Source organism: Bos mutus, chromosome 19 (genome assembly GCF_027580195.1).
Source record: "Bos mutus isolate GX-2022 chromosome 19, NWIPB_WYAK_1.1, whole genome shotgun sequence".
Classification (NCBI taxonomy): Eukaryota; Metazoa; Chordata; class Mammalia; order Artiodactyla; family Bovidae; genus Bos; species Bos mutus.
Window position 1 is genome coordinate 42,593,871 of NC_091635.1, and position 60,948 is coordinate 42,654,818.

At 46.1% G+C, this 60,948-nt stretch overlaps 1 protein-coding gene across 9 annotated transcripts; it reads left to right on the plus strand.

Annotated features, from left to right (window-relative positions):
- The first annotated feature begins 26,342 nt into the window (after positions 1–26,342).
- Positions 26,343–60,340, plus strand: LYRM9 (LYR motif containing 9). Of its 9 annotated transcripts, none has more exons than XM_070390382.1 (5): positions 26,369–26,413; positions 26,874–27,824; positions 35,409–35,551; positions 37,209–37,301; positions 38,196–40,481. In XM_070390382.1, the coding sequence occupies exons 2-5, from the start codon at positions 27,770–27,772 to the stop codon at positions 38,211–38,213; spliced, it is 309 nt and encodes a 102-aa protein (XP_070246483.1). In that variant the 5' UTR covers positions 26,369–26,413; positions 26,874–27,769; the 3' UTR covers positions 38,214–40,481. The 9 variants fall into 9 exon arrangements, 6 of the variants coding, with proteins under 6 accessions (XP_070246486.1, XP_070246483.1, XP_070246487.1 ...); XM_070390386.1 differs by lacking the exon at positions 26,874–27,824 and adding an exon at positions 30,421–30,478 and having other exon boundaries at positions 26,375–26,413; XM_070390383.1 differs by having other exon boundaries at positions 26,395–26,413; positions 27,719–27,824.
- The last annotated feature ends 608 nt before the right edge of the window (positions 60,341–60,948 follow it).

Sequence of the window (60,948 nt, forward strand, 5' to 3'; positions counted from 1 at the left end):
AGTCCATGGGATCGTGAAGAGCTGGACACGACTGAGTGACTTTCACTTCACCCTGCCATACATACAACTCTATTCCAAGACATACGGAGTTGTCTTCTGCCCCTCCAAAAGCAGTCACAGTTAAGAACTCCTTGGCCCTTGATCTTAACGTCTTTATTTTGGCATTCTGTTTTACTGAATATTACATTTCCAACACATTTCCCCCCGCCCCCAACCATCTGTCCCTTTGTTACTCTTTTTTTAAATTTTATTTTTTTAATTGGAGTATATTTGCTTTATAATGTTAGTTTCTGCTGTACAACTGTGTGAATCAGCTATGTGTAAACACACATCCCCTCCCTCTCTAGCCTCCCTCCCCACTCACAATCCTTCCCCGCCCTCTAGGTCATCACAGAACACCGAACTGAGCTCCCTGCGCTCTACAGCATCTTCTCACTTGGTATTTTACACATGATAGTGTATATATGTCCAGTCTACTTTCTCAATTTCTCCCCCTCCAGCACATTCTTGAAAAGTGAAAAAACACCTACTATGAGAGAGGATTCCAGCTAACTTCAAATTGGTAGAGGAGCTAGCTTGAATGCCCTTAATGCTCATTGTGGGAGCAGAAAAGGGGGGGCCCCCTGAGAAACCTTTTGGACACGAAGGAGCATCCCCGGAGTTGCTCCTGGACTTGACCCAAATCTGGCAACTCTGAGACTTGCTGGCTGCCTGCTCTTGTCGGTAATGACTGGCCTTGGGGAAGCACCCATCGTCTCAGAGCCTTGTTTTATCCTCATCTCCTTTCTAATAAGCCTTTATCTAAATGCTAATGTGATTCCAACTTTTTGATTAGGATATTATATAGTCATCCATTCCAGAAAGACCACAATTAACAAGTGATTTTATTTCTGACTCAACATTTCTTTGTTTGGAAAGTTCATCTGTTGCGTGATGCTCCTAGTGGAACTGGGTAGAAGGAGCCACTCCTTATGGGTGGGGGGACCTCTGCCAAGTTTTCTTAAAGGAAAGATGTTGACTTTTTATCATCGTGGGTAGGGGGTGATAGTGGAGGGGGTGTGTGGTGGTGGTGTGATATTTTACCCGAAAATATTTTTCTAAAACATGTTGGCAGCTAAATTTTGCCATGTCTGTGGGATTGGGTGGAGTTTTACTTAAAGGGACAAAGCAGGCTGTGCATTATCTCAGAATTTTATCTGAAATTGAGTTATGCAAGCTAAAGAGACCACTAAGCGACAGTCTGATTCATAGAGGCAGTTACGTGCATCCTGTCTTACTGCATGCTAGCTGTGTGACTTTGGGCAACTTACCTAATCTCTCTGGACCTTTGTTTTGTCATTTAAACAATACTACCAAACTCCTGGGTCTCCCCAGTGGCACTAGTGGTTAAGAACCCGCCTGCCAATGCAGGAGATGTGAGAGACTCAGGTTCGATCTCTGGGTCAGGAAGACTCCCTGGAGGAAGGCATGGCAACCCACTCCAGAATTCTTGCCTGGAGAACCCTGTGGACAGAGGAGCCTGGCGGGCTACAGTCCATAGTGTTGCAAAGAGTCGGACATGATTGAAGTGACTTAGCACGTGTGTGCACACACACACACACAACTCCTATGGTAGTTGGGGGGCTAAAATTAAATGAGTTAATATTTGTAAAGCATTAGAATAGAGCCCAGTGTACAGAACATCCCATGAATTATATTATCTTTTTCTGCCTCTAAGAATAGAGTCTTCCATCTATAGAATACCTACTAAATGTCAGGCACTGTGCTAAGAACTTTATATTTATTTACCCTGTTTAATCCTTAAGGATACAGAGTAGTATTATGATTTCTGTGATAGTTTTACGTGTCAGCTTGGTTATCGTATAGTACCTAGTTATTTATTCAGACATTCATCTAGGCATTGATGTGAAAGTATTTTGTACATAAAGCTAACATCTACATCAGTTGATTTTCACGAAAGTAAATGACTAGCAATAATGTGGGTGGGCCTCATCCAATCAACTGATAGCACAAATTGCAAAATCTGAGCTTTCCTGGGCTTCCCAGGTGGCGCTATTGGTAAAGAACCTGCCTGCAATGCAGGAGACGTAAGAGACATGGGTTCAATTCGTGGGTCTGGAAGATCGCCTAGAGGAGGGCATGGCAACCCACTGCAGTATTGTTGCCTGGAGAATCCCATGGCCAGAGGAATCCATAGGGTTACAAAGAGTTGGACATGACTGAAGTGACTTAGCACAGAGCTTTCTTGGAGAAGAAATTCTGCCTCAAGACTGCAGAATTGGGACTTCCCTGGTGGTCCAGTGGTTTAGAACCTACCTTCCAATGCAGGAGACATGGGTTCCATCCCTGGTGGGGGAACTAATATCCCACATGCCACGGGGCAACTAAACCCATGAGCTGAAACTAAGACCTGATTCAGTCAAATAAATGAGTACTGAAAAAAAAATAAAAGACTGCAGAATCATCTTCTGCCTGAGTTGATGGCCTGCCCTACAGATTTCAGACTTACCAGCCCCCACAATTGTGTGAGCATATGTGTGTGTGTGTACACATACGAGAAAACTAATGATCAGAGAAATTAAACAATTGTACAAGGTCACATAGCCAGGAAGTGGCAGGATTTGAATCCAGGTCCCTCATACTATGAAGCTTACTTTCCACTATAGGATGTTGTCTATTGGGTCATAATATTGAGGGTTAGAAGACTTGTGATTTCAGGTCATTTAATGAAGAATGGATGGAGGAGAAAATGGCAACCCACTCCAGTATTCTTGCCTGGAAAATTCCATGGGTAGGGGGCAGGGGTGGGATGAGGTAGGACAGTCCATGGGGTTGCAAACAGCTGGATACACACACAGTGAAGAATGGAATGTTCTCTTACCCTCCAACTCTGAAGAAAGAGTCTAGAGGAGTGCAAAACCTCTGACCATTTGGGCTGTTCTATATTCTGGTGGCACGTGGAGCTGGGAGCAGGAAGAAAGAAAAAGGAGGGATAAAGATTTTCATCACTGGGGTTTTCGGTTGCAAGCACCAGAAACTGATTTCCCCCAAGTTGCACAAAAAGGAAAGGATTAGAAGAATATTGTTGAAGGGACTTTTCACAGGAAAAGGTGCCATGTGGGCCGGACCACGAGAGCCCTGGCAACAGTCTCACCGCAGGGACAGCCTGGTGAGCCCACCACGGCCTCAGAGACTCACCCAGAATCTGCTCTTCCTTCCGTGGGTGACATGCTCAAGAGGACATCTGTGCAGCTGAGCAGCTTAGGTCATACTTGCCCCAGTCTGTACCCGGACCCAGAAGCAGGAGCTGGCTTAGATGGGGAGGGGTGCTAGGAATTCTCATCCACAGAAAATAAGGGAGGCTCTATTTCCCTAAAGAAAATTGGGGTCCTAGGAAAAAGAGAGATAGCTGTATTGCTTGACAGCCAAAATGTAGCTTGTTATTCAGTCATGTTCAATCTTTGTGACCCCGTGGACTGCAGCACGCCAGGCTTCCCTGTCCTTTTCCATCTCCCGGAGCTTGCTCAATCTCACATCCATTGAGTCGGTGATGCCATCCAACCATCTCATCCTCTGTCGCCCCCTTCTCCTCCTGCCCTCAATCTTTTCCAGCATCAGGGTCTTTTCCAATGAATTGGCTCTTCACATCAGGTGGCCCAAGTATTGGAGCTTCAGCTTCAGCATCAGTCCGTCCAGTGAATAGCCAGGGTCCATTTCCTTTAGGATTGACAGGTTGGATCTCCTTGCTGTTTAAGGGACTCTCAAAAGAATCTTAGATTAAAACTATTTCAGGACAGAGACTTCCCTGCTGGTCCAGTGGCTGAGACTCCATGCTCCCCAAGGCAGGGGGCCTGGGTTTGAACCCTGCTCAGGTAACTGGATCCCACATGTTGAAACTGAGGATTTTCATGCCACCGAAACAAAGATTGAGGATCCCCAGTAGGACCAGGCACAGTCAAATAAATAAATATTTAAAAAATAGTTCAGGAGGCACAACACTGTAAAGCAACTACACTTCAATACAAATTAATTTTATAAGAAGAAAAGTATTTTGAGATGGGTCCTTCACCAGTGTCCAGAAATGGCTCTTAGGTTTGTGAAATAATAAGGATCACATCTCTAGGCTTTGCATGCGTGCTAAGTGGCTTCAGTCATGTCCAACTCTGTGTGACCCCATGGACTGTAGCCTGTCAGGCCCCTCTGTCCACAGGATTTTCCAGGCAAGAATACTGAAGTGCGTTGCCATGCCCTGCTCCAGAGGACCTTCCCAATCTAGGGATCGAACACACGTCTCTCATGGCTCCTGCATTGCAGGCAGATTCTTTACCGCTGAGCCATCAGGGAAGATTTTGGGGTCTAGGAAAAGGTTCTTGGGGTACAAGTTCAATATTAAACATAAATAACAATAATAAGAATAGCAACCAACCTCCATTGAGCACTCACTGTGTGCTGGACAGGGTTCTAAGTACACTGTTTGCTGTTCGTCTCGTCTTTACAACACCAAAGTAGGTACATTATCATCACCGTGTTACATGTGGGAAAACCAAAGGAGGTGGAGGTTAACTAACTTGCCCACACAGCTAATGAATGGCAAGCAGGACATAATAGTGTCTCTTTACAATTGTAATCCTAAAATATTAAGCTGCAGAGGAGGTTAACAGATAATCACAAGCACCTCAGGTCCTCCAGGCAAGACTTCCTCCTAGCTGGAGAGCTGACAGGGTCTGATGCTTGCTTGATAAAGACTCTGCCTTGATGTCTGATCTGAGACGTTCAATTCCATTTTCTTAATGGCTGTCAATCAGTTCCCCACTGTTTCCCCTGAGGCTGGGCCCAGCAGGGGTGTCGTCAGCACTCTGGAGCAGCATTAAGAACAAAGGCTGATGGAGCTGTTTGTTTTTCCCCTGTGAGGGGGCACCATTCCTCAGCACAGTCAGGAATGAGCTCAGATGTCACCGAACGAATCGCTTCCCAAATCATTGAGCTTCCCAAGGTACCCAGTAAGACCAGTGCGTGCCTGTGTGCCAAGTCCCTTCAGTCCAACTCTTTGAGATCCTATGGACTGTAGCCCACCAGGCTCCTCTGTCCATGGGATTCTCCAGGCAAAAATACTGGAGTGGGTTGCCACTTCCTTCTCCCGAGCAGACGGAAATGAGATACAAGTTTAAATGAAGTTGGCCACCACTTCCGGTTCCAGGGATTTCACTTTTAGACCAGTGATATCCAGTAAAAATATAACATGGGCCACAGCTGTTGTTCGAAATTCTCTAGTAGCCATGTATTTAAGGGGAAATTAACTTTTTAAATGTATTTTATTTAACATAACAATCCAAAATATGACCATGTCAACATGTCATGGATAGGAAAATGTATTTTAAAAATGTATTAATGAGGCATTTTCACATTCAGTACAGTTCAGTTCAGTCACTCAGTTGTGTCCGACTCTTTGCGACTCCATGAATCACAGCACATCAGGCCTCCCTGTCCATCACCAACTCCCAAAGTTCACCCAAACTCATGTCCATCGAGTCAGTGATGCCATCCAGCCGTCTCATCCTCTGTCGTCCCCTTCTCCTCCTGCCCCCAATACCTCCCAGCATCAGAGTCTTTTCCAATGAGTCAACTCTTCGCATAAGGTGGCCAAAGTACTGGAGTTTCAGCTTCAGCATCAGTCCTACCAATGAACACTCAGGACTGATCTCCTTTAGGATGGACTGACTGGATCTCCTTGCAGTCCAAGGAACTCTCAAGAGTCTTCTCCAACACCACAGTTCAAAAGCATCAATTCTTCGGTGCTCAGCTTTCTTCACAGTCCAACTTTCATATCCATACATGACTACTGGAAAAACCATAGCCTTGACTAGACGGACCTTTGTTGGCAAAGTAATGTCTCTGCTTTTGAATATGCTATCTAGGTTGGTCATAAACTTTCCTTCCAAGGAGTAAGCGCCCTTTAATTTCATGGCTGCAATCACCATCTGCAGTGATTTTGGAGCCCCCCAAAATAATAAGTCTGATGCTGTTTCCACTGTTTCCCCATCTATTTCCCATGAAGTGATGGGATCAGATGCCATGATCTTCATTTTCTGAATGTTGAGCTTTAAGCCAACTTTTTCACTCTCCTCTTTCACTTTCATCAAGAGGCTTTTTAGTTCCTCTTCACTTTCTGCCATAAGGGTGGTGTCATCTGCATATCTGAGGTTATTGATATTTCTCCCGGCAATCTTGATTCCAGCTTGTGCTTCTTCCAGTCCAGCGTTTCTCATGATGTACTCTGCATATAAGTTAAATAAGCAGGGTGACAATATACAGCCTTGACGTACTCCTTTTCCTATTTGGAACCAGTCTGTTGTTCCATGTCCAGTTCTAACTGTTGCTTCCTGACCTGCATATAGGTTTCTCAAGAGGCAGGTCAGGTGGTCTGGTATTCCCATCTCTTTCAGAATTTTCCACAGTTTATTGTGATCCACACAGTGAAAGGCTTTGGCATAGTCAATAAAGCAGAAATAGGTGTTTTTTCTGGAACTCTCTTGCTTTTTCGATGATCCAGCGGATGTTGGCAATTTGATCTCTGGTTCCTCTGCCTTTTCTAAAGCCAGCTGGAACATCTGGAAGTTCATAGTTCACGTACTGCTGAAGCCTGGCTTGGAGAATTTTGAGCATCACTTTACTAGCGTGTGAGTAAGTCCTTGAAATCCACTGTGTATTCTGCACTGAGCACACAGCTCAGTCTGTACCAGCTACAGTTCAAGTGACCAGAAGTCCCATGCGGCTAGTGGCTAGTAGCTGCTGCATTGGAAAGGCAGTTCCAGAATGTAATTTTTTCAACAGTTTCATTCCTCAGATACGAGCACCTTCAAGGTAGGTGCCTACCTGGTCTGAGACCTTGTAGAATTTACATTTTAGAGTGGATGATGTAGTAAACAAGCATACAAACAAACAAGACAATTATTGATTGTGATGAGCAGCTTCCTCGTAGTGAGTTGGGAGGGCATTTGAGTGCGGTAGGCGGGGATAAGGTGGTGGGGAGCCTTCTCTCCAGAAGGGATATCTGAGCCTGAAGGACAGAAGGAACCACAGTGAAGACAGAGGCAGAGACTTCCAGGTGAGGTGGAGGCAAGGGCAGGGAAGTTGCCGACAGAGCAGCTGTGTGTCTGGGCACAAGTGGCTGAACAGCTGAGTTGAGGCAAGGACCAGAGTGCTCTTCAGGGTTTGGGATTTTGTTCTAGAGGAGAGGAGAAACCACTGACCTGCTTTAAACTGGGGAGTGGTGGAGTCTGATCTCAGTTTTAAAAAGATGGTTCTGAGGACTTCCCTGATGGTCCAGTGGTTAAGACGCGTGTTTCCAATGCAGGGGATGTGGGTTTGATCCCTGGTCAGGGAACTAAGATCCCACACACTGAGTGATGTGGCCAGGGGAAAAAAAAAATAGACTGGCTAGGATCAAGATAAGTTGGGCCATTAGAGACCCCCTTTACTCCCCATACCTAGAAATGCCTTTCATTGAAAAAAAAACTATAATATAAAAATATAATAAAATATAAAATGTATTTTTATAAAAATATAATAACCTATAATGGAACATAATTTCAAAAATAATATATGTGTGTACATATAACTGAATCACCTTGCTGTGCACCTGAAACATTGTAAGTCAATTATATTTCAATAAAATATATATTAAGAAAAAATGACAACAAAATTAAACTGAACTATATATCTGAGTTTGATAGAAAGAGACAAATAACCTTGGATGAGAGACTAAAAGGGAAGTTAAACACAGAACAGGAAGATTCCAAGTGGACTCTGGCTGCTGGGGGTGGGGGGCATGGGAGAGGGGCCAAGAGAAAGTTCCAGAATACAAACCCTATGGGATGGTGGCTGGAGTTTTCATGCCTGTGCTGGGCAGGAGACAAGCCTTGAGCCCTTTTGAAAAGGGAACTCAGAATGAAACCCCTTCATAAATGCAGGCCTCTGAAAGAGGTTTCCTGGTAGCTTAGCAGTCAAAGAATCCACCTGCAATGCAGGAAATACAGGTTTGATCTCTGGGTCGGGAAGATTCCCTGGAAAAGGAAATGGCAACCTGCTCCAGTGTTCTTGCCTGGGAAATCCCATGGACAGAGGAACTTGGTGGGCCCCAGTCCATGGGGTCACAAAAGAGTCGGACACGACTTAGTGACCAAACAACAACAAAAAGCCTCCAGTGAAATGGCTCAAGATACTTTCCCTCATTAGCTCAGGGAAGGAACAAGAATTCGTGTCTTTGTCTTGTGGAAAAAACAATCTCTAAGAAATTAGAACTGCAATCCTGTGCCACGTGACAGGGTAGATTAAAAAAAAAATTACACCATCTGAGTGGTACGTGCTTAGTCTCTCAGTCGTGTCTTACTCTTTGCGACCCTTTGGATTGCAGCCTGCCAAGCCCCTCTGTCTGTGGATTCTTCAGACAAGAATACTGGTGTGGGTTGCCATTTCCGTCTCCAGGGGACCTTTCTAACTCAGGGATGGAACTGGTGTCTCCTGCACAGCAGGTGGATTCTTTACCAGCTGAGCCATCAGGGAAGCCCCTGAGTGTTGCTCTTATTGTTCAGTCGCTCAGTTGTGTCCAACTCTTTGCCACCTTAGTGGTGTGGGAATTGACAAATTGGCCCCAGACCAATGGGTTAGGATGAGGAAAGGGAGACCACATTAGGAGGCTCTTGTATCATTTTCTGGGGTTCTTGATCTTTAAAGTACAAATGTGGGACTTACCTGGTGGACCAGAGGTTGATTCTGAGCTTCCAATTCAGGAGGCTTGGGTTCAATCCCTGGTTGGGGATTTTATTAAAATGCAGATTCTGATTCCCTGGGTCTGGGTGGGGTGTGAGACTCTGCCTCTCTAACAAGCTCCTAAGTCATGCTGCTGCTGTGTGTGTGTGTGTGCCCAGTCATGTCTGACTCTTTGCAACCCCATGGACTGCAGCTCACCAGGCTCCTCTGTCCACGGGATTTTCTAGACAAGAATACTGGAGTGGGTTGCCATTTCCTTCTCCAGGGGATTGAAGCCATGTCTCTTGTATCTCATCACTGCACCATCTGGAAAGCCTGCTGTCGATGCTGCTGCTCTCCAAACCATTCTCTGAATGGCAAGTCTCTATGTAACAGACAATGGGGGCTTGGACTAGGCTGGTGATGAGAGAGACAGAGGAAGATGGACTCAAAAGATAGGTTGGGGGAGAATTGCTACTGAAGGATAGATGTGAAAGGGAGAGAATTGATACTGAAGGACAGATGTGGACAGAGGGGAAAGGGAATCAGGGGAACCCAGGGCTGGGTTTCTGGCTTTGGTAATGGTGGTGCCATTTATTGATATAGAGAAGACCAGGGCAAGAACAAGCTTTTTTTTTTTTTTTTTTTTTTTTTGCAGGGGAAGGGTACTGTGTTTGGGAGGATCAAAAACTCAAGGCCAGGCAACTGCAAATACCATGCCTTATCTGCTTTCTCCGAAAAATGTTACTAGGAGGCATCCAGGATATGAATGATCTGTTTTCCCAGCTTGGGTTGCTGACAACAATCTTTGCTTTGTAGGTCCAATCTGGCAAGTCTTAAAAGCTTAATAAATAGCCAGCTTTGTAAACGAGGTCCAGAAATGACCAGCAAACTCCTCCTATCTGCCCCTCAAACCTTCAATACACGCTTCCCTTGCTTAATACTGGCTATGACCAGAACACAAATCAATTGAATTTAGGCTCTATCTATGAGGATCTTCCAAACTGCTCCACATGCAGTCAATTTGAATGAGCAGACTGCTTGTCCATTGCACTTTCTAATCAGTGATATAACATGTGCAGAGTTAAGGATTCTTTTTTGGACAAATATTTCTTTAAAAAGGAAAAGAAGTTATCTTTGTGTCAGGCTCTCTGTTAGGTACTTTTACACACACGATCCACTTCAGTTGCTTCAACAGTTTTTCCAGGTAGGTACTGTTATTTCTCTTTTCACAGATGAGGAAAGTTGGAAAAGACCCTGATGCTGGGAAAGATCTGGGGCAAGAGTGGGCAACAGAGGATGAGATGGTTGGATGGCATCACTGATTCAATGGACATGAGTTTGAGCAAGCTCTGGGACATAGTGAAGGACAGGGAAGCCTGGTGTTCTGCAGTTCATGGGATCACAAAGAGACAGACACGGCCGAGCGGCAGAACAACAACTGTTATTCCCCTTTGCACAGATGAGGAAACTGGGCTCAGAGGGACAAGTAACTTGTTCAAGGTCCCACACAGTCAGCGAATGGAAGGGCTGAACCTCTGTCAGCCTTGGTCCAAAGTCCAAGTTCTTTTTACACTGCTCTGGGCTCCCCAGTTTCCAGGGGAAACTAGTTTAGTTTTCTAGTTGCTAGCTAAATCCCAATTATATGATTAGGCCACCCAAGATGGCTATTCTCTTGCTCTTCCTGCTCGACCAATGCCTGTCTCACCTACACCCCGATTGACTTTCCCTCTTAATCAGAGAGCCTAACCAGTAAATGCCTACGTACTTGCCCCCAGCCCCAGCTAGTGATTGTTCTAATCTTTAGATCAGAGCCATCTCCACTATGATAGTTTATCAAAGGGGCAATGAGAGGCGTGCCCCTCTGCTGGTTTCTCTGGCAACTGATGAGCCAATCTGATATTAATTAACCCTATAACTGGTTACCTCCTTTTCCCTCTGGTAGCAAAGACTACTGCCACGTTCTGCCAGCTGTCTGCTGCACACATTGGGGCGTTGCTCCAGGACCTTGCTTCAGTCATGTAAGATCCTCCCTCCATTAAACTATCGATGTCTCTGTTACTGACTCCAGGCTTTAGTCTTGAGGCTGGGCAAGCACAGGGCTTGCAGGCCTGGGAGGGGCAGCCCAACACCAGTGTCTTCGGAGATATTCTTTCAGAGTCAGGGGAGGGAGGCTCAGAAGAGTATTCTAGAGAAGGCAGCACTTTACATCGTGCTTTCAAGAATGGCGAGGACATGGAAAGACAGGGGACCCTCCCAGGTAGCAATTCCAGGTCGTGAGACTAAACGCAAGCCGGGCAAGCTGGCAGCCTCTGCTCACAGGCCTTCTTCCACTCCCATCTTCCCTACCAACATCCATCCAGGTTTCTCCTGGCCCAGGTTAAATGCCTGACACCTTCAGGCTGAAAGAGGTGTCCATTTCCTATTCACTCATGACACCCTGTGATTATTTCTATCACTGCTACTTCCTTATTAAATGATTCTGCATTCAACTATATATAAAATAAGTAACGAATAAAGACCTACTGTGTAGCACAGGGAACTCTACCCCATACTCTGTAATGGTGCATATGGGAAAAGAATCTAAAAAAGAGTGAGTATATTTATATATATAGCTGATTCACTTTCTGTACACCTGAAATTAACACAAATTATAAAATCAGCTATACTCCAATAAAATTTTTTAAAAAATTAAAAATGATTGTGTTTTGTGTTCCCTTCTTGAGGTCAAGGATTTCATATATTTTTGAAGCCCCAGAGACAAAACAATGCCTAGTACATAATAAGCTCTTGATAAGAAAAAAGTTTTTTGGAAGAATTGAATGTTTTTTCATGATGATTTTCCTTCCCTCTGCACTGTTTTGTTAGTTGGTTTGTTCCACTCCACGTTGGTTGGGATACATCAGTGATTTAAACAAGAAAATGTACTGCTTCCATGTAAGAGTCAGAGTAGCAGCAGGCCATACTGATAAGGTCCCTTTGTGGCGGGGGTGGGGGGGCGGGGGTGGGTGGGGGTGGGGGTGGGGTGGGGTGGTGGTACCCAGGATCCTGCTGGCCAGTAGCTCTGTCATCCCTCAGATGTCGCCTTCATTTATTTGCACGATTGGAGGTGGCTCACCACCCCATCTGGAGAAGGCAATGGCAACCCACTCCAGTACTCTTGCCTGGAAAATCCCATGCACAGAGGAGCCCGGTAGGCTGCAGTCCATGGGGTTGCGAAGAGTCAGACACGACTGAGCGACTTCACTTTTCACTTTCATGCACTGGAGAAGGAAATGGCAACCCACTCCAGCGTTCTTGCCTGGAGAATCCCAGGGACGGAGAAGCCTGGTGAGCTGCCTTCTATGGGGTTGCACAGAGTCAGACACAACTGACGTGACTTAGCAGCAGCAGCAGCAGCAGCAGCAGGACTTTAGTTGTGGCACTAGAGATTTTTAGTTGCGGCATTCGGGATCTGGGCTTCCCTGGTGGTTCAGTGGTAAAGAATCTGCCTGCCAATGCAGGAGACTCAGGTTTGATCCCTGGGTCGGGAAGATCCCCTGGAGAAGGAAATGGCAACCCACTCCAGTATTCTTCCCTGGGAAATCCCATGGACAGAAGAGCCTGGCAGGCTACTCTACAGCAAGAATCAGACACAACTTAGTGACTAAACCACCACCACCACCACGTGGGATATAGTTCCCTGACCAGGCATGGAACTCAGACCCTCTGCATTGGGAGTGTGGAGTCTTAGCCACTGAACCACCGGGAAGTCCTGCTGCTTCCTTTTTAAAGGTGCACCTCTCCCATCTCTTCACATCCCATTTTCAGGACCTGGTGATGGCTACAAAGGAGACTGGGAAAGTAGTTTTCATCTGGGCAACCATCTAAGGCTAAAATTTCCATTACCAGAGAAGGAAAGAATAGATATGGGAGTGTGGGGAGGGCAGGAAGAAGTAGCAGTGTCTGTCTGCCACACTTTCTCTTCTTTTAATAAAAATTTTATTTTATTGAAGTATTATTGATTTACAATGTTGTGTTAGTTTCTGGTGTACACCCAAGTGATTCTGTTATACATATATACAGATTCTTTTTCATTATGGTTTATTACAGGATACGGAATATAGGTTCTTGTGCTATAGAATACGACCTTGTTGTTTATACTCCATTCTTATACTGCTGCTAAGTCGCCTCAGTCGTGTCCGACTCTGTGCGACCCCATAGACGGCAGGCCATCAGGCTCCCCCATCCCTGGGATACTCCAGGCAAGAATACTGGAGTGGGTTGCCATTTCCTTCTCCAATGCATGAAAGTGAAAAGTGAAAGTGAAGTCGCTCAGTCGTGTCCAACTCTTAGAGACCCCAGGGACCACAGCCCACCAGGCTCCTCTGTCCATGGGATTCTCCGGGCAAGAGTACTGGAGTGGGGTGCCATTGCCTTCTCCATTCTTATACTGGTGTATTGTAAATATTCAGACAGTTCCATATGATATGCTTGACCTATTTTTTTCTTTCCAAGGTGCATTTTCGATTGAATTACTCACCAATCATGCATAGTCATCTTACGTGTCCTCTGAGAGCATGAAATCTTTCATCTGTATCTTGCACAACCTTGATCTTATAGCATGCCTGGTACCTAGTTACTTAATCAGTAGTTGCTAAATGAATACATGGGTGAAGAAGAGAAGAGCTTTGTCATTCCTCCATAACCTGTTTCTATGGAGCTGGATTTATCAATCACATTAGGTAAACAGTACAAATAAATCAGTATTATCTGTGTTGAGTTATTACAAAATGTGGAAGCATTGAGGGACGTCAACATCGTCTTCCCTGCCCTGTGGTGGTGCTGCTCTTGAGCCACAAGAGTCAGACTGGGGACCAGTGACTTTACTCCCAGGACACATGTCATGAGGTCAGCTGTACCACCACCATCTTCTCCCCCTTTCCTCTCGTTCTCCTTCAGAAGAAGGACCCGTCTCCACTCTGCAGTTCTAGAAACACTTCTTTTAAGTTAGAACGCAAATACCAAGGAGTTGTGTGTGCGTGCTTAGTTGCTCAGTTCAGGGTAAATAAATAATCCTGAGGGTTTCCATTTTCTAAAGAGTCCTGATACTGCCCTCTCTGCACATTTTGACCAGTGGCTTTGGCTTTTTGCCAGGCTTCTCTGTCCATAGACTTCTCCAGGCAAGGATACTGGAGTGGGTAGCCATTCCCTTCTCTAGGCAGTCTTCCCAACCCAGGGATGGAACCTGGGTCTCCTGCATTGCAGGCAGATTCTTTACCATCTGAGCCACGAGGGAAACCCCAGCTTTACGAAACCAGATAACATTTTGGCAATGTCAGAGCCAGCTGGCCCCCAAGAGTCTGTTACCATGGCAAACAGTGAGGTCACATAAGGATTACCCACTTGACCCGAGCTTGTTATGTCTAGACACTCATGCTGAGGGCGACATCACCCAGGAATTCAGGGACTTTGTAGGCCTGCCCTCGTTTCTGGTTTGTCACATTTTCCTCCAGCCTCCTGGAAACCCCAAACAGGATTTCCAGCTCCTTTCAGATTCCTGTCTGGCATTTCCTTGCTCTCTGCTCTCCTGGGGACAGGACTGCTTTTGGCAGACAGACGCTACCCCTCCCTCCCCCAATCCAGGAAGGGCCCTGGCCTCTATGACAGCAAATCCATTGCACCACTTAGGTTTAATTAGAGCACAATGACGGATGATTAGTTTACACATCAAAGCACTGAAACAACTTGACAAATTGGCCCCATCCCAAAGCCCAGCGCGGGAGCTGGCCTTGAACTCAGAGGCTCTGCCCTTGGGGGCCGCGGAGGTGGTGATGAAAGCTCGGGAGCCCCAGGCAGGGGCGCACAGAAGGAGTTCTGTTTCTCAAGAGAAGAAATGCATCCCAGCTGTTGCCAGCCCTGATTGTGCCTCTGCATCTCCCTCACCTTGACTTTCCTCCTCCTGGCTCTCCCCCGGCTGCTGCTCAAAGTTCATGTGTGGTAGGCTCGAAGTTCATGTGTGGTAGGCTCTCAGTACTTTGGAGACAGATAATCATGAGTTACCCAAGCCCTTTGCTAGTTCTCTTTTTTTACCCTGTTTACCCTCCAAGTGGGATTTGGACTGTTCAATTAGGAAACCTACCAAGGAAGGAGAGAGAAACAAAATTCATCTTCAAACCAGCCACTTGGTTACCAACTGATGATTTTTTTGTTGGCAAACTAATGGAGGAAAGAGAAACTATAGACTGCAATGAAGTAAAGGAATTATTTCTAGGTCTCCTTTCTGTACGCTCTCTGTGTATGACCTGAAGTCAGGTGAACCCAGGAGAGCACGTGGCATTAGACTGTTTCCGAGGTTTATCACATATTTCAGATCTCTGATTGTCATGCTGGGTCCCAGAGAGGTTGATGGTGTGTTGGAAGCCGTTCGGGTTCTTCTGGCTCAAAAGACCAGTCTGTTCATACTAACAATCACTTAATTCAGCGATTAAACCAACAAAAAAACCCTAAACGTCCACCCAGTAGTTGAACTGAATTCACCCTCTCACTTGGTCTACACTCATAGCCTCATGGAAGAACAATTGGTGTGTCCTGCTTCAGAGTCATCTCATCAAAGTCAATGGCGGAGCCGAGACTTGAATCAAGGTCTTCCTCCGTAGCCCTTATCCCCTCAGGACTACGTGATCTTTCCAGTGGTCGGAAGGATACAGGGCGGAGGTCACATAAACATCGCACGGAGCGCGAAGGCTCAGGCCTCTCTCCTGAACAATTGATGGAGACGCAGTGCATGGTGGGATTCTTGTTTCCTCGCTGTGGGCCTCGGGTGTGAGCGGACATCAGCCTCAGACCCGTGATGTGGGCAGACAGATGAATGCTGACTGCCGGTAGCACTGGACAGTCAGTGGGCGGGAGCTGGGTTCAGACTGCTGTAAGCGGAGCACTTCAGAAGGAGGATGACACGGCATTATTACCATAAACCAGGAGCCTATTGATCGGGCTGATTAGAAAACCTTCCAAGGCACGGGGGTAATTAGCACAATTTACAGCGTAGCAGTTATCAGCTTCATTGCTTAATTAACAATGTAAATATCTTCCTAAATGACATTTTATAATCATGATCAGACCCTCTAGCGTTTGCCCTGTTCACTGCTTAATTCCTTCCCAGATGTACAGATAGCCAGCCGCCTAACATACCGTTGCTGCATCTTATAAGATAAAACAATTGTTCGCGCCCCGCGTCTCCTCTTTTGGATTTTCCTGGGGGTCTGTTCTGCCTTCCTCTCTCCAGCCTGAAATCTACAGTCTGCCAATTGAATTGCCAATTAAAAGTACTTAATTAGACGTGAAAGGGGAATTCTGTCATGTTCTGGATTCTGAACTATTTTTTATTTATGTGCTTAGCAGGATAAGTCATCTTAAATTAGCATCACATTTTTCCCTCTGAAGAGCATGTGAGAAATGAGGCTATTAGGAGGAGAGGTTTAACACAATATTTGTGTACACTAGTCATGGGTGCAGGGAATCATCCCAAGCACATATGGCGTTTTGGCAAGCAGGGTTACTCTTCATCTTTATTTTATTTCCTTATCATGTCTTGTTGAATTAATGTTTGCAATAGAAATTTTGGCCTTCCTTATCAAACATATGTGCAGACAACTTATTGTTTGATTTTTTTTAAACTTTCAATTCACCTCTTCTTTTGAGTATCAGGGCCATACCGAAAGATTACTGTTCCACGTTTAAGTTCCCAATGCATACAAACAAATTCAAATCTTAATGCAGCCCTGGGGGTGGAAAGTTCAGATGCTCATAATCCTCCCTGGAAAGAATGCCCCCTAAGCTTTCCATTCCTGGAGGCTTGATGATTTCACCTGGTGAATGATCCACTTCTGATCTATCTGCACAATGTGCAGAAAGGGGGTTTAATACAAACCAGTGCGTAGTATATTGGAAAAATGGTAGGGAAGGCAAAATGTGAATTTTGGAGGAATTTGCTGTGGGTTTTAATTAACCATCTTGCCCTTGTTCCCCATTATCATTGATTTGTGTGATAAGTGCCAATTATACGTGTCATAAGTATACTGCTTTTCGATGAAGACAAGAGATCTCATGTGTGATGCAAATCAGGACTCTCAGAATGCTAATTTTGTAATGAGCCAATGCATTCTTCAAGGAGTTTATAGTCTAGAGGGGGAATAAAACATGTGCATAAATAATTATAATGCAAAGTAGAGAACTGGTGGGTCATGAGACAGCGAAGAAAGAATTATGGCCAAAAAAGAGGGTGGAGGAATAAATTATAGTTGAGGGATTTAGGAAGGCCTGCTTGAAGGTCGGGGCAAACTGGCTTAAAAGCAGACTGAGAGTATAGGGTGTGGTTTCCAGATGAGGGGGACAGCAGGAAGAAAATACAGAGGTGGGACAGCATGAAATTTAAATGAGGAACAAGATGTTTACCATGGCCTTTACAGGAGGCATGCGAAGGGAAGCAGTGGCGGGAACACTGCAAAGGTAGGTCGGGGCTCCCTGGTGCAGAATCTAGCATCCAAAGCCAAAACATCTGCATTGATTTTTTAAAATATATCTTTATTCATTTGGCTGCGTGGGTCTTAGGCACCGCACATGGGATTTTCCTTGCGTCGTGGCTCCGTAGGTGCAGTGCCCTGGCTTACTTGCCCAGAGGCATGTGGGATCTTAGTTCCCTAACCTGGGATGGCACCTGTGTCCGTTGCATTGCAAGGTGGATTCTTAGCCCCTGGACAACCAGGGAGGGCCTTGCACTGATTTTTGCATATCACAGGTTGGCTATTTTTTTTTTTTTGGTAAAGGGCCAGAGAGTACATTTTAGGCTTTGCAGGATATGTGATCTCTGTCACAACTGGTCAGCTCTGCCACTGGAACACGAAATCAGTCAGGGGCAACATGTACATGAATGGGCATCATGATGTTTCAATAAAACTTTACTTAGGGACACTGAAGTGTGAATTTTGATGTGTTACAATACATTCCTCTTATGATTTTATCAATACTACTCTCCTCTGCTATCGGGGTAGGCAGAGGCATGAAGTTGTGCGTGCATGCTAAGTCACTACAGTCGCGTCTGACTCTTTGAGACCCTATGGACTGTAGCCTGCCAGGCTCCTCTGTCCATGGGCTTCTCCAGGCAAGAATACTGAAGTGGGTTGCCATTTTCTTCTCCAGGGGATCGTCCCAACCCAGGCATCGAACCCACATTGTTTATGTCTCCTGCACTGGCAGGTGGTTTTTTTTTTTTTTTTTTTTTACCACTAGCAACACCTGCAGAGTCCACTGGGGTAAGGGGTATGAAGCCGTAACCATCTCCTAAGCTCTGAGTTTTTCTTTACTTTTGAATATATTCCCATAATCACAGAGAACCAAGTGCTGATGAGTTTGGATCCAGGGCGGCAGAGAACCACAGAGTCAGGGCCTCATGTGATGGTGATGGCACACGCGTGCACCGGGGGCTGTGGTTCTATCATCCTGTTGGCCTGGAACAAGCTTCAGCATGTAGCACTAGGGCAGCACTCCCAGTGGGCTTAATGGTATTTGGTAGTTAAAAAAGAAATACCTAGGTCAAGAGTTTTGACAGTCCCTGTGTGGTAAATGTAATACATAGACCGTCCTCTACTTTTATGAACCCGCCTTCTGGTACACTATACACTGACATTCCTAAACCAATTTCCCTGTATTGAATTAGGTCTTTCTGTACATGAGCAGGCTAATAACTTCCATCCATCTCCTGGGTAAGATTCTGTGTGTGCGTGTGTGCTCAGTCCTGTCCGACTCTTAGTGACCCCATGGACTGTAGCCTGCAGGCTCCTCTGTCCATGGGCTTCTCCTGACCAAGAATGCTGGAGTGGGTTGCCATTTCCTCCTCCAGGGGATCTTCCTGACTCAGAGATGGAAACTGCATCTCCTGCATCTCTTGTATTGGCAGGTGGATTCTTTACCTCTGAGCCACCTGGGAAGCCCCATGATTCTGTAACTTCCAGAAAATAGTTTTCCTCCTCCCCAGTCCCCCTGCCCTTGACTGTACCAACCTGCCCTCCAGGACTGGGATGGGAATTTAGACTGTGGGAAGCCTCCTAGCCCCTTCCAGCTTTCCTTCCCGCCCAGATTCCCTGAGAGTTAACGTAGGGCTCACAGAGGCAGGTACAGAAGGAATGCTGAACCAGGCTTTTCTTTTGTGATCTGGATCAAAGTAGTTGTCTCTCATTTCCGATTACAACTGACATGACATAGAATTTTCTAAAACCATAAAATGTATTTTTTTCTGATTTGCAATTTCATGTTTATGCCTAAATAGAATGTATCTTATTTATCTCCTCTTTTATCTTCTCTGCCCTCTCTTACTCAGAAATGTCTTTAATTTTTTTTCTAACAAGAACTAATGTTGAACAATATACGGCGAAGAAAAGGTTTATTGTTGCTGCTGCTGCTAAGTCGCTTCAGTCCAGTCTGACTCTGTGTGACCCCATAGACGGCAGGCCACCAGGCTCCCCCGTCCCTGATATTCTCCAGGCAAGAACACTGGAGTGGGTTGCCATTTCTTTCGCCAATGCATGAAAGTGAAAAGTGAAAGTGAAGTCGCTCAGTCGTGTCCAACTCCTAGCAACCCCATGGACTACAGCCTACCAGGCTCTTCTGTCCATGGGATTTTCCAGGCAAGAGTACTGGAGTGGGTTGCCATTGCCTTCTCCAAAAGGTTTATTAGGTAACTAGCAATGTTTCATGGCACCCCACTCCAGTACTCTTGCCTGGAAAATCCCATGGATGGAGGAGCCTGGTAGGCTGCAGTCCATGGGGTCGCTAAGAGTCGTATACGACTGAGCAACTTCACTTTCAGTTTTCACTTTTCACTTTCATGCATTGGAGAAGGAAATGGCAACCCACTCCAGTGTTCTTGCCTGGAGAATCCCAGGGACGGGGGATCCTGGTGGGCTGCCGTCTATGGGGTCGCACAGAGTCGACATGACTGAAGTGACTTAGCAGTAGCAGCAGCAATGTTTCAAGAAGGAGGGTATGGTTGGCTGACCCAAAGGCTGCCAGGAGCAGAGGAAGGAAGCTAAGGACAGAGTGGAAGGAAGCTTATCATAACATGGAAGCCATTGAAAACCTTGTTAAGAGCAATTTTGATGGCATGACGATGGAAGCCACCTATATCCCCGTAAGCATGAACAGGGGAATGAGTGAAGAAGTGAGATAGCCTGTGTAGACAATTAATAATGGCTTCATCACTTAGATCTCAGTTTAAATGTTACCTCTTTGGAGTGATCTGAAGTAGCCATTTGATGACTGTCTGTGCTTAGTCACTCAGTCGTGTCTAACTCTTTGCAACCCCATGGACTGTAGCCCACCAGGCTCCTCTGTATCCTGAGGATTACAAGATTCTGAGATTACAAGATAAACAAGTCCATGGGATTCTCCAGGCAAGGATACTGGAGTGGGTTGCCATTTCCTTTTCCAAGGGATCGAACCCAGGTCTCCTGCATTGCAGGTGGATTCTTTACTGTCTGGTGACTGTCACAAGGCTATATTTCTCACCAAAGCACTTATCTATGACCCGATAGTGTCTTCTTTCTTTCTTTGCTGTTCTCTGCCACCAGGACACCACGTATGCACAATAATCAGATCATGTTTTATTTTTGTATATCTCAGAACCTAGAAGATTGCTTGGTTCCTGTAGGTATTCTGTAAACATTTGTTGAATGAATGGATACAAGTTTGGCTGTGGTAGAGGGTGGAGCAATATAGCCCAGAGCTTCTCACACTCTAGTGTGCCTGGGGATCTTGTTAAAAGGCAGACTCTGATTCTGTAGGTATGGGTAGGAGATTCTACATTTCTAACAAGCTCCCAAGTGAGGCCAGTGCTTCTGGTCTGTGAATCCCATTTTGAGTAGCGAGTACCCTGGGTTACTTTGGTACATCGCTCAGAGTGAACAGGTGGAGAAAAGAGGGGGAAGGCAGAGGGGACAGAATACAGAGACCCAGCTGGAGGAGGGGTTGGTTTTTCAAAGGCAAAAGGAAACTTTCCCCTGTTTAATAGGAAAAAAGCAGAAGAGGTGAGGAGAGGAGGAAATTCTTGACTGAGGGTGCCTAACTTTTCAATGAGGTCATCATCGGAGAGAGAAGGTGAAGGTGGGCTGTGGGTGTTCCAGAAACAGTCATTTTCTTCCCAGGTATCTTCCAGTATGACTGAGTTTGCATCAAAAATTTAAAGCGAAACATCAGCTCTCTTGTGTCATTTTCCCAACATTAATCTGCTCTGGTGCAGGCTGGAGAAAGAGGATGGGAGGGTCATCCAGAGAGAGCATGACAGATGGCAAGAGGAACCAGGGAGTTGTGGGTGTTGGTAAGGGAGAGTGATTTTAATGATGGAACACAGGAAGTGGGGCAGAGACACTGGGACCCTGAGACACTGCTGCTCAGTCCTGCTCTCATGGGGCTCTAGTGGTGAAGACAACATACATATCTATTGTTGTTGCTATTCAGTTGCTAGGTCATGTCTGACTGTTTGTGACCCTATGGACTGCAGCATGCCTGTCTCCTCTGTACTCTCCACTGTCTCCTGGAGTTTGCTTAAATTCATGTCCTTTGAGTTGATGATGCTATCTAACCATCTCATCCTCTGCTGCCCTTCTCCTTTTGCCTTCAATCTTTCCCAGCTTCAAGATCTTTTCCAGTGAGTTGTCTCTTTGCATCAGGTGGTCGAAGTATTGAAGCTTCAGCTTCAGCATCCGTCTTTCTAATGAATATTCAGAGTTGATTTCCTTTAGGTTTGACTGGTTTGATCTCCTTGCAGTCCAAGGGACTCTCAAGAGTCTTCTCCAGCACCACAGTTCGAAAGCATCAATTCTTTGGTACGTATGTATGTAACCAGCAGACCTGTTAATGCCTCACCCATAATTCCTTGAGCCTTCCATCACGTATATCTGGCTGACTTGCAGCTGCCAGCATCTGCATCTCTGCCTGAGAGCATTGCAAGCCAGAAGTAGTACCAGGGAATCAGTGCTACTGAGAGCATCAGGCAAACGGTAACTAACAGGAACTGATGTATAAATACCCTGGCTCCCACAACCCTCCAGTGGGATAACTGATGTGTGTGTTCTATTTCGGTTCTTCAGCAAGATGAAACTTAGTGCCCTTGGTGATAACTTGCTGAGCAAGATTCTCTTTATGGGTTACCTTCCCTGTCTCACTGCCCATAATGGATATTTTCTAGGCTTATCTCCTAAACAGGTTACTTGCTCTTGAATCCTTGTTTCAAAGTTGTCTTCTTCTGGGGGAAGATGAACTAAGGTGTATATAATTATAAACTGTGATGAATACCTTAGAGACAAGTACAGGCTACTATTTGGGAGGAGAAGGGTATCTGCCCCAGTGTCTAGTGGGAGTGGGGGCATCGGGGAAGTTGATCTAAAGGAGGTACAGGATGGAAGGAACATGGGGCTTTTGAGGGTCTGAAAGGCCACGATGGGCCCAGCAGGGAACTAGGGGCACTAGGTAAAGCCTAAGAAGGAAGATCCTGCAGGGTCTTGCTGAATGTGGTAAAGCATCCAGCATACCTATTCAGAGAATGTTGAGAAGCCGTTACAGGAGCTAAAGAGGATAGTGTCAAGATCACATGTGCTTCTAACAAAAAGAGGAGAAGGATAGGAGAACAGGACTGGGAGAGATGGAGCTCAGAGGCTTCTGCTAAGACCCTGGGCTTTGCATGGAGGAGTCTCAACAAATGTTTGCTGAAGTGGAATTCTCCAGGCAAGAATGCTGGAGTGGATAGCCATTCCCTTCTCCAGGGGATCTTCCTAACCCAGGGATGGAACCCAGGTCTCCTGCCTTGTATGCAGATTTTTCACTGTCTGAGCCCCCAAGGAAGCCCAGCTAATGCTAACCCTATTTGATTGATCAGAATGCCTTACTTCTGGGCCACAGTGAGTGAGTAATGGTTTCCCTTAATTGATGATGCCCTTTTGTTCAGGGCTACTTCACTTAATTTTATCAGGCTTTGGGGGAGGAAAAGATAAATTCCTTTAATTTTTTCTCGTTCTCCACTTCCTTCCTTTTTTTTTTTTTTTAACCCTTCTCTTCTCTCTCCCACCTTCCTCTCTACACTTTGTCTCTTATCTTCCTCCAAATTATACTTTTAAATAAAGTGGATCATTTCATACAGTCTCCACTTCTATTAACCATGGCATTTAATTCTTCTTTGTGGCCAGCTTAATGCTCTGCAGATGTAGTCAATGGAAACAGGATTACATTTTGTGAACAAGGTGATTTTAAAGCAGATTGTGAGTAAAATGCCATCAACATGATCCTTTGTGAATATCTCCATATACACACGCGGCAGGCACTTACACTTTTTATGGGAAAAATTCCATTCCAAAACTGATTAATACAAAAAATTGCCTGCCTGTGTGCATGTTATTTATAATCTGAAATCATGAGACATTGAGCATATTTTCAAATAGAAAAAGTAAAGACTCCGTATTCAGAGATGACACGCATCTGACCATCAGTGTGGTCTCAACGTGTGGCCACTGTAGATATTCGACTACAGAACACGCTGAGAATATAGAGTGATTTATACTGGTCAGCAAGTTTAGATTTACAGAGCTGCAGAGAGAAACCCAAGACAGAGAGAGGTCCAGAAAGGCTAAAATCCAGGCGGTCAATTACTCTCCTAGTGTGAACAGTCACAGTTGTACCCTTCTTCCTCTTTTACTCTTTTTATGTGTTTTAAATCCTTGCTCATCCCCTTGTGCAACCCAGCAATGAAAGAAAAAAGACATTAGTCCTCTGAGATTTCACATAACCTTTTATACCCAATATTTTCATTGTCTTTAACAAAATCTTTAGTAGTCAGTGAGGGTTGTTTTGCAACACCCCAGGGTGGAGAAGATCTGTTCCTAGGGCTTTCCGTTGTCACCCTGGTGTCCTCTTTTGGCACATTCACCAGTCACCCCAGGCCCCTCACCCTGTGTTTTGGCAGGATTTGAGACATGCAAATGGCAAACTGGTAAACAGCAACTTTGCATATTTTGAATAGAAGAGAACCTTGGAGTACTACTCTTTCTGTTCACAGGGAAATCTGAGATAATGGGGAATGAGAACAAGGGCAGACCAAGGGTCCTGAGTGTTTTCTTCAAAGTGTTTATTATGCTTGTTAAATCTATTGTACAGTGATGAATGAATTTGAATTATTTACATGGTCAGCTTTTGAGACAATAACCTGATTTAATCAGACGATGCAAATGTATCATGTCTCTTTGAAATCTAAAAACAGGTTTAAACTAGAAGAAGCTTCAGGACTTGTAACTTCTCCCACAAATATGGTTACAAACCTGCAGTTGTCAGGTTAAATGACATATTGTCAGAAGTCAAGAGAATAGAATGATGTATTTCTTAGGAAAGTCGATAAATGCCCCTGGGAGAACATGTCCCCTGGACTGCCAACTCTTAGGTGACAAAGTTCTTAAGTAAAAAGACTTTCAATTCTGTTTGTCTCTAAATATCACTCACGCACTGTCTGACATGAGGATGTTCATCTGCTAAAATGTCAGTGTAATGGAAGTTGACATGGTAAGAATGGTTGGATTTTCATTAGATTGTGTGACTGGTATCATTTTAGTGACTGTTTGGACTGTAAGAATTCTTCAGTTTTACTACTGAAGTTGTAAGAACCTAAAGGTTGCTGTCACGTTAAAAGTACTATAATCCAATTAGTTCAAAATCTAGGTTTCCATCACCATTTGGAAAACACTGGACATTATTATCCAAGCCTAGTCTACTTTGGATTATTATTTTTTTTCCTGGATGCTTATAAGGAAATTTTTGTGAAAGGTTAAAATTATTTGTAAAGACAGAAGAGGCACCAATGATTCTGAAGGTGGAGTCTTTCTGAGGTAAAGTGAACAGCTTGCATCTTGAATATTTTATAAGATCTAGGTATTAGAACAATGTTTGTGATGCAGGAACACAGAGATCTAGGAACAAAAGGGAGATAGGGCCAAAGAACAGACTGTAATGTTTCATCAAAATATTAGGCAGTCTTAAGACTGAAAACAGGAATGGATGGATGGTGATACTGCAGATTGTTCCTAATAAGAGCTTTAAAAGCTTCATGATGTATCAATTGGATCCACACTGATGTGCCCTTGACTCTGTGTATGTAAATAAAGGACTGATTTAGGAGGGTATAATTGTATCTTTCATATATATTTCAGATATATTTGGTCCAAGTCTACATATTGAAAATAAGTTAAAGGATTGAGGTCATTATCTGACTATTTCAGGGGAGCAACCCCCACCTGATTTGGAGGGAGGCTAGTATATTAGGTGGGCTTCCCTGGTGGCTCAGTATATTAGGTGAAGAGGAACAAAAAAGAAAGAAAAGAAAGGAGGGAAGGAGGGAGGGAGGGAAAAAAAGGAAGGGAAGGGGGAAGCAAGGTAATTTTCCCTAATTACCTCTAAAGGTAATTAGGAAAAAAGAAAAAACTTTACAACAACACTTCTGTTAAGAAATATCTCCTACTTTTCTCATCCTAAAAGAAGAAAAAGAGAACCCCAGGTGCCATCAGGGAGCAATGTTTCCCTTCAAAAATAAACTAAAGAAAGAAGGAGAAAGAAAAAGAAAAAAAGTTAAAATAAAAAGTTGTCTTGTTAAATCAGCTACACATGGAGTCTGCCTGTGTAAGGAAATCAGCCTTTTCATTACAAATAGGTTTAAAAAGCCCTAGAGAAGGGAGATGTGAACAGAAGCAATATTACCCACTAACAACCTAACTCCCTTTTCGGCATCAGCTGAGAGAAGATCAGCAGCTCATTGAACAGCGGGTTTGTCTTAAGATAAAGACTCATCTTTATTTCTTTCAGGACATAAAACTTGTATTTAAATCAATTCAGAGAAGCACTTTAGCTCTAAACATTAGAGAGCAGGGAGAGCCTATTTAATAAAACAGCATTATTTCATTTTCAAAGAAAGATACTGGCAGTAGCTATGAGTTTAAATTCTGTATTCTTTTCCTCAATTATAATTATAGATGGGTCTGAAAGGAAGCATGACTATTACTGTCATATTTATTCTTTTGACAGGTGTTATGGGACTGTAATTTGATGAAATGACTCAATACGCAGTTTCCCATCCAAATGTAATTCCGTCATCAACACGAGTGGCTTAGGAAAAGTCCTCCTGCAAGCCTTTTCGCAGATCTTGAACACTCATATTTTAGCAGTAATTCATATTCAGGAAAATGGGGGGAGACTTGTCTCTGAGGTGGCAAAAGCCAAAAGGAAGAGTGGGTGTTTCAAGAAGGCTGTTGCTCAGTCAACTCGGTCATGTCCAACTCTTTGAGACCCCATGGACGGTAGCCCGCCAGGCTCCTCTGTCCATGGGCTCTCCCAGACAAGAATCTTGGAGTGGGTTCCTATTTCCTTCTCCGAGAAGAAGGCTGTTAGTTGGATAGTTTTATTTTTTCACAAGGTGGGCTCGGATCAGGGAAAAGGGCACCCAATACAGTTCCCTCATTAACAGACGCCAAGTCCCACGCGCGGCCGGAAGAGGGCGCTCGACGCACAGTCGCCTGGCGGGGGCGGTGCTCGGCAGCCGCGGGGCGCAGGCGCACTCGTCGCCGCCGCGGCTGAGGCGGATGTTCCCCAGCGGAGGCGGGTGAGCCGCTCGGCGCAGGCGGAGGGCGGGAGCGTGGGCGGGCGCGCGGGGACCGGAGACACCTGGGGCGGCAGGGACGGACTGCGGTTGGGAGGCCTCGGGGCGTCCTCGACCTGGCGCGGCCTGTGGAAGACCCAGCGCCGCTCTCTCGACCCTCTGGCCTCCAGAGAGCCGGGTTGTCCGGAGTGCGGCTCCCTGTACACGCCGCAGGCCTCGCGGCAGGGGCTGGCTGAGGGCCGGGGGTCGGAGGAGAAGGCCCCGGACTTCGGGGAGGGGGCTTGGGAGCGCCACGAGGAGCCCAGGGGTCTGCGGGCGCCGGGCCTGCTGGTGAAATGTGCCTGTCGGGCCTCGGTTTGCCAATTTTTAAAAGCAGTCACGGCCCCTGCGCGGCCCGAGTGCTCGCAGCAGCCTGTGAGCGCGCTTACCTCGAGTCACCTTTATCTACTCTTGTGCCTAACAGATCGAGCCCGTGGCCGGAACTCCTGCGCCTTTACGACTTAATCTGTCCTTTTGTTTGTTTTTACATGGCATACAGTTCACTCCCTTAAAGTGCACAGCTCAGTGTCTTTTTAGTTCAGTCACAGGACACAGGCCTCTCTCCCTGCCTTTACCCAGCCACACTCTCCTTGTCCCTCAGATTTAATGTCCCTTTCTCAAGAAACCTTCTCTGACCCTTGACTGGGTGAGGGACCCCGTGTGCCAGTCTCTGGGGACCTGAATTCCACTTTGTGGTCTGCGTGTGTGCATGCTCAGTCGTGCCCCACTCTTTGCGACCCCATAGACTGTAGCCCGCCAGGCAACTCTGTCCATGGAATTCTCCAGGCAAGAGTACTGGAGTGGATTGCCACTTCCTTCTCCAGGCGGGTCTTCCCAACGCGGAGATTTAAGCCACATCTCTTGAGTCTCCAGCATTGGCAGAGGGATTCTTGACCACTGCACCAACTGTGCATGCTCAGCTTCATTCAGTGCTTCCAGTTCTTTGTGACCCCATGGACTGCAGCCTACCAGGCTCCTCCGTCCATGGGATTTTCCAGGCAAGAGTACTGGAGTGGGGTGCCACTGCCTTCTACACATTTATTGAGATTTTGTTTTGTTCCCGGGCACTGTTGACTATGGAGGGGTAACTAATACAGTAGAGTCTCTGTCCCCCGGAAGCTCACAGACATCTAGGATCACAGGTAGCCGGGTAGAGTAGGAAAGGGTAAGATGTCCAAGTACCCGATGGTGCCAGACCCTGGCCTAGGCGTGATCTTTGCAAACACCTCCCCCACCCCAGCCCCGTGAGATACATACTCCATTGTCCAGGTTACAGAGGAGGAGGCAGAAGGCCAGAGAAGGTGAGTTTCATGAGAGAAGATGGAAACAGACTTCATCCAACCAGACTTGGATAAAGAACATTCCACAGAGGCCGGTATGTTTTTTGTAGGATGTGTCTGTGGGCGGCACTGTCGGGGCCAGACTGGAAGGAGAGAGTCTGATTAGGAGGCATTGTTACAAAGCTGGGAACAGAGGTAGTATCTAGGGAGGCTGCAAGGCTCAAGGGTGGGACGTGGGGCTGGAGCCTTGACCATGTCAAAAGAGACCAGAGGAGCAAGGGTTGTTCCATTTCTAACTTAAGAGAACGTGCATGCAAGCTGGAGCCCTGGAGTTGGGGGAGCAGAACCATTCTGTTCCTATATTGCGACTTTCCTCACCCCGAAGAATAATTGCATATTTAAACAATGGGCTGTTCAGGCTTAATTTAGCTTCTATCAGTGCTCAGTGGGGCAGAATTTCTGATTATTTTCTGTAGTTCCATTCTTTTTTAATGTATGACTTTTTCCCCCATTTATTTTTAGGTGTCTTTTTGTCAGGGCACAGGTTAGGGAAAGAGACAGTGGGGTTAAATGGGGCCAAAGCCCTATTTCTCAGAATCTCTTATGGTGATATCATGCGGCTCCCAGGAAATTCCCTTTGTGACTTTGTTTTCCTTCTTTTTCTTTATTCTGTCTCATTCTCCTGTATTCTGTCGTCCCCTTTTGAAGAGTCCATAAACTCTTCAGAGTTTCCTAGGAGCTTTTTTGTTTTGTTTGGTGTCTCTCTGGTTACTCCTTTGGTTGTGTAAGTGACATAGTCTCAGGACTTGTGTTTTCATCTGTATGCAGGGGAAGCCGTAAATGAGGTTCTTGGGTTTCTGAAAAGCATGGAACAAGGGTTTATGGAGAAGGTGGAAAAATAGGAACTGGACATAGTATAGTCAAGCGCTTCTATGGATGCTGGGACCTGGTCTTGACGAGCCCTGGGGAGTGTTCTCAGTTGGGGTCCTTAGCACTGATCTGGACATTTGTACATGTCTCAGATGTGGACATAGGTGGTGTTAGGAGCAGGTAAGGGCATGGACTTTGGAATAAAATAGGCCTAGGTATGATTCCTCACCTGACCGTGTACTAGCTGTGTGGCCTCTGGCAAGTTGCTTACCTCTAGAGTTGCAGTTTCCTTGTCTGTAAAATGGGGCTAATGATACCCAGTCCGTAAGACCGTTCTGAGGATACATGAGATAACACATGAAGAGCTCTCAGCACCTCCCTGGCACATGCCAATCACTCCCTGAATGGTAGGTGGTAAGACATGCCGTCAGCTGTGCAGAGGCTTGGGGTAGGAGAGCCAGGTAACCCATCAGGTGCTCACCTCTGTGCTCCTGGGGTTGAGTCCAGAGTCGCACATGGGCTAGAGGCTCTGAATGGCCTTGCAGGAGTGGCTGGCAGAGCTTGCTGAAGTTACTGTCTCTTTGTGCCCCATTTGTGCCTTGTATGTGATTGCTTCTGTGCTTTTGTTGTGGTGAATTGAATTGAATAACAGACAGGACCTGGTACCCCAGAGATTGGGGCAGACTGTGACTCCGGACTGAATTAATAAAATACAAGATGGGGAAACAGACTTAAGCATAGTTCACGGGAAAAAAGTTCCTTTGAGTCAAATGCCAGGGCCAGATGAGGGCTGGAGCATAGAAAGCAGTCTGGGTTGCGTTCCTTGGATTCCCAGGTAGAGGAGCTGGGAATTGCCCCATGAGCTCCAGTGCCCACGGAGCTGGTCAGAACACAAGCAAACTGTGGCTTTTCCCTCTGGAGTATGTTTAAGAGTGAGATGGATAATGAGGGGGTGTGTCCAGAGAGGAGGGTGGGTGAGATGGGGGGGTTACAGCACTTTCAGCGTGCTTATCTTGGAAAAGATAAGGCTGGGGGTCGGGGATGACTGACCTTGAATACTGACAGTCTGGACTCAGCAGTAGGTTAGGGAGACTTAGCTCCAAAAGGCAGAGCTCAGAACAGTGAGTAAAATTTTCCAGAGCAGGTCTTAACTCCGAAGTGAAAGGACTTCAGTGCACTGCTGAGAGGGAAGGAGGTGAGGGAGAAAAACTGGGTGACTCCCCACCAATAAGAAGAGATTTTTTGACACCTGGTGTGCAGAGGTTGCTTTCAGGGCTTTGGCATCCTGGTTTTGAAGGGTGACCTACTTTGCACTATTTCTGTTCATTCAAGTTAACACCTTTCCCCATGAGCCTGCAACTTTGGGTGTTTCTGTAAGTTTCTAATTCATTAAAGGCTGCAGGATGAGTAACCAGAACTCACTTCTGATTTGGGAAAAAGCTAAATAAATTTCACCTGATCTGTACTTTGATTTCAAAGGAAAAAAAGGTCTATTTTTTTCTTCCTCTAACTGAGTCGATGAAACCCACTAACGTCCCTTGATCTCAGTTTGCACCAAAAGCTTCCTTTAGCAGGCCATTCCTACTGTGGACATGTGTGCTCAAGTCGTGTCCAACTCTTGGTGACCTCATGGACTGTGGCCCACCAGGCTCCTCTTATCCATGGAATTTTTCAGACAAGAAGACTGGAGTGGGTTGCCGTTTCGTCCTCTAGGGGATCTTCCCGGTCCAGGGATTGAACCTGCATCTCTCGTGTCTCCTGTATTGGCAGGCGTGAAAAGGGCATCTTGACTTACTATTTTTTCTTTTGCTGCTCCTCCAGGGTCAGAGCAGGACCCGGGAGAGGGAGGTCATATCCGTGTGCTGCTGCCGTAAACCAGGCACGTGTGTCTCTTACTTATCCTCACATCAGCCTTGCCATGGTGTCGGACCCGCATGCTTCACAGTTCTACTCAGTCAGTACTCAGGGGCAGAAAAGTGGCCTAACTGTTGTTGGGGAGAGGGAGGATTCAATCTTGACACCCCTCTGTTGAGTGGCCACTGCATGCCAGGCACTGTGGGAGGGACAGAGGAGGCAGAGCTGGGAAGAGTGGGGAGTGTGGGGATTTGGTTGCAGATGGGGTAGAGATTGGGGGTTGATTGGGGAACGTCTTCAACACCCCGCTCCACCACAAACACACACATACTCGAGACCCTTGGGTTGGTTCTGTGGATGCCATGTAAGGATATCAAGCAATGGGCTCAAAGATGAGAGAGTTTTGTTCTCAGAGGCTCAGTCTGGCTGAGCATAGGGAGGGACTGAAGAGGCAACAGTTGAGAAGGGTGTTGGGTTAACCCAGGGCTAAGGAGTCCTTGGAAAAGGAAAGGCCCCCTTTTCTCCAAGAACTTAGGGAGGTTGGGGCACTGGAGCTGGAGCCAGAGCCTACAACCCAGCTCCACCACTCACTGGCTGTGTGTTCCTGGGCACGTCAGCCCACTTTTCAGCCTCAGTTTCCACATCTGCCAAGTGGGATAATAATGCTTTTCATCAGAGGGTTATTGTAATACAACCTGCACTGTGCTTAGCGTCTTGGTTGGCTCTCAGGTGAAGATGGATTTTGTGGTGGAGGGGAGTTAAGGATACTTTGGTCTGAGGGCTTCTCTAGACTCAGTGAAGTAGGAGGCGTTGGTGACCTGCGAGAATTCCTGCAGATGAGCTGGAAGCTGGAAGAAGCCTGGAGTATCTGGGTGGGAAAGTAGGGTGTTTTTGCCAGAGGTGATGCCCGGAAGTACCCAGGCATGGAGGATCACGCGGAAGGCGGCGGTCCTCACTTTATAGTGGGCAGGAGCACAGGACCGTCTGTTACCTTTGGACCGAGAAGGCAGGGAGGAGGCTGAGCTTTTGTTTTCTCAAGCTTGGAGAGTGCTTGGGTTTTGAGGTTCTTCACTCAGCAAGCACTGATGGAGGAGTCCACTGGGTGCCCAGGGCTGTCTTGGGCACCGAGGTGCCAAGGTGGAGGGCCTGACACAGTCCTTGCCCTCAGTGGGGTTTTGCTGGGCAGGGAGATGGACGAGAAAGCAGAGGGTGATTCCTGTACGTACAGCAGGTTGTGGGGAAACAGATAAGGAGGTGAGTCTCATTCCATGTGGGGGTAAGAGGGGTAGGAGGAATTAACCAAAAGGAAATTATTGAAAGAGTGTTAGAAGCTCAGAGAATCAAGGGAGATCCCTGGAGAACTGGGCAAGGATCTAGACATTTCTGGAAGGCCAGGCAACAGGATCTTCCAGAAAAGTTCAAAGCAGGAAGAGGCTGATTCAGACCCACGTAGGGGTGCATGAACTCATCATCTGGCTCTTTGTAACTCTCCTCAAGAGCCTGTTTCCCAGGTGGCAGATACCCACGTGACCTGTGCCCAGGCGGCCTGTGCTCAGTGTGCCCGGTCGCTCAGTCCTGTCCGACTCTTTGTGACAGGCTGTCTGGAGTGTGCCATCAGCTCAAGTTTGCCTGGACTCAGTAGCGAGCAGTGGGTGATGTGTTGAGGGGTGGTGGGAAGGGGCCAGATCAAGAGGGGGTCTTGGAGGAAGGCAGTATGGAATTTATTCTATAGACCAGTGCTTTTCCAAAGTTCAGTACCGCTTTCATGACTCTTGGCATATCCAGATTTCAACTGCATCCTCGCTTGCTTGATACATTTTTAAAAATCACTTTTCTGCCTGTCCATTTTTTAAACTGTTTTAAGCTGTGATACCTATGAGATTATGGAATTTTTTTCTCATTACACATGAAAATAAATATCAACGCATGACAATAAAAAGATGTTGGTCCATATACTGCTTAAAATATTTTCATCTTTGTCCCATATTTTGGGAAAAGTTGTTGTGAGTGATGGGGCTGGAGTGGACATCAGGGGCTTTAAGCAGGAGCATGACTTGCTGTGATGTGTGTTTTGGAAAGATTCACCCTGGCTGTTGATTGCAGAATAAATTGGCAGACAGTAGATTGCTGGGAACTCTTGCAGGTGTCTGCCTGGGCTGTGATGAGTCTGAGCCAAGCATATGCAGCAGAAATAAGAGGGGACAGATTTGAGGGGTTGTCCAGAGGTAGAATTTGTTAGGATTCAGAGACCAGTGGTGGGCTTCCCTGGTGGCTCAGTAGTAAAGAATCTTCCTGCAATGCAGGAGACCTGGGTTCGATCCCTAGGTCAAGAAGATCCTCTGGAGAAGGGAATGGCTACCCACTTCAGTATTCCTGCCTGGAGAATTCCAGGGACAGGGGAGCCTGGCTGGCTACAGTCCACCGGGTCACAAAGAGTCGGACCCGACTAAGCGACTAACATGCACACACACACAGGCCGGTGGCGTGGGGGTTGAGGAGAAGGCAGGCTGTCTCTCTGACAGCTTTGGGAAGTCAGGGGTATCTCTGATGAGGCAGGGAGCCAAGGTAGAGGCTAAGGTCAAATTCAAAGAGCAGGATATAAGAAGTAAGCGTTCCTAGCCACAGGGTTTGACTACAGGTTTAGCAACGGTGATATGAAGTTCCTTGTGCCTTAAATAATAGCAAACCCATGCTTTAAATTAAATTAAAGCATTTTAAACTCTTCTGAGTGGACCCACACAGGCATTCTCTGCTGTTATTACGGAGAATGACTAAGTATTATAATTGAGCTGAAAATAATCTCCCGCCCATACTTGCTGGGTTGGTTTCTAAGTATTGAGTTTTTAAGTAATGTAACAAAGTTGCATTCTCTCCAAGTGTTAATTTTAAAAACTGCAGATGGTAACCATCTGTTACACGACTAGCATTTTACAATGTTTGATTAGCACTTTATATAGTTTGGGGAAGCCTGCCCAGGGAGTCTGCCCTGCCCATCAGGTTGGGGATTTCGGGTATGTCTTCTGTGGGTGGCCCTTGAGAGTCTCTGTCCCCACCATATGTGGTTCCCCTCTCTGCTGTGCTGAAGTGTGGCTAGTTGGACTGGCAGGTTGCGCCCTGCCCTGTTGGCACTCTTAGAGCTGGAGCCATCGGAGCTCACTGGGGACACAGGATGTGGGAGGGCTGGATCTCTCCATCAGTCAGGACTCTCTTGGTTGCAAGTGACAAAACAAACCCAAATCTAGGGGTGGGACTACCTTCAGGGGCATGGTGTTTGGGCTCAGGTGACTTCTTCAGACTTGGTGTCACTCAGGGTCTCAGCTCCGCCATCTGCCATGTGGCTTCAGTCTCAGGCTTCAAGAGGAGGCAAGATGGCTTCTTTGGGGGTGAAGTGCTCTCGGCATCAAGTCTAGAGTGGAGCCTTTTCATTCACCCCTGCAGAGGCGGTGAGATCTGCTCTGATTGGACCAGCTTGTCACGTGCCCATCTGCGAGCCAATCCCAGCGACCATGTAGATCAAGGGCTCTGAATGGTCAGGCCTGGAGTGGCGCCCCATCCAGACCTTGGGGGCGGAGACCTGGAAGGGTGGATCCCCAGTGGCTCATCCCAGGATGTTACCAGGCGGGAGGATGGGTGGTGGGGGCCAGCGGCCACTAGCCCACCCCACTGGGAGAGTGAGAGGCCAAAATACAAGGAGCACTTGGCAAATTTAGCTGTGAAGATAGACAGACATTGTTACCAGGAAGATAAAACGCTGGAAATGAAAGAGCCTCTGGAACTAGCTCCTTAGTAAGTTTCCTCTCCTAGTTTAGCTCCTTAGTAAGTTTCCTTTCCTAGTTTCCATAGATTAGATTTAGTGTTCTAGTTCTTTATTTTTTAGAGTGGGTACAGGTTGTCTGACTTATTTTTATGTTACTTTTAAACCAAGGCCAGCCACTTAATCTTGGTCTTTTAGCTCCTCCATTTGGAACACAGTGAGCCTCTCTCTAAGAGGGGAAATCTGTGCAGAGGAGATAACAGGAGATAACAGATTCTATTCAGTCCAGTTCAACAAACAGGGCACGAAGTGAAGTGTTGGGGCCTGGGCCAGGCTCTGGAGGCCTGGCAGCAGGTGAGTCCCCAGCAGTGTGGGAAGTGCTATAACAGCTTTAGAAACAGGGCACTGCAGCACACCCCGCCCCGCACCCCCCCCCCCCAAGCAAGGGACAGTCATAAAGGGCTTCCTGGAGGAAGCGACACTGAGCTGGCCCTGGAAGGACAGGCACGGGTTCCTCAGGTGGAGGAGATGGGGAAGGGAGCTCCAGGCTAAGGGGGCCGTGTGTGCATAGGCATAAGAGGTGACCTACTTGATGGCTCAGGGGATCTGGGAGACGATCCTTGCATCTGACAGTGGGGTGAGCCCAGCACACTGGTTCCAGAGCTCATGCTGGCATCAGTGTGGCGGCGGCTGGGGAGTGACAGGCTTCAGGCAAGGACATCAGGCAAGATGCTGTGGTCGAGGTCCAGCAGGATCCTGTGCGCATCTTGTTAAATTGCAGGCCTGGTTGTTTTGGGGTGAGAAGTGTTTCTAATTAGCTGCTGGTGATGTCGGTGCTGCCGGACCACACTTTGAATAGCGAGGCTCAGACCTCTGGGCATCTTCTCCACTCTCCACTCCATCCTCCTGAAGTCAGCTGGTTTCTCCGTGGTTGCGATGCAGGGTCTTCTCACTTGTTGTCAGTCTCCAGAAGAAAGACCACAGGATACAGCCGTGCCTCCCACCTTTGTCCTTGTGGGCCTGCTCGGGGATGAGCCTTCTGCAGGGCTGATGCCCAGCCTGAGCTCAGGGGCTCGGTTCCATGGGGATCAGGCCTCCATCCACACTGGGTCAAATACGCCTGCTTCCCAGAGTGCTAGGAGCTGGGGGCCAGGGCAGAGTATTGGCTGCATGCCTAGAAGTGATGCTGTGCATTTTCCAGGGACTGAGGTCTGGCGGATGGCCCCACTACCGGGGGCAGAGCTGGTCCAGACGCCGCTGCAGCTCTACCGATATCTGCTGCGCTGTTGCCGGCAGCTGCCCACCAAGGGCATCCAGGAGCATTACAAGCATGCCGTCAGGCAGGTGCGAGCAGGGTACCCTGGGCTTGGGGTGGGGGTGGGGCTTCCTGCGATAGGGGGTCCGTCACAGGGTTGGGGGCCCGCGGCAGTGGGCAGGGCTGGTCTTTCAGGTGGTGATGGTGTGGGGTGGTGGCATTTGAGTAAGAGCTACCGGAAAGCAGTGCTGGCTAGCCCAGCTCCTTCCTCTCTGGTTTCTGTTTAGGAAACAACATGCATCATCTGGGCATACCAACTCTGTGCCAAGGCTTGAATAAGACAGCTGAATGGATAATTAAAATTGAGTGTGAGACATAACATCATTTTGACAGGCATTTCTGCCAATAATGCACAACCTGAATTTAATCAAGAGGAAACATTAGGTAAACCCAGACTAAGTGACTATCTACCGCTTAACCGGACTGTGCACACCGCATACGGCAGTGTCATGAAATACAAAGGCAGACGGCTGCTCTGATTTAAAGGGGACCAAAGAGACGTGACAACTAAGTGTCAGGAGTGATCCCAGCTTGGATCCTGGACCAGAAAAAATGACGATAAAGAAGATTACTGGGAAATTCATGAAGTTGAAATATGGACTGTAGATTAGATAATAGTATTATGTCAATGTTTCTGATATTGATTACTGTGGTCAAGTAAGAGAATGCCCGTGTTTACACGTCTGAAGTATTCAAGGATGAAGGGCATGATACCTGCCACTTTTAAATGCTTTCTCAGATTTTTATACAAACCTGTATAGAGAATGATAAAGCAAATGTGGCAAAATATTAACAGTTGGTGTTTCCAATAGGGAATTCTTTCACATTATTCTTACAGCTTTTCTGTAGATTAGAAATTATTTCCAAATAAAAAGTTAAAAACTGAAATGTATAGAAATATGTGGAAAGTGAAAAAAAAAAAAGGTAGCAACAGAGAGCTGTGGAAATATGGAGAAGGAGCAATTAACTGTCTGAGGGAATCAGAGAGGACTTCCTGGAGGTGAGCATTTGAGGTGCTCCTAAAGATAAGTAGGAGGACAGGTAGGGTCAAGAGTGGCAGGTCCGAGGAAGGAAGGAAGCAGTTCTTTTGAAGGGTCACGAGTGCCACACAGTGAACCTGAGTCTCATGTTGGTCCTCAAAGGTGACATCTGGCCAAAGCAAACAGCAAACCCACATTGCGCCACTTAGGGCCTGGCTGGATTTTCCAAAGCCCCCCTCCCCACTTTCCTTCCGTCCCTGCCTGGCTTTCCAGCAGGGGCCCAGAGAAACTCTGTACTTGCCCGGGGAGAAGGCATGCGGCGAGCTCAGCCCACTGACAGCAGGCTTCTTGGGAGCAGCAGAGAGATGGAAGCGTCCCTTAGGCCCCTGCTGCCTGATAACCTTTGGACCTAGCTTGATTAGGGGGTAACTCAGGGCCAGTCTTCCCTTTCACGGCTGTCCTGCTGGTAGGAGCACAGGCTGTGTAATCAGTCTCGGATTCAGATGCTGCTGCCGTTGCGTTGTGGCGAGTTAGGGTTTGGAGCCTGTTTGCTCACCTCAGGGCAGGATCATCATAACTGTGTGTGGAGGGGTAAGAGCAATGTTGAGTACCCCGTGCCCACCGCATGCCTGGCTCTCGACTGCAGCTCTGAAGCTGCCAGTCCTGATTTTTGCCAAGTCATTGTGTCTTATACTTAAACCCCCAGAGTTTCCGGGTTCATTCGGATGAGGACAACCCTGAGAGGATCCAGCAGATTATTAAGAGAGCCATTGAAGATGCCGACTGGATCCTGAACAAAGTAAGCCCTTGGCTCCTGTTTCCACCCTCAAGTTGGGAGTTGAGGGCTATAATCCCCGTGACCACTAGGGGTCGCCCCAGCCCCACAGTTGAGACTAATGAGTGTTTCCCTGCCCGCCCCCGACCAGCAGCTCCCCTCCTCCAGAAGACCAAAGGGGATGGCAGATGCCCTTCCCGTTGCAGTTTCTGCAAAGGGTTGCACATCCTCAGTCCCTAAAGGCAAACTTCTGCCTAATAATGCTGAATAAGTTAAGATGGGGCTACAGGAAGACGGAAGAGAGGAGTCTCCAGGCAACAATAGCGCCAAAGCCGACAGCAGCCTTGTGACGGCTCAGAGAGGAAAGCTGGGTGGGCGAGGCCGGGTTACGGAGGAAACAGTCAAGTGTCTGTTTTGGTGGAGGCAGGAAGGGAGTCAGAATATAGACAGGCTTGCTGGTCCTCACACTTTGGTATTAGAACAGCCTGAGAGCTGGAGCATACCCCACCTTCCGGTCCTTCTGAATCAGATCCTCCAGCTGTTGGCTCTAGGATTCGTTTTTCAAACTCAGGGATCAGACCAGATGGTTTCTGAATGTTGTCTTCTAGAACCTGAGATTCTTTTTTTCTCCTCTGAATAAGACTCAGCTTGAGGAGAAGGCCGGACCCACCACAGTTTTCAGTTCCAGTGTTCCCGGTGTCATTTTTGTCCTCTCTCCCCAACTCCATCAGCTTCCTTTTCCACTGGTACCAAGTAGAGACTTGACCATCTGGTGCCTGCTGACAGGGTCCTGCCGCCTCCATGAAGGCCCTGCAGGAGGCGGCTGAGGCCTAGTGACCACAGTTCTCAGGATTTCCCAGGTCCTCCCTTCCCTGCCGGTTTCCCTCACCCACTCCTAATGATGTCTCTGTCTTACAGTATAAAAAACAAAACTGAGACTCCAGGGCATAAGGAGTGCAGCTGCCTTGGAGACGCTGACATGGAGAGCCCTCGCTTTGCCCGGCCCTAGCAGCAGCAGCAACCATGCTGGGATATCCACTGGCCTGGTTGGCTGGGAGCAGGAAATCAGCGATAGGAGAAGCTGTCATTTGCTCAGACTGCGCTTCCTGCCACATTTGTGTCCCCAGCGTCCTTCACATTTGCTTTTCCAGCTGGTGATGAGGTGAGCTTTGGGGAGAAGGTGTTTTCTCACTTGGCTCTGAAAGTGATTCATTTACTCTGGACATCGTCGTTTGAGAGGCAGAGCTGGTGTCCCCTCACACAGCAGCCTGTGCAGAGGGCAGGGCGTGGGCCTTACAATCAGGCTGATCTGGATTTGGAGCTCAGCTCGCTGGCTTTTCAAGAGTGTTGGCTTCAAGTCCACTTCTTCCTTCGTTAGGATTAGATAAGATGAAATCAAAGAGCCTGACCCAGGACATGGTATGCGGTAGGGCCAGTAAATGTCCCTCTGAGGAAGCCGGCCTCTGACACTCTCGCGGTGCTCACGCGTCTCTCTGGCTCCCTCCACATCAGCTCTTAGTTCTCTGTGGGCATCTTCTGTCCCTGCTTGTCACCCCAGGCCCCGAGCCCTCACAGTTGCACTGTGCCCGGCGGTCCACCCAGCAGCTGCTCTTCCTGACCCCGACCCTCCCAGCCCAGAGAGACAGAAGCCCTGGTCCTTGTCTTCGTGGGATCTGTCATATCTCAGAGTACCGAAACAAAAAATGCCAGGGCAGCTGCAGTAGACACCGATGGGTTCAGGCTGCATGTGACCAGTCCTTGCCTACTTTGGCTCCATCTTAGAAGACGAGGGAGGAGGAGCAAGCAAGCAGTCGTGAGGGTCATCATGAGCCTGAAGTCCGTGGAGAAGGCAGACCTGGGTCGTGTCCCAGCTCCACACAAAGTGCTCTCGGGTAACTCACCTCGCCTCCTTCAGTCCTGGTTTCCCCATCTATCCCGGCAGTAATGACCGTACTACCTCACGGGGCCACAGTGAGGAGTCATAAGCCCTAATGTATGCCAGGTGCTTCACCCAGGATCTGGCCTGGGGAGCCAAGGAGAAGGGAGCACCTTTTCAAGAGATTGAGCCCCTTTTCAAGGTCACAAAATGACTAAGTTGGGTCTGTGAATGTACCAAGCCCTCTAGATTTAAGTGGGGAAGGATAGCAGGGTGAGAGGGAGGAAGCGGGGAGGGCGAGCAAGGAACATTGGGGTGACTGGCTGGAGCGGGCGGAGCAGCGAGAAGATGGGGAGACCACACCAGTGGTGAGTGTCCCTGGAGGACTCCCAGCCAGACGATGAGCTTGTGATCACGTGACTTACAGTGACTCAGATACGCCCATGTGTGCTCAGCTGATCGGCAGATCATGAAGTAAATACGTCAGAGCTCTGGTGTATGTTCCCTGCTGTGTGCTGTCATGTTCGATGTTGAGGGTTAGAGGCAGGCAGACAGACAGCTGCCAGGAGGGATCATTCTTTCATGTTTTAATTCATTAATTGAAATGTCCGGTCCTAGGTAAAGATAAAATTTCAGAACTTGCATGAAGGTTGAGGCATCTCTCTTCCGGGTGGGATCTGCCCCAGTGGGAGACCTGCTGTCAGAGGAGGGGACCACGGGCCGCCTTTGCTGGCTTGGGGTGGGGGAGTGGCAGGGGGTGCCTGGCAGATGGGTAGTTTCACCAAAGGCTTGGAATAGCACCACTTGCTCAGGAAGCCCTGTGCTGTTCTGTGTGGTTGAGACATCGTGGACTGAAGAGATGGTTCTGCAGCCATCTCTTTATGTAATTGTCTCCTGTCTGAGAGTGAACCCCTTGAGGGCAGGGACCATATGCTGGTCAGTGCAAAATCTTCTGGGCCAGCTGTGTGCCTGCTGCCAAAGTGGCGAACTTTAAGCATTTGTTGAATGGAAGAATGATAATCCAGGCAGACTGATGTGCTGCTTTTGTTGGCATGTTTATTGCTTTCTAATAATGGGGGATGCTGGGAGGTGGTGATTGTTTCTTGGCCAACCACTGATATATGTGTGTGTGTTCTTATCACGGATGCTCAAATAAAGTCTGATTGCTACTATGGAAATAGTTTTGACTTCGAGAATCTCCTGAAAGGATTTTGGGGATTCCTTGGACTGCACATGGGGTCCATGGACTGCACTTGAAGATCACTGTCTCTCTGTGTAATCTGAATAAAGCAGAATACTAAGAGGATTTTTACCTCCTTTCTTGATACTATGGCTTTGTTACTTTGCCTAAGATTGTATTCCTTTTTTTTTTTTTTTAAAGTACCAGTGTCATCTGATTGCTTTGCATTCAGCATTTAACATGAAGAAAATCTTGGAAGACATGATGTGAGGGGAAGCAAAAAACACCTTCGTCATGCTTAAGCTCAGTCTTCATAGAGGAAAGAATGTTTTTTCAGGTGAATAAGGGAGGCAAGAAGAGCATGCCAGATAGGAGGAGACGTACGAGCAAGGACAGGTTAGGGTGCTGAGGAGGGTGAGGAGTCTAATTGCAAGGGACAAGAGTACCAGATAACAGCATGAACGGGGCAGGAGGGAGGTCAGCAGTGGGGTGAGAAAACCCACATTTGTTTGGAAATGGGAGCAGGTGAGACTGGTGATTCAGGAGGCCTGCTTTTGTCCAGTGGCTGAAATGAACAGGCATAGGGGTCTCAGGCTCAGCCAACCTCAAGGTTATGAGCCCTAGTCAGTTTCAGATGTCAGTGAGAAGGGATCCACTCTCTCCACAGATGCTGTGTCTCCATGGTATTGACAGCCACTGATAGCAGTTAGGAGGTAGACATAGATTCTGATGGTTTGGAGAACCTGGACCTTGATGGCACTAGTGGTAAAGACCCTGCCTGCCAATGCAGGAGATGTAACAGATGTGGGTTCTATCCATAGGTTGGGAAGATCTCCTAGAGGAGGGCACGGCAACCCACTCCAGTATTGTTGCCTGGAGAGTCCCGATGGACAGGGAAGCCTGGTGGGCTGTAGTCCATAGGGTCGCAAAGAGTTGGGCACAACTGAAACAACTGAGCATGACCTTGAATGAAGCTAAGTGCCTTCTCAAGGGCATGCCCCTCTTTTGGGACCCACTGCTATCCATGTAGACCCCTGAACTCAGACTGGGTGTTTATGGAGTTAAAGGCCTCGCTACTCGACCAATGAGTTCCAGAGGCAAGGATCATGACTTCAGTGCACTCGACAAACGTCTGTGAAGCCGCTACACTGCAAGGCCTTGTGCTGGGTGTTGGTGAAAGTGAAAAGTGCTCAGTTGTCCAGCTCTGAGCAAACCCCAACCCCCAACCATGGCGTTTGTGACCCCATGGACTGTAGCCTCATGGACAGGCTCCTCTGTCCACAGAATTCTCCAGGCCAGAATACTGGAGTGGTAGCCATTCCCTTCTCCAAGGGATCTTCCCAACCCAGGGATCCAACCCAGGGCTCCCGCATTGCAGGCAGATTCTTAACCATCTGAGTCACCAGAGAAGGTATAATTTCCTTGCTGGGTGTTGGTGGGTACTTTCATTTAGGGCCTTAATCTGGATGCCAATCACATTTTCTTACTTACTTAATTCATTGGTTCAACAAACATTAAGCACCTTTTATATATCAAAAGGGAGAAGGCAATGGCACCCCACTCCAGTACTCTTGCCTGGCAAATCCCATGGACGGAGGAGCCTGGTAGGCTGCAGTCCATGGGGTCCATAAGAGTCAGACACGACTGAGCGACTTCACTTTCACTTTCCACTTTCATGCATTGGAGAAGGAAATGGCAACCCACTCCAGTGTTATTGCCTGGAGAATCCCATGGATAGGGAAGCCTGGTAGGCTGCAGTCCATGGGGTCACACAGAGTCAGACTCGACTGAAGCGACTTGGCGGCGGATATATCAAAAATTCCATCTGTACTTCCGTCAAGGTTGGGTTCAGTTCAGTTCGTTCGCTCAGTCTTGTCTGACTCTTTGTGACCCCATGAACTGCAGCACGCCAGGCCTCCCTGTCCATCACCAACTCCCGGGGTTCATCCAAACTCACGTGCATTGAGTCGGTGATGCCATCCAGCCATCTCATCCTCTGTCCTCCCCTTCTCCTCCTGCCCCCAGTCCCTCCCATCATCAGGGTCTTTTCCAGTGAGTCAGCTCTTTGCATGAGGTGGCCAAAGTACTGCAGTTTCAGCCTCAGCATCAGTCCTTCCAATGAACACCCAGGACTGATCTCCTTTAGGATGGACTGGTTGGATCTCCTTACAGTCCAAGGGACTCGAAAGAGTCTTCTCCAGCACCACAGTTCAAAGGCATCAATTCTTCCGCGCTCAACTTTCTTCACAGTCCAACTCACATCCAAACATGGCCACTGGAAAAACCATAGCCTTGACTAAATGGACATTTGTTGGCAAAGTAATATCTCTGCTTTTTAATATGCTATCTAGGTTGGTCATAACTTTCCTTCCAAGGAGTAAGCGTCTTTTAATTTCATGGCTGCAATTATCATCTGCAGTGATTTTGGAGCCCCCAAAAATAAAGTCTGACACTGTTTCCACTGTTTCCCCATCTATTTGCCATGAAGTGATGGGACCAGATGCCATTATCTTCGTTTTCTGAATGTTGAGCTTTAAGCCAACTTTTTCACTCTCCTCTTTTACTTTCATCTAGGCTTTTTAGTTCCTCTTCACTTTCTGCCATAAGGGTGGTGTCATCTGCATATCTGAGGTTATTGATGTTTCTCTCGGCAATCTTGATTCCAGTTTGTGCTTCTTCCAGCCCAGCGTTTCTCATGATGTACTCTGCATAGAAGTTAAATAAGCAGGGTGACAATATACAGCCTTGATGTACTCCTTTTCCTATTTGAACCAGTCTGTTGTTCTATGTCCAGTTCTAACTGATGCTTCCTGACCTGCATATAGATTTCTCAAGAGGCAGGTCAGGTGGTCTGGTATTCCCATCTCTTTCAGAATTCTCCACAGTTTATTGTGATCCACACAGTCAAAGGCTTTGGCATAGTCAAAAAGGTTGGGTTATGGATGGTTTAATTTCCTCTCCTTATTGATCTGTATGGTTTCTGGAGATATGGAGAGATTTCATTTTGGGCACCTGTGACTATCCACAGCAATCTAGTTTTTAATCAAACTAAATAAGTGTTTTTTTCCCTATTAAGTTTCCTGTTTATAGACATTAACCCACATGTATAAACACACGTAACATTTGCTGGCTGAGAAATGGTTAATCACTTTGAAAATATGTTTTTCTGATGTTTGCACCTTCCTGTTACCCTGAATCTTTAAAATTCTTGAATTGGAGTGATAAGATTTGCCCAGGGGGCCAACCTGTCTTCTAGGCTCAACCTCCAACCTCTAGGCATGTACGTAAATAAGCATTCTTACCTGATTCTTCATCTTGGCTATGCTGTTGATTTCATCTCTGTGGTCTGGGGCCCCTGTACATAATTGGCTGTGTTAGAAACCACTGCTTGAGGAGTTTGGAACTTTGATATACTGCTGGTGGGAATGTCAAACGTTGCAGCTGCTTTGGAAAACAGTTCAAAAGTTTTCCAAAATGTTAAATGTAGAGTTCCATGTGACTCAGTGATTCTACTCCTGTGTATATACCCAAGGGAAATGACACACGTCCACACAAAACACTTGTACATGAATGTTCATGGTTTTATTCATAATAGCAAAAAGGAAAGCAAACAACCCAAATATCCATCAACTGATGAACAGATAAATAAATGTAGTGTAGTCATACAATAGCAATAAGGAATGAAGCCCGGACACACCCTGTGACATGGGTGAACCTGCTATGATAAATGAAAGAAGCGAGTCACAAAGTGCAAAGTTGTATGATTCTGTTTATGTGAAATGTCCATAGTAGGCAAATCTATGGAGACGTAAAGCAGGTTAACTTAGAGGCTTGGGACGTAGGTGCTGGGAGGAGCAAGAGTGACTGCTGATTGGTACGGGGTTTCTTTATGGAGTGATGAAAATATTTTAAAATTAGATCATGATTGTACAACTCTGTGAGTATGTCAGAAACCACTGAATTGTGTACTTTAAATGAGTGAATTGTCTGGTAGGTGAATTACATCTCAATAAAACTCCTAAAAAGAAAATGAAATTAGATGCCAGGAGAAAACTGAACAAATCCCAGTGCATCTGAAAGGTACCACCCAGTCTGTCGTTAATTTGTAGAAGATACCCTCCTTGATACCTTATGCTAGTAAAGTAATGCTTAAAATTCTCCAAGCCAGGCTTCAGCAATACATGAACCGTGAACTTCCAGATGTTCAAGCTGGTTTTAGAAAAGGCAGAGGAACCAGAGATCAAATTGCCAACATCTGCTGGATCATCAAAAAACCAAGAGAGTTCCAGAAAAACACCTATTTCTGCTTTATTGTCTATGCCAAAGCCTTTGACTGTGTGGATCACAATAAACTGTGGAAAATTCTGAAAGAGATGGGAATACCAGACCACCTGACTGGCCTCTTGAGAAACCTATATGCAGGTCAGGAAGCAACAGTTAGAACTGGACATGGAACAACAGACTGGTTCCAAATAGGAAAAGGAGTACGTCAAGGCTGTATATTGTCACCCTGCTTATTTAACTTCTATGCAGAGTACATCATGAGAAACGCTGGACTGGAAGAAACACAAGCTGGAATCAAGGTTGCTGGGAGAAATATCAATAACCTCAGATATGCAGATGACACCACCCTTATGGCAGAAAGTGAAGAAGAACTAAAGAGCCTCTTGATGAAAGTGAAAGAGGAGAGTGAAAAAGTTGGCTTAAAGCTCAACATTCAGAAAATGAAGATCATGGCATCCGGTCCCATCACTTCATGAGAAATAGATGGGGAGACAGTGGAAACAGTGTCAGACTTTATTATTTTGGGTTCCAAGATCACTGCAGATGGTGATTGCAGCCATGAAATTAAAAGACGCTTACTCCTTGGAAGGAAAGTTATGACCAACCTAAATAGCATATTAAAATGCAGAGACATTACTTTGCCAACAAAGGTCTGTGTAGTCAAGGCTATGGTTTTTCCTGTGGTCATGTATGGATGTGAGAGTTGGACTGTGAAGAAAGCTGAGCACCGAAGAATTGATGCTTTTAAACTGTGGTGTTGGAGAAGACTCTTGCAAGTCCCTTGGACTGTAAGGAGATCCAACCAGTCCATCCTAAAGGAGATCAGTCCTGGGTGTTCATTGGAAGGACTGATGTTGAAGCTGAAACTGCAGTACTTTGGCCACCTCATGCGAAGAGTTGACTCATTGGAATAGACCCTGATGCTGGGAAAGATTGAGGGCAGGAGGAGAAGGGATGACAGAGGATGAGATGGTTGGATGGCATCACTGACTCAATGGACATGGGTTTGGATGGACTCTGGGAGTTGGTGATGGATAGGAAGCCTTGGCGTGCTGTGGTTCATGGGGTTGTAGACAGTCAGACACGACTAAGCGACTGAACTGAACTGACCCTCCTTGATGAGTTTCTGTTGAAGGAAACAATTGTCTTCTCTTTCCAGTGGTGTCCAAAGCTGAAGTTTTCTACTGGGAACAAGGGCCAGTCCTCGTGCCTTCTGCACTCAACTGTGCACAGTTTATAATCCTGTGAGATGATTCTCCCCTTTCTTCAGAGAGAAACAAGCTTACAGAGGCTAACATTTGTCGAGGGTCACATCTCAAGAACTCACATTTCCCAGGTTGGGCCCTTTCTAGAGACTGAAGGCTGCTCTTCCAAAGGCTCTGAGGTGATAACCTATCTACATTGTTATGTTAAAAAACTTTATAAAAAATTCTCATCCCCTCTTAGAAGTCTAAGAGATACAAAAAGACTTGAGGAAATGAAGTGACCTTGGATTACAAAAGGTTAACTGACTTTCCCAGCTGGAGTGCCCTAGGCTTGTCACGTCCACTTGAAGCAACCTCAACCCATTATCCCAGCGTGCCATACTTATAGTGTCCCTTTTTACATATGCCAGGGAATGGAAAGGGCCGGGGAGTGCTGAGGTCTTGTCCTTGGCACTTTCCGTGCCTGAAAGCACTGAACTGAGGCGTCTCTGTGATGTGTACATGGCTACCACAGCCCAGAAGAAGACGTCTGATCTTGTTAAAAGATGGACTAATAGCTATGTGACTTTGGGAAAGTTACTCAGTGTTACTAAGCCACACTTTTCTCATTTGTATAATGGAGACAAAAATAATAGCTGTCTCCCAGTGTGTTCTGAGGATTCAGTGAGATACTGCATATAACATACTTAACCTGGAGCCTGGTACATGGCTAACACTAAATAAATGTAGCTGCTGTGATTGTTAATTGCATGGGGTCTCCTTGCTCTGGAGGTTGTCTGCAGCCAATTTGATTTCTCTCTGTACATTATTTCCTGGGCTTCCCAGGTGGCACTAGTGGTAAAGAACCTGCCCGCCAATGCAGAAGATGTAAGAGACACGGGTTCGATTCCTGGGTGGAGAAGATCCCCTGGAGAAGGGCATGGCAACCCACTCCAGTATTCTTGCCCGGAGAATCCCATGGACAGAGGAGCCTGGTGAGCTATAGTCCGCAGGGTCACACAGAGTCAGACCCAACTGAAGCAACTTAGCACACACATACATTATTTCACTGATTAGGGACAGCAAACTCATTTTAACGTCCTAAAAACTTCTATCATAATAGAAAAGAAATGTGAGGAGAGAGAAGGAGTCATCTTTTCATGTCACATGTGGGGGCTGGCATGTCAGGGCACATTTCAGAAGTGACCAGGGCTTCTGTTTGCACAAAGACCTTCAAGCCCTTCTGAGAAGCATGAAGACAAGTTGAAACACAGGTCTGGCTGTGGGCTGAGATGCTGAAGCAAGGAAAAGGGCGAAAGCCACCTCTTGAAAACCTGAAGGATTACCTTTCCATGTTTTTCTTATCCATTGCTGGGTAACAAGTTACCTCAAAATTCAGTGGCTCAGAATGGCAGTGACTTCTTATTTCTCATTATTCTGTCTGTCAGGAATCCAGGCAGGGCTTGGTTGGGTGGTGGCAAGTAATGACAGCTGGGCCACTCTGTGCTGTGTTCAGATGGTGGCTGGGCTGAGCTGAGAGGTTTGGGAAGATTTCACTTACATGTGTGGCACCCTGGTCTTCCTCTGTGTGGCTTCTCTCCACATGGTCTGTCATTCAGAAGACCATGCATTTCTTTACTCTGTGGTGGCTGCCTTCCTCAGAATATGAGTTTCACCTTTTGCATTTCCTCAAAGTCTGGACTGGAGTGACACTTCTGCCTCATTCTGATGGTTAGAGCAAGTCATAGGGCTAGCCCTGATTCAAGGAAAGAGGAACTAGACTCTACGTCCTTTTTTTTTTTTTTGGCTGCACTATGTGCAGCATGTGGGATCTTATTCCGCAACCAGGGATCTGCTGCAATGTCTGCTGCAATGGAGGTACTGGGACAGTGGAATCTTAAGCACTGGGCCACCATCGTAGTTCCTAGACTTTACATCTTGATGGAAGGAGTAGCATGCGCATACAATGGAGAGAGACATTGATGGTGGCCACCTTCGGAGACCATCCACCACACCCAGTGAGCTGAAAATTTAAATTTTGGGAAGATAGAAACAAAATGCTTTAGGGCAGACCCTGGTTGAAGGAAGGGCAATTTTGGAAGCAACACTGAGGTGCAACACTATAAATGTTCCCCTGACTCAACTCAAGCTATTCTCATCAGTGTTAGAGACTGAGAGAGAGTAAAAATCAAAGACTTGATAATTAGAGTGCACTATGACATTGCAAGAGCCAGGCCATCTTGTTCAGGATTCTGATACAAGAATTACAACTCTGGTCAGAGGAGCTAAGTGTTAGCAAGGATTGATAGGAATGTAAACTGGTACAGCCACCATGGAGAACAGCGTGGAGATTCCTTTTAAAAAATTAAAAATAGAGCTATCACGTGGCCCCGCAACCCCGCTTCTGGGTATGTATCCAAAGGAATTGAAATCAGGATATGGCAGAGATACCTGTAGTCCCTTGTTCACTGCAGCACTATTTACAATAGGCAAGATATGGAATTGACTTAAGTGTCTTGTCAATGGATGAATAGATAAAGAAGATGCGACATATATAAATATACAATGGAATATTATTCAGCCATGGGAAAGAAAGAAATCCTGCCGTTTGCAACAGCATGTGTGGACCCTCAGGACATTATGTTAAGTGAAATAAGTCAGACAGAGAAGGACAAATAACTATATATGATATCGGAGTCCCTTGGACTGCAAGGAGATCCAACCAGTCCATTCTGAAGGAGATCAGTCCTGGGCGTTCTTTGGAAGGAATGATGCTAAAGCTGAAACTCCAGTACTTTGGCCACCTCATGCGAAGAGTTGACTCATTGGAAAACACTCTGATGCTGGGAGGGATTGGGGGCAGGAGGAGAAGGGGATGACAGAGGATGAGATGGCTGGATGGCATCACTGACTTGATGGACGTGAGTCTGAGTGAACTCCGGCAGTCGGTGATGGACTGGCGTGCTGTGATTCATGGGGTCGCAAAGAGTCAGACACGACTGAGCGACTGAACTGAACTGAACTGAACTGAGAAATCTAAAAAAGCTGAATTCATAGAGATAGTAGAGTGGTGGTTACCAGGGGCTGGGGTGTGGGATGAAAGGGGGGATAAAGGGTACAAAGTTTCAATTATAAGATAAATATGTCCTGTGGGGTCTAGTGTGTAGCATGGTGATTACAGCTAGTAATACTTTATTATAAACTTGAAAGTTTCAAGGAGAATATATCTTAAATGTTCTCAAAATAAAAAAATGGTAATTTTATGAGGTGATGGAGTTTTTAATCATTAATGGCGGTAATAATTTTGCAACATATAAGTGCATCAAGTCCACACATTGTACACCTGTTACACAAGGTCGTCACATGTCAGTTATATCTCAGTAAAGCTGGAAAAAAAAACCCTCTGGTCAGGAGAGGGCCTTTGATGGGAGGAAGAAATGAGTGGCTGCAGATGTGAATGGGCTCACAGGAGTGAAGTGAAGGAGAGTGACGTGAGCATGGCAACAAAAAACCCCAGAGACATGGCTGGTCCTCTTGTTGGGGAGCAGTGGTGGGGCATCAGACAGCTGAAACCGAGGCCACTTGAGGTAGGCATGGAGTGGCTTTGGAAGCTGTCACAGAAGATCCATGGTACGGTTGCCTGTGAGACCATATGGGAAGCCTGGAACCTGGCTGGAGGCAGGAGGACCATGTGCGGTGGGATGCCAGTGATGCCTACCTATAGCCCTCTCTCAATGATTATCTCCCAATAGGGGAAGCATATATTAAGTTATATGGTTTTTTTTTTTTTTTTTGAGGGCATCACTTTCTCATAGGGGAAAATTAGTTAAGAACTGAGTGCATGGCTGAAGACATTAAAAATACACCATTTGTTACTTGGAACCAATTGCTTTGAATTTCACTAAGGCAACCTACACAAAAGAAATAGCACCAAGGATGCTTGTGTATTCTCTTCAAAAGGTCCAAACATGGAATACTACTCAGCAATCAAAAGGAACTAACTAGTGATACATAAACCAACTTGAGTAAATCTCAGTGGCATTATGACGATAAGAGAAGCACGGTTTACATGTAACCAAGCTTACATAGGTTATGATTCCACTTATATGACAGTCTCAGACAAAACCACAATAATTGACGACCCATCAGTGGTTACCAGAGGTTGGGGCGGTGGGAGCGTGTATCTATCAAGAGGTAGTGCGAGGAAGATGTGGGGGTGAAAAGGCGGTTCTGCGTCCTGTTGTAGTAGTGGTCACATGAATGTGTACATGTGTTGAAATTCATAGACCTGTACTTGCCCCCAGAAGTCAATTTCACTGCATGGTTTTTCTTTAAATGGCCCAACCATCATTAATAGGATTTGGAGTCCTTTATGTCATAGCTTCCTCCATGATCAAGGGAGGGTGATCTCCCAACTTATTCTCTGGCCTCAGGAACAAAACGAAGAAAGGCAAAACATTGCTGAAGACAGGGATTCTTGAAAATACTGTCCTTTTAGGTTTTGCAAGGAAAACAAAAGAAGACAGCGGGCAAGATGGTAGAGCGGGAAAAAGAGAGGGAAAGAGGGTATTCTGGAATCACTTTTATGGATTGTTATATCTTTAATACTTATTACCTGCAGGCAGTCAAGTGATAAGTGCCTTGCTTCAATTTTCTCTGAACGGTATGTACTATTATTAGCCTCATTTTGCAGATGAAAGAATTAAGGCCCAGAGAAGTAAAACAATTTGCCCAGGGTCACACAGCCAGTGGACAGTAGGGCTGAGATTGAATTCAAAGCCAGTGCTCTTAATTCACATGTCTTTCATTCTACCTCCCAGGTCACATCATTTCAGTCCTGTATCTTTGAGTTCCTTGATCCCTGGGCTTAAGATTTATGTTTTATTTCCTCTTCTCTTGACCCTCAAGGATTTGGTCTTGGATATTCTCTCCTTGTTCTCTTCCATCTCCAGCTTTTGCTGAGATATCCCTCCTGGACCAGCCTCTCAGCAGACCCTGGTGTGACTTGGAAGGGTTACAAAGGTTTCCATCAGCTCAGAGACCCTTATATTTTGGAGGGTTATAATATATGATGTTCAATTCTCATTATCTAGTTGCTAGTATAATTAATGTATTCTGACATGGCCATTGCTGCAAAAATCTTACTATATTGTGGGCCAAACCATGTGCCCTACAACTTAACAATGACCCTAAAAGGCCCTTCTGATCTAGCTTCTTCCTGGCTCTGGCCTCCTCTCCCAAGCCTCCCTCCCCACTCCTACTCTGCTGCAGCTGCATCCTGTTACCTGCCCCACTGGGCCCAGGGGTTTGGGCTCCAGTCCCAGCTTTGTTTCTGTTCCCCTGCCTGGCGTGCCCTCCCCTCAGTCCATCTGCCAGACTCCTAACCCTTCTTGCAAAGCTCCTCTACAAAGTCTTTCTTGACCTCTGTCCACAGGCAACTCTGATCTCTCCCTAAGAATTCTACCATCTCTAGAACGTTTCTCGTAGTTACTCAATATCTACCCTTTCTGCATGTTTCGTGGGTACTTGATATGGAGGTGGTGCTTGGTGTATGTTATCTCGAATTCTGGCAGCCACCATGAGAGGAAGCATTCATGTTTCCATTGACTGATGAGGACACAAGCTCAGGGGAGAGAAGGACTGGCCCAGGCTCTCACAGACATTAATGGTAGAACCAGGATTGATGCTGGGTTTGTATGACTCCAACACTCAGTCAAGTTTTGCCGATTGAATGGGATTACTCAGCCAGGTGGTGGCTGCTACAGGGGGTGGTGGCTGTGTGTTCTCAACAGTCACCTGATGGAAGGGGCTTGGCATAGCAGTCTGGTTGGAAGGGGAGCAGCTAAAAGATAGTCTGATGCTGCCCAAAGGCAGCAATCATACTGCTTTTATGGGTTGTGTGTTTATGGAAGGGATCTTTAGAACGACTTAATAGAAATTATGGGGGGACCGAAACCCCTTCATAAGCACGGTGGATGGAATCAAGGAAAAGTTGAGGGTAGAGGACTGGGTCAGAGAAACAGAAGGCAGAAATGCAGCTGTGGGGAGGCATGTGTTTGTATCAAGATGATCAACTGTCCTACTTCATCATTTACACTGAGTCAGACCCAAGAGGCATTTCACAGAAAGTGGATGGTACCATCCATTCCCTAGAGGACTCTCCATTCCAAAAGAGATGTGTAAAAGGAGAAATTCTGTGGGTGTTAATAATAAACAGCCATTTAGAAAGCTCTCACTGAACAGCATTCCCATGCTCCTGAGAAGGCTGTAGCAATTATTACTTTCTTTTTTTTTTTCTAAGAACAGGAAAAAAAAATTAGCTGGGAAAGCAAGAAACAATTGCTGTTGTTAACAATAAAATCATGAGATTTGAATATCAAATTTTCAACTTTTTCAAAGCACTATCCTATATTATTATCTCATTTAGTTCTCACTTCCATTAAGTGAGATGACAGGAGAGCCTCTTACTCCTAATCCACAGGAAAAAACAAAAGCTCTCAGTGATGGATCAGAACCTGATGGGGCCCTCCATTGCTCATCATCAAGTTAGAACTTACTCGGTGAGCTGTTGTGGGAACAGAGAGAGAGGAATTAGCCAGGTCCTTGCTGTTTGGAAGTGAGTTGAACCTTGGGTCCTGGTAGACAGAAACCATCATGGTGAAACGGCAGGTAAGGTGTTGGTGCCCTTTACTTTCCTTGTTGGTCATTTTGGATTTGTTCAGGTTGACAAAGACATACATTCTCAATGATCTTCAAATTACATCACCAATAGTACTAGGCAACATCCTTGTGTGCAAGGCAGTTCAACATCTTCTCGACTGACCAGTCAGAGACGAATAATTTGCTCGTTGATCTTTGATCCCTGATACCTGTCAATCCAGGAGACACAGGAGACTCTTGTTCGATCCCTACGTCGGGAAGATTCCCTGGAGGAAGAAATAGTAACCCACTCCAGTATTCTTGCCAGGATAATCCCATAGACAGAGGAGCCTGGCAGTCTACAGTCCCTGGGATCGCAGCATCAGACATGATGGAGCGACTGAGCACACACACTCACGCACACCTGTCGCCTTCATCTCTCCCTTTCAGCTTGAATTAGTGCTCCTTTCAGGGTAGCAATAGTTATGGACGCACAAGAAGCATTGGTTTTATTAATATTATCTGTTTCTTGCATTCTTTTACCATACGTTAAGAAGTTTTTCTTAGGTCTAACACAAGTCCATACGGCTAACGTAAGATTGTATCTCCCAGTTTTGTCTTCAGAAAAGTCAAAAGACACAGTTTATGGAAAGTGAATACCCAAGTAACCGGAGCAGCCAGATCCTACCTCCAGTCAGGGGCTCTGGCTGTCCTGGGACCCCTGGGAATTTTCTCTTTGTCTTCTGACTGATAAAACAATTTGAGGATCCCTCATTGAGCTCATATGCACGAACCCAAGGTGAGAAGGAAAGAAAAAGGAAGAATTCATCTTCCTTGTGTTGGAAATAATGTACAGATGCCAAATAGCACATTGAGATGCAATATTATAAAAATGGCATAAGTTCTTAGAAGCTAAATGATTGTTTCTGACTTAAAAAGTGAATAGGGCCTTCCCTGGCAGTACAGTGGTTAAGACGCCATGCTTCCACTGCAGGAGGCCAGAGTCCATCCCTGGTTGGGGAGTTAAGATCCCTCACAGCACACACACACACACACACACACACACACACAAAGTAGCAAAAAATCTTGGCAAGGAACGCTGTCTGACTTAATCAGATAGAAGGTTAAAAAAAATTCTAGTCTTCCTTCCTAAAACAAATTCTGATAAAAATCCTAAAGTGAATGAACTCCAGCAGTAGAGAGCCCTGGGCTCTTTTCCTGAGCTGGACACGTGTTAGTTGTAAAGATTTTAGACAAGTTGCTGCCCTTTTCTGAGCCTGTTTCCTCATCTGTAGAGTGGGGTGGGCAGGGGGCAGTAATCCTTTCTCCGTAAGGTTGCTATAGAAACGATCACATTATAGTACAAAAGGAGATGGGGGGAGAAGGGGTTAAGGCCCCCACTCCTCCCATTCTTTTCCCCTCCGTTTGTTGTTGGCCTGCAGGCCTGTAGGATGGGACTCTCCTTCATTGGCACCCGGAGCACCCGGAGCCTCCTCCCGGGAAGTCGTCAGTCTCCTTTTCATCCTCCTTATCAAGCCCAAGTGATGACACCCGAGCTGCCCAAAGCACATACCAGTGCTGTTCACTACCCTTTCCCCTGGAATTTAATCAGCACTCACAGACCAGCTCTTCGGGTTGTTGCAATTCTGGAGACTTTGGTATTATTCACTTTGCTTTTCTCAATATTGTAAATAATTTTTAGATGCTGGTTTGTATGCAGGAAGGCATTAACTATCAGACTTTTTTAAAAAGAGTTCCCTGTGGAGAAGTGATTCCATCTTTTGGGGCCAGTTGCTACCTCAGAGACCAATGGCTCAGCTTTTCAGCAAGGAGTCTAATTAAACAGGCTTGGCAAAGTCTTCCAACTGGCTTCTCTGTGGGGCCACATGAAAGCATGGTTTCAGGATGAAAAAGGGAGGCCTTTCCAGGAAATTATGCCAGCTGACCGGAATAAATATTTTCTTCCCACATGCCTTTCTGAAGGCCCGGAGAGCACCTCTGTTGGTGATTCCCTGTGGGGACTCTGCCAAGAATTAGGGAAGGGGCAGAGGCTAGGAGTCTCTAAAACCTTTTCCTCTAAAGAGCACAGAGGAGTATTGACTGGAAGCCCTTTATTTAATAAATCAGTTTTCTAGTTCATTAGTTCCTTTAGCCAATGAGTACTTGCCACGTGAATTTTTTTAGTTTTAGAATTGGTAAGATGTTTGCATAGTTCAAAATTCAGAAGGGACACTGTAAAAGTCTCCCTTCAACCCACTCCCCAGGCTTCCCTGGTGACTCAGAGGTAAAAGAATCCACCTGCAATCCAGGAGACGCAGGTTCGATCCCTGGGTGGGGAAGATCCCCTGGAGAAGGAAATGGCAACCCAGTCCGGTATTCTTGCCTGGGAAATCCCACGGACAGAGGAGCCTGGCGGGTTGAAAAAGAGTCGGACATGACTTAGCGACTAAACGACAACAACAATCCACCCCCCAGCCGTCCGGTTTCCCTTTCTCAAGTTACCAGTTTCTTGGGTCTCCTTTTCAAGTCATGCTAAGTACAGAAAAGCTGTACATATTTTTCCCTTTGCCTGTTTTTTTTTTTTTTCCCATTGTTATTGTTGATTTGGGTTTTTCTAACCCACACAAATGGTAGTCATTTATAAACTGCTCTGACCTTGATTTTCTTTAAGACTTAATAATGTATCTTGGGATTCTTTTTTTTTTTTTCAAATGCACAGAAGGCTTCATTTATCCTTTGTTATGGTCCATTTTTGGAGAAGACAATGGCACCCCACTCCAGTACTCTTCTCTGGAAAATCCCATGGATGGAGGAGTCTGGTAGGCTGCGGTCCATGGGGTCTCTAAGAGTCGGACACAACTGAGCGACTTCACTTTCACTTTTCACTTTCATGCATTGGAGAAGGAAATGGCAACCCACTCCAGTGTTCTTGCCTGGAGAATCCCAGGGACAGGGGAGCCTGGTGGGCTGCCATCTACGGGGACCCACAGAGTCAGACACAACTGAAGTGACTTAGCATGGTTCATTTTAGTTCACTGTGATGCATGGAGGCATCACAACATTTTCAGTCATCTCCTATTGAGAGACACATTCTGCTGCTATTATAAACAACACTGCAGTGAATAATGCTGAGCAAATGTCATTTCATACAAGGCAAGTATACCGGTAGAGTAAGTTCCTGGAATGGACTTGCTGGGTGAAAAGGTACGTATCGATATATTTGTAAGTTTGAATGAGGTGGTGAAGTTGCCATGCATGGAAGTTGAATCAATTTTCACTTCCACCAGTAACTGTTTTCAAGGGACTTCCCTGGTGGTCTAGTGGCTAAGACTGTGTTGCCAATGCAGGTGGCCTGGATTGGATCCCTGGTCAGGGAACTGGGTCCCACATGCTGCAACTAAAGACCCTGCAAGCCACAACAACTAAGACTCGGCACAGCCAAATAAATACATAAAAATAAATATTAAAAATTCCGCTCTCTTAAAAAACAAAATACTCTGCTAGATATAAATTAAAAATAAATTTTATGAATAAATAGGTTTATATTTTTAAGATTAGAATTTATAAAATGTTGAAATGCATTTGATTTAGTCTACTGTCTTATTTATGAGGTTACAAGAATCTTGGGATAATTTAAGAATGAATAGAAAAAAGAATTTGATAGTGAATTTAATCCTGAGACTACAGGCAAAAAATAAAACCATGATCTTCTTTCTAAAAATTTCCTATCCTTTGTGTAATTGAGGTCAACTACCTCACTTCAGAATACTATAATTCACTCCATTCTTCTCAGCAATACATAGAAATATTGGAACAAATAAAATTTCCTGAAGATCTAACCATGTAAAATTATGCCAAAGACTGTTTATTTAATACTTATAAAACTCTTCTATTAATATATAATATAAACATACACTTATGTATTATAATAATTTTTTCTGAAGAGATTTTCAAGGAAGGAGCTTATCTTTACCTTCTAATCTATTTCATATTATTGTCAACATTCTATTTAGTTGAAAATAATAATTTTGGTCATCCTGCTTTTACAAGTGCCAGTCAAAATAGGTGTAAAGTCAAAATAGGTGTAAAGTCAAAATAATTGTTTCTACTGAAAGAATCCAACATATAAATTTGGTTTCCTGAGAATCAGGCAGGGTTCATCAAGTCACATTCAGTGTGATTACTGCCTCAGGAGGCATACTGCAAAGCATTCTGAAGGCACTTGCCAGTACAATAAGCAAAACACTGTGCCAGTTGCCATGTCAAAATGGGGCCCGCCGATAGGCGATGTCACAACGGTGTGCTGGGGCCAGCTCCACTGCCCACTGCTGGTGGTTGAAGATTCAGCAACTTTGCTAGCAGGATGTTCTACCATGGTAGCTTGAAATCATCCGTAGGGAGAGTGTTTCACCATGAAAATCAGGACACCCCTAAGAGCCGGTTTACCAGCACGTGCTGTCCAGGACTACCGTACTTTGAAAATCTGTTCCCCTCCCACCCCCAGTGCTTTGGCTGGATACACACCCAGCTATGATGCTGTGGCCATGACACTGAGCCTACTGCAGGGCCACAGGACAGAGAGGGCCAAACGTCTCTCTTCTTCTTAGAGCTGTGTTGTGCCAACTCCCCCTCCTAGAAGGACACCTGAATTAACATGCATGCCGGTTTACTTCGAGCCTGGTTATTAACATGTATTTATACATGTTAGCATATTTTTCCTCACCATGAGTAACAGAAGATACATAGAGTACTTACCACCAGGCATAGTTTTGAGTAGGGAAAAGAAACAGGAACAGAGAAACTGCCTTATAAGAAAGTTTAGTAAGGCTCACAAAGGCAGAGAGTCCCATATTTTCAATTGTAAAATGAGAAAAATCTATGTTCCATTGGTAATTATTGTTGGGAATAAGAGCACTCTTTTGCCTGAGATCCTTATTTGAATGGCGTCTTCAGTGAATAACTTTGTGATCTTGCCAAGTTACTCAGCTACTCAAGTTTCCTCCGTGGCTATGTTGCAGACTGGGTCCATAATGAAACAGAGCTGTGGTTCTCAAACCAGAGAGCACATGCAATCACAGATTACTGGGCCCCATCCGCAGAGGTTCTGAGACAGTAGGTGTTGGTGGGGCCCGAGAATTGGCATCCTAAAAGTTCCCAAGTGATGCTACAGGTTACAATAGCACTCTGAGAACCATTGAAACAAAGCAGAGAAATAATAACAGTTACATAATTCTGTCTCCCCTGCTCCCTTGACTGTTAGGTTGAGGAAAGGAGGAATAGCATTTATTGTGTATCTACAATTATGCAAGTTGTCTCATGTAATACAACATCCTCAAAGTAATTATTATTACCTCATTTTATGGATAAGGAAATCGAAGCTCAAAAAAGTTAAATGACTTGCCCAGAGCTTTATAATGAGCACCTGGGGACTCTGGGATTCAAATATAAGTTTGTCCAACTCCAAAACCTATATTCAGTTTGTTGCATGTTGCTGCTGTCCATTACCAACTCCTGGAGCTTGCCCAGACTCATGTTCATCTAGTCAGTGATGCCATCCAACTATCTCATCCTCTGTCATCCCGTTCTCCTCCTGCCTTCAATCTTTCCCAGCGTCAGGGTCTTTTTCAAGGAGTCAGTTCTTCGCATCAGGTGGCCAAAGTGTTGGAGTTTCAGTTTCAGCATTAGTCTTTCCAATGAATATTCAGAACTGATTTCCTTTAGGATTGACTGATTAGATCTCCTTGCTGTCCAAGGGACTCTCAAGAGTCTCCTCCAACACCACAGTTCAAAAGCATCAATTCTTTTTTTTTTTACATAAATAGGTATTTTTATTGAGATCATCAAAACCCTCAGTGCCTAAATGATTCTGCTAATTAACTGGAAAACACATGAAGGCATGTCAACCTGTCAAGCAAAAGAAAATGCTCTCTGTCCCTAATGTAAATGGATTACATAAAGGCCTGATCTCCCATTACAGCAAGTTCTGATGTTTCATGCCCTAAAGGTCAGATAGGTTTTACTCTCAAAAGCATCAATTCTTGAAGAGTGTTGTGACTATATTGAAGAGTATTGTGAATATTAAATGAGATAACATGTAAGAGACATAGCAATCAGCCAATCAACAAGCAACCCTTGTTAAGTATCTACTCTGTTCCCGGCATGGTGTATGCCTGTGAAGCAGAGTCCCTGCCCTAAAGGAACTGAATGACTATTCTAATCACTTCTGTTTGGAGGTGGAAGGGTTTAGATCTCAGATAGTTTTATAATGCTACTGCTGCTGCCTTTTCAATACTGCTTTGCTTCTGAGTTGGTTAGTTGGTTGGTTTATCAGTATGTTACAGGAGCCAGTGGATTGGCTGGAAACTTGGAATCCTACTTTCGAACTCCCAGCAGCTCCCTGTCTGCTTTCACACAAATGGACTTGCTTGTATCGATAATGCGACTCTCTCTGGGCTTAGGTCTCATAGGGTCTATGGTGTTGCAGGTCTGGGTGTGACTTGCTGCTTTGACTCCCAAGACAGCTGCAGAATTTGGAGTTAAGAGCGCGTTTTTCTTCCAGCATCTTCCGCATCACAGAACCTGAATTTCCATGCTTGGAGCGGTGCCTGAGGACTTCAGTGATTAGTGGTGCACTTGTCAAAGTCCCCTGGGCTTCCCTTGTGGCTCAGCTGGTAAAGAATCTGCCTGCAATGAGGGAGACGAGTTCAATCTCTGGGTTGGGAAGATGCCCTGGAGAAGAGAAAAGCTACCCACTCCAGTATTCCGGCCTGGATAATTCCATGGACTATACAGTCCTTGTCGCAAAGAGTCAGACACAACTGAGCGACTTTCTCTCACATGTGAAGTTCCCCAGTGGCTGTCAGGTTGCTAAATCCATCGCTCAGCTCTCAGTCCCCATCTCAGCGATCTCATCAGCAGCATTTGCAGTGATCCCTCCTCCCTTCTCCCTCAGGCACATTCTTCACTTGGCTTCAAAGACACCACACATTCCTGGTTTGTAGTTTCCTTCTCACCTCTAGGGAGGTGTCCAAATACGACTTCCATTCCTGCCTGCCATCTGCTGCTTCTCAGATAAAGTGCTTTTGCCCTTCCACTTGCTCAAGGAAAACCCTTGCAGTCACCATTTACTCTCCTTTTCTCCCACCACACTATCTAATCCATTAGCGAATCTTGTTAGCTCTATACCTATAATCTGACCGCTTCATTCCACCTCTCCTGCCACCATCCTTGTCCAAGTGACCATCATTTCTTGCCTGACTTATTTTAATAGCCTCTGAACTAGTCTCCCCACTTTGATCCCTGTCCCCCTTAGCAAATTGTTCTTGACCATGATGGTCAGGTTCATTCTTCTTCTCTCTGTCTCTTTTTTTATTTGGCTGCTAGGGATCTTCATTGCAATGCAGGGGGGTAGTGCACAGGCTTCTCCAGTTGTGGCAGATGGGCTCAGTAGTTGTGGCCCAGGGGCTTACTTAATTGCTCCCCTTGAAGAGGAAACGTTAAAATTTTACATAACCTCCTTCTCCTTCTGCCTCTGTAACTCAGCTTGCCCCTTGCAAAATCTAGATCACGTAGGTCACGTAGTCTCAGAAAGTGGGGACTTGCAATACTAGGAACTGGAGTTTATCTCACTCACCCTTGTCCTGCTCTTTGCAATTGCCCAGCCCCTGCAGATCTGCTTAATCATGCCTGTCCAGGACAGGCATCCTCCTCCCCATCTTGACCACTGTTACCGTGCGTGCGTGAAACCCCTTAGTTTAAACCAGCCTATTGTTGTTTAACAACAGCTAGTGTTGCCCACTACAGTCTGTCTGTAAAAACTCTGTAATCCCTTTGTTCCAGGCTCAGAGCTTGGAGTGTTAACTCCTCTGGGCCCGCCAGCGTAATAAACCTGTGTTCTCCAGCTCTCCGAGTGGTGCTTGGTTTCTTGAGTACTGGTTTCTGCAACACCCTTACTTCCTTAAGGAATTGACTCGAAGCTGTCAGGTCACACGGGGTGGGAGTGGGATTTTTAATGTCTCAAGGAGAAGCATCTTGGCAAAACTTGCTTCTCTAGGGTGCTTATGGAAGAGACTGCTATGATATCTTGCTCTTCCTGATTTACTTGAACAGAAATTCACTCTATCTTGATTGATACACTTGTGTGTCCTTAATAAAAATTATAGGGATTTCCCTGGCGATCCAGTGGTTTAGACTTCACCTTCCAATGCAGCAGGTGTGGGTTCCATCCCTGGTTGGATAGCTAGGATCCCACATGCCTCAGGACCAAAAAACCAATACAACAGAATTAATATTATAACAAATTCAATAAAGACTCTAAAAAATGGTCCACATCAAAAAAATCTTAAAAAAATTATATTGAGAGACAATGCTTTTGCCTTCAGTAGCCAAGGATAATATAGTTTCTATGGGCTGAGTACAGCAAGGCTTCTTCCAATTTGGGTACATACAGCCAAAAACTTGAGCTAAATCAAGGTCATTCTTTGGATATTAGTACTTTTATTATCTCTC

Excerpts from the sequence above, each read along its gene's own strand:
- LYRM9 (XM_070390382.1), top strand. The coding sequence starts at position 27,770 with ATGGAAACAGACTTCATCCAACCAGACTTGGATAAAGAACATTCCACA. Across the intron at positions 27,825-35,408 it reads AGAACATTCCACAGAGGCCG|GGACTGAGGTCTGGCGGATG; the intron begins GTATGTTTTTTG and ends TGCATTTTCCAG. Across the intron at positions 35,552-37,208 it reads ACAAGCATGCCGTCAGGCAG|AGTTTCCGGGTTCATTCGGA; the intron begins GTGCGAGCAGGG and ends TTAAACCCCCAG.